Source organism: Benincasa hispida, chromosome 1, assembly GCF_009727055.1.
Source record: "Benincasa hispida cultivar B227 chromosome 1, ASM972705v1, whole genome shotgun sequence".
In the NCBI taxonomy this organism is placed as follows: domain Eukaryota; kingdom Viridiplantae; phylum Streptophyta; class Magnoliopsida; order Cucurbitales; family Cucurbitaceae; genus Benincasa; species Benincasa hispida.
Window position 1 is genome coordinate 905,834 of NC_052349.1, and position 72,089 is coordinate 977,922.

Below are 72,089 nucleotides of genomic sequence, written 5' to 3' on the forward strand. Positions count from 1 at the left end.
TTTGGCACGCATTACACGGGGGTGGCCCACGTGCTGTCTGCTATCGGATAAATGATGCCCGCATCTAACCACTTGATTATTTCCTTCTTAACGACCTCTTTCATTGCAGGGTTGAGTCTGTATTGATGTTCGATCGATCCTTTGTGGCTTTCTTCGAGACGAATTCGATGCATACAATATACGGGGCTAATTCTTCGAATGTCTGCGAGCATCCAGCCAATCGCTCGCCCATACTTTCTCAGAATGCTCAGCAATGCATTCTTCTGGTCTTCATTAAGTTCAGAGGAAATAATTACTGGCAGTTTCTCATTCTGCCCCAAAAAATGCATACTTTAAGTGATTCGGCAGGGTCTTCAACTCTATTATTGGTGGTTCTTTTATGGACGGTTGGGTTGTTTTTCTTTCTTCATTTTTTGTTGGCTCATCTTCTTGGGTTGCGATCATCTCATCTTTGTTGTTTGTTTTTTCTATGATAGCATTACATGCAACAATGGATGTGCTTGCATCCTCATCTTCATTTTCATCGTCAGGCTTCTCTTCTTCATTCAAACTCTAGTCGTCGTCAGATTCATTCAGGTCTTCTTCGTCATAAAACTTCATGGCACGGATGATGTTGAACTTGAGCTTCTGTCCATTCACGCTCAAGGTGATCTCTCCTTTGTGCACATCAATTTGGGCACGACCTGTTGATAAAAATGGTCGTCCGAGTATGATGGGCACATCTTTATCGACTTCGTAATCTAAGATGATGAAGTTGGCTGGTAATATAAATTTGTCGATTGTAACCAGCACGTGCTTCACCTTCCCTTCTGGATGCACCAGAGATCTATCTGCTAGTTGGAGAGTCACGATTGTGAGTGCAAGTTGCCCCACATTCAGCTGCTTAAAAATTGACAGAGGCATCAAGTTGATGCTGGCTCCAAGGTCACACAATGCTTGCCCGATGTACAATCCTCCAATGGAGCAAGGTATAGTAAAGCTCCCAGGATTGCTCATCTTTAGTGGGATTATAGATTTCGAGCTCTACGTCAAAGCCACCATGGAAAACTTAACAGTGCTTCTCTTCTTGGTTACCATATCCTTCAGAAACTTCGCATATGTGATAACGGGCAGAAATGCATGTTATCATAGTGCTAAGTTCTTAAACAATACTGGCTTGCATTGATAAAATATGTTAGATTGCGTCCAAAAAGCATCAAATTCATAATATTGCGGTCGCATGCATTCATCACAAACAGTTGATTTTTGTATTTTTATGCAGAATATGCATTGACGCAAGGCGAAAAGAGCGATTATAAGAAATCAACACACGAGCACAACATTACCGCAAGGCTTTACGGTGATTTGTGTTCGCAAACATATGCTCAAGAAGGATTGTCACAAAGAGCTGATGCAACTTGGTGGGCGCATCTGGGTGAAAGACATAATTAATCACGATGGGACAGAAAACTGATGACAGTCGAATCTGAATTAAGTTGACAGCCGCTAACGATAACAAGTACATTCAGCTTTTCGGTGACAAATATTCGGCGTATCAATCAGGAAATTAAAGTCATCTCATCTGTGCAATAATAAGAGAGAAGCCGCCTTTCACCCGAAGCTCTATAAATACCAAAGGCATCCTTCAGAAAAAGGGTTCGAAAGTTCGGAGAGTTAGATAATTTTTCCTTAGACAGTTTAGTCTTGTTCTTAGATTTTCTTGTATTTTAAAGCAGACGCAAGAGAAGGAGGTTGTGCCGATAGATCGTTCCAGTAAGCTTGAGAGAGCACCGAAAACTTCAAGATCAGAGAGAGGGCCAACTTCTGTGGAAGCAGGAATATCTTTTGAACCGAATAGAGTTGCAGTGTAAAAGCCTTGGACCGCAAGGGATTGCTACCAAGCTCTCTATCTTTATCTTCCATTGTTATTGTGTATTCAAACTCTTTTAAGAAATGGAATTTACTTATCTATATCTGTTCACTCTCTGTTTATTACGCATGAGTAGCTAAATCTGTTAAATGGGTTGAGAAGCATTTAGCTAGCATAATTGGGGATCTTCATTCTATGTTCATCTTGTATTATATATGCTTCATTCGTCTATTAGAGATAATCGGGAGGGTAGTCTAAGGACAGGATCTAGGCTTGGGAAAGTCAGGTTAGAATCTAGGCTCGGAAGAGTCAGATTAGAAAGCATAATCAAGAGATAGAAGCTTAGGAATAAGCACTGTTTGCTATTAACGCATCACATGCATCATAGAGATAGGATATGATTTTGTGCGGTCACCTTGCCCTTGTGGATCTTGCATCTTCGCATAGGGAAAAAGTAGAGACTTAGAAATAAACTCTATAGACACTTTTGCATTCAACACATGCGTCCTAGACTTAGGAGCACCACATTTGCATTGGAAAATGACTTGCTGTGCATGGGTGTAGCATGACCGCATAGTCTGATGCATTCCCAAGTAATGCTAGCTAAAGACCTTTTCAACCTGTTCATCTGCATACTCAGTGCATCTATGACACAATTAGACTTTTCTCAAATCCGCCGCATTTGTTTATTTTTCATTATCACATCAACCAAACAAAACAACTATTTGAGTTACCGGTTACCGCAAAGTTTTCTAAAATTACCACCGCAACCTATTTTTCCAAGTCCCTGAGTTCGACCCTGGACTTACCAGGAACTCAGTGGGGTTTACACTTGGATTCCACTGAGAAAACTTAAGTGCTCAATGCATTTTCATCATCGCATTTAATTCACAATTCCACATCACAAAATAACGCATCAAGTTTTTGGCGCCATTGCCAGGGACTTCGGCAAAATAGTGTGCTAACGGTAATTTTTTTGATTTCTTTGCAAACTCTCAAACTCTGGCGAATTATGACCTGGAGATTGAGAGGACGTTCAGAAGGAGATTAAGAGACCGACAACAATAGTCAGATAAAGAAGATATGGCGGAGTAGCCTGGAAACGGAGCACCAAACGAAAACAACGTCATGGCGAATCCAATCCTTCTGGCTAATGATCGCAATAGAACTATTAGAGACAATGCATCACCAAACCTCTATGATTTCTCTCCAGAAATCATGAGGCCTGCCTTTGATGGAAGCAGATTCGAAATGAAACCGGTGATGCTACAGATGATCCAGACTGCAGGACAATTCGAAGGCCAGCGTGGCGAGGACCCATACGCTCACCTTCGTAGCTTTATAGAAATCTGCAACACTTTTGTATTCCCGAACATCTCTGTCGAAGAAGTTTTACTAACCTTGTTTCCATTTTCTCTCTGTGATTAGGCAAGAAAATGGGTGTATTCCTTCGAGCCGGGAGAGATCACTTCATGGGAACAGGTTGTAGAGAAATTTATGAAGAAATATTTTTCACCTACTGAGAATGCTAGACGAAGGAAACTCATCACGAATTTTGAACAAGACATGGACGAATCGCTCAGCGATGCCTGGGCGAGGTTTAAGAGGTTGATCTGGGACTGTCCACACAATGGATTGCCAGACTGCCTTCAAATGGAAATCTTTTATCATGGTTTAAATCCCGCTTTGCAGACTGCTACCAATGTGGTAGTCGCTGGTGGTTTGCTTGACAAAACGTATGATGAGGCTAAGAACATTTTTGATCACATCTCCAAAAATCACGAGGATTGGAGAGATAGTGATCAGAGACTGAAAATCAAGGATAACGACGCAAGTAATGGTGCTATTGCTTCACTATATAATCAGATGACCGCAATGATGAACTTAATTCAGGGAATTGCGATCAACAGCCCAACACCGCAAAATGAGCAAGTAAACGCAATTAGTCAAAACATCGTAAGGTGTGAGACTTGCGATGATGGGCACGCAATGGAAGAATGCCCGCAGAATACACAATCTATTTACTTTGTGAACAATAATCCATTTTCGAATACCTACAACCCCAGGTGGAGAAACCACCTCAATTTAGCATGGAAGAATCAGCAGCAGAATTTCCAATCTGTGGCGCAGAAAGAAGGGCCACCTGGATTCTTCCCGCGCAATAACGGTCAAAGAAGCAATCAAGCAGTAGCTCGCAACCGCTGTAATCCTCTTCCTTAGAGAGCCTGTGGAAGCAGTATATAGAGAAAAACGAAACTGTGCTTCAAAGTCAGGCTATGTCCATCCGCAATCTAGAATTACAGATGGGCCAAATTGCAAGTGAGCTAAAGAATAGACCGCAAGGGGCTCTGCCGAGTTCAACAGAATTTCCACACAACCCGGGGGGATTAGGTAAAGAGCAATGTCAGGTTGTGACATTGCGAAGTGAAAAAAATATGGAGGGAGAAAGAAAAGAGCCTAGCCGGATTACTCCTATTGTGGCAGAACCCGAAATTGCGGTGACCCAAAAAGAAGAAGGAGAAAAAGAAGCAATAGAGCCAGAAGTTGCGTCGAACTCAAAGCCAACAGAGATGGGGACCGTGAGAGTTCAGTTACCACCTTTCCCACAGAGAATTAGAAAGAAAAATAATGAAGAGGTACAGTACCAATGTTTCCTGTCTATGTTAAAACAATTACATATCAATATTCCATTCAGTGAAGCGATTGAGGAGATGCTTGCATACGCCAAGTTTCTGAAGGATATGGTAACCAAGAAGAGAAGCACTGGTAAGTTTGCCATGGTGGCTTTAACACAAAGTTTGAAATCAATAATTCCACTGAAGATGAGCGATCCTGGGAGCTTTACTATACCTTGCTCCATAGAGGACTGTACATCGGACAGACATTGTGTGACCTTGGAGCCAGCATCAATTTGATGCCTCTGTCGATCTTTAAGTAGCTGAATGTAGGCAACTTGCGCCCACAACCGTCACTCTCTAACTGGACGATAAATCTCTGGTGCATCTAGAGGGGAAGGTGAAGGACGTGCTGATCACCATCGACAAATTTATTCTACCAACCGACTTCATCATCTTGGATTACGAGGCCGACAAAGTGCTCATCATCATGGGGCGACCATTTTTATCAATAGGTCGTGCCCAGATCGATGTGCATAAAGGGGAGATCACTTTGAGCATAAACAGACAGAAGCTCAAGTTCAACATCATCTGTGCCATGAAGTTTCCTGACGAAAAAGACCTGCATGACTCAGACGACGACTAGAATTTGATTGAAGAAGAAAAGTTTGATGAAGAAAATGAAGAAGATGATGCAAACGCATCCATTGCTGTATGTAATGCGATCATAACAAAAACAAACAAGGAAGAAGAGATGATCGCAAACCAAGAAGAAGAGCCAACAGAAAAAGAAGAAAGAAAAGCAACGCAACTATCCTTAATAGAACCACCAAAAATGGAATTAAAGACCCTGCCGAATCATTAAAGTATGCATTTTTGGGGCAGAATGAGAAGCTGCCAGTAATAATTTCCTCCGAACTTAACGAAGACTAGGAGAATGCGTTGATGAGCATTCTGAGGAAACATGTGCGAGCAATTGGCTGGACGCTCGCTGACATTCGAAGAATTAGCCCAGCAAACTGTATGCACCGAATTCGTCTCGAAGAAGACCACAAAGCATCGATCGAACATCAATGCAGACTCAACCCTGCGATGAAAGAGGACGTTAAAAAGGAGATCATTAAATGGTTAGATGCGGGCATTATTCATCCTATAGCAGATTGCACGTGGGTCAGCCCCGTGCAATGTGTGCTGAAAAAGGTGGCATGATGGTAGTCTTGAACGAAAATAATGAACTAATACCGCAAAGGACCGTCACCGGGTGGCACATTTGTATGGACTACCACAAGCTAAATGTGGCCACAAAGAAAGATCATTTCCCTCTGCCGTTCATTGACTAAATGTTAGACCGTCTAGCTGGAAATGACTTCTACTGCTTTCTAAATGGCTATGTCGGGTACAACAAGATTATGATTGCTCCAAAAGACCAGGACAAGACAACATTCACCTACCCGTATGGGACTTTTGCTTTTCGTCGCATGTCGTTTGGCCTATGCAATGCGCCAAGCACGTTCCAACGGTGCATGATGGCCATCTTTTCAGACTATCTTGAGGACTCTGTTGAAATCTTCATGGACGACTTTTTTGTCTATGGACACACCTATGAAGTCTGTCTAGCCAACCTGGAGAAGATACTGAAGAGATGCGAAGAGACGAATTTGGTTCTTAACTGGGAAAAATGTTATTTTATGATAAAGGAGGGCATCGTGTTGTGGCATAAGATTTCCTGGGACGAGTTGGAGGTGGATAAAACAAAAATAGAAGCAATTGAAAAACTCCCACCTCCAACAAGCGTGAAGGTTGTACGAAGTTTCTTGGGGAATACTGGATTTTACAGACGTTTTGTTATAGACTATTCGAAAATAGCACGACCACTAAGTGCGTTGTTGGAGGCTGATAGAAAATTTGATTTTGACGACAATTGCCTCAACGCATTTAGAGTTTTGAAGAATGCACTGATTACCGTGCCTGTGTTAATTGCACCTGATTGGACACTTCCTTTTGAATTAATGTGCGATGCAAGCGGGTATGCGATGGGAGCAGATTTGGCACAAAAGAGAAAAACAATCTTACATCCCATTGCATATGTGAGTAAGACATTAAATCCTGCTCAGACCAATTACACCACCACAGCGAAAGAGCTTCTGGCGGTAATTTTTGCATTGGAAAAATTTAGAGCATACCTGCTGGGAACAAAGGTACTCATCCATACTGATCATTCGACAATAAAATATTTAATGATAAAAAAGGATGTAAATCCGAGGTTGATCAGATGGGTTCTCCTCCTTCAAGAATTTGACATAGAAATAATTGATCGAAAGGGGGCGGAGAATAAGTTGCGGATCACTTGTCCAGACTTAAAAACCCCAAGGTTGTTCGCAACGAGTTTATTGCGAAATCGAAAATTAAAGAACACAAAAAAAGGAACATAGAGTATGAAAGATCGACACATAGATATACGTGGTTCATTAACAGCGTGTTAGCTACATCCACGGGTAGAGGGAGAACAATATTATTTGAGAGAATGTTTTCGGAATTACATAAAAAACGATGGCTCTAGGTTAGAGAGTTTATATATCACACTGCTCTAAACCCTCGTACTAGGTTGTTCGAAGCGCCAACAAATAGATTCAAGGCATTTCAACAGAGTCAGAAGTGAGCGCAGTATTCCTAGATGAGCCTTATTCCAGATTGAAGAATTACCGTGGTACGCTGACATAGTCAACTATCTGGTTTGCGAGCAATTTCCTGAAGATTATATCTACCACCAACAGAGGAAGCTCAAACATGAATGCAGATATTATTATTGAGAAGCCGAATCTGTATAAAAAAGGGGCAGACCAGATTCTGCGACTATGCGTACGAAATGCTACTCAACAACGCATATTATCGCAATGTCATGACTCGCCACATGTTGGGCACTTTGGAGGACAGCGCACCGCAGCCAAGGTTTTATAGAGTGGATTCTTTTGGCCAACATTGTTTAAGGACGCAACTGACTACGTGATGAAGTGTGATCGGTGCCAACGCACTGTTAACATTTCATGGAAACATGCAATGCCGATAAACATCATCTATGAGTTGTTCGACGTATGGGGTATTGACTTCATGGACCATTCCCTCCATCGAATGGTAAAAATTATATTTTGTTAGCCGTCGACTATGTATCCAAGTGAGTAGAAGCAGTGGCATGCGCCGCAAGTGATGCGGCGATAGTCTCTTAATTCCTGAAGAAAAATATTTTCACTCGTTTTGGCACTCCACGTGCCATAATAAGTGATGAAAAGTCTCACTTTGTCAATCATACTGTCAAGAAGTTGCTATGCAAATACAACATTCTCCACGAAGTGGCCACCACATACCATTCGCAGACGAATGGTCAAGCCGAGGTGTCCAATCGAGAAATCAAGTTGATACTTGAGAAGGTAATAAGGCCTTCGCGGAAGGATTAGGCAACAAAGCTCGATGATGCGTCGTGGGCATACCAGATTGCATTTAAAACACCCATAGGTATGTCCTCATATAAGTTGGTATTTGGTAAGGCATGTCATTTGCCTCTGGAGCTAGAATACAAACCAATGTGGGCGGTGAAGAAGCTAAACTTTGACTTGGAGAAAGCAGGAGAAGCACGAAAACTTCAACTGGTCGAGTTGGAGGAATGGAGAATGAGCGTATATGAAAATGCAAAGATCTACAAGGAGCGCGCAAAGCGTTGGCACAACAAACACATATGTGGTAAAAATCTCCATGTGGGACAAAATGTCTTGCTCTTCAATTCACGGTTACAACTCTTTCCTGGCAAGTTAAAATCGTGCTGGTCCGGACCCTTCATCATTAAAGAATTATTCCAACATGATGCAGTGGAGTTGATTACTGAAGACGGGAGTTGTACGTTTAAGGTTAATGGGCAGCGAGTTAAGGCATATTGCGGGGGTGATTTTTAGCAAGAAAAGACACTGGAAATTAGACAGAACAACCATCTAACATTGTTATCTTCTCTAAGTTCCAAATTCTTCTTCAATTTGATCCAACGCATGCAAAAATCTGAATGTTACCACAATTACCTACATTGCCTACCTTATCAACTACTAATTGTTGAAATTCAACAAAGGTCATTTGATGATGAAAATTTATTTCAACTTCTTTGTAATTAATGTAATTGTCTCTCTCGTTGAAATGACCGTCATATAAAATTGGAATAATAAGAGTACCTACAAAATGCAGCATATAATAAATCATTTATGCATAATAATTTTTAAAATAACTCATATATCATATATATCTTAATATACAAACAAATATAACAACAAAATCAATATATACCACAGTATATAAAATTGAAACAGTAAGAGTTCCTATAAAATGCAGTACATAAAAAATCATATATGTAGAGCGATTTTTAAAATAACTCATATATCATATATATCTCAACATATAAACAGATATAACAACAAAATCAATATATAACTTAGTATACAGTAAAAAATAATAGAATACACAAACGGTACAAGATGTATATAAACAACTAGTACTTTGTGTCAAAGATAAAAATGAAAAAAATGAAAAAAAAATGCTATATAAACAACTAGTTCTTTGTGTCACACATTGTACTTAAATAGAATATTGCATCTAAAAATAACAATATATACACAACATTTAAACTTTTGCAACTAACCTATTTCAATATTGGGGAAGAACGACCAAAAAATCTATTGAATGTACAAAAGAAACCGAAAAAATAAATGAAAACCAAAGAAAACTAAAAAAATGAAATGCAAACTTAAAAAAAAGAAAAAAAAGAAGAAAGAAATCGCATGAAGAAAATAAAGAAGGATAAGGGGATGAAGAAGATAATGCATGAAGGAAACCAAATGCATGAAGAAAATGGAATTGAAAGCATGAAAAATTAGGGGAAAAAATTGCAAACGCAAAATAACGTGATAACATGAAAAAAATGAAAAAAAAATGAAAAAAAAATGAAAAACATGAAAAATGAAGATGAAGAGCAAGGGGAGGAATAATGCATGAAGAAAACAAAAAAAAAAAAAAAATGCATGAAGAAATCAGGTAATGGAAGGAAAAAAACACAAATCTTTCTATTGCCAAGAAGAGAGGTGAAAAAGAGCAAGAAGTAGAACGGATAAAAAGAGTTTTGTACAAAAAAAAAACAATTAAAAATGTATTTGACGATGAAACATCAATCTATTATTAAGTCAATCTAAAACACGTTAAACAACATAAAAAGTACGAGAAAATGGGATTCACTAATAAAAAATCATAATTACATACCAAACAATGATAAAAAAGATGAAAATGCAAAAAAATAAAATAAAAAAGGTAGTCCAAAAATAACACTAAAAACTTTTATTGAAAACTTTAAAATTAAAGACATTTTTGAAAAATATAGTGGAAAGAAGATTTTTTATGTAAAAATCTTTTGAAATAAAAAAAATGTAATATATTAAAATTTAGATGTAGGGTAGTCCCAAAACATGGAGACTAAATTTGTATGTATATATTATATATATATTAATATATATATATATATATTGTCAATAAAAAGGAAAGAAAATAAGAAAGAGAGTGGAAATAGAGTAAAACGGACAGCTACCGTCCTCGACTATGGTGGATGGATATTTAAATATTTTTGCGTTTATTCCAACTATTCTTTGGTCAGTTGACTTTGTAAGATAAAAAGCAAAAGAAAAGGGGAGGAAAAAATTAAAAAAGAAAAACAAATCGGAGATGGACATCAACCAGCTACCGGTGGAGTGCATTTCTTCCATTCTGGCGTTCACCTCGCCGAAGGACGCCTGCAGATCCGCCGCCGTGTCGCCGGCTTTCAGATCCGCCGTCGATTCCGACGCTCTGTGGACCAATTTTCTGCCGTCCGATTACCAGCAGATTATTTCTCAGGCTTCGTCTTCATCTTCGTCTTTGTTTCTGAATTCCTTGTCCAAGAAGGCTCTTTACTTCCATCTCTGCGATCATTTGCTTTTCATCGGCTCTGGAAATTCGGTAATTCAATTGTTTCACTTATCCTAAACTAAATTTTGATTTGTTAAATCTCTATTTAATTACTCTACCAAATTCTAATTTCCTTTTTTATTCGAGAAGACTCTGAATATTATTCAATTTTGCATGTCACCAATTTAACATTTTTATAAATCTGTGGGATCTTGTGCTAGAAATAAAATTCAATTACATGAATAATAGACTTCTTAATCTTAACAACGACTTATTAGATGATCTATGTAAAATTTGATAATTTAAAGAATTATGGTACATTTTAAAGTTTAGAAAATAAATTATTGTCCTAATTAAATTTTGATGGACCAGTAATTTAAGCGTGTTTGATTATCATTTTTTGTATTTGGGTTTTAAAAAAATTAATCTACCCTTTTCTTTTCAAAATTCAAGTTTAGTATTAAAAAAATTGATTTTGTTTTTGAAAATTTCTAACAATAATTCAAATGTTACAGAGAAGTTACGAAAATACAAAAATAATTTTTTGGGAAAAATAATTTTTTGGTCCCTAAGTTTTGGGTTTTCTATTTAGTCATCAAGTTTTAAAATAGGAAAATTATTTTAGATAAAAAAATTGCTAAAAATATTTACAAATAATAGCAAAATATCATAGTTTATTTACAAAAGACCACGATAAACTACTATATGTGTCTATCATGACACATATAGACAGCGTGGTTTATCACAAATAGATGGTGATATTTTACTATGATTTTGTGAATATTTTTGTTCATTTTTCTATATTTGAAAATAGCCCTTCAAAATATTACATATTTAGTCCTTAATTTTTGAGTTTGGTTTCAATTTAATATATGGGTTTCAAAATGCTACAATTTTTCCCTTACATTTGAGTTTTGCTTCAATTCGATCCCTATGTTTTGAGATTTATATTTTTAACTTTGATTTTTATCACTAAATACTCATTTTTTGTCTTTAGAGTTAATTTATGTTACTAAATTAAAAATCATTACAAAAATTATAATTAATTAAGTTTCACAATTTTCATCACTTTTAAAATTTTACTTAATAATTATTTTTAATTAATTAATAGAAATTAACATCAGTAATTGAAAGTTAGTATTCAATGAAAATTTGAGGTTAAAAAGAAAAACTCTTAAAACCCAATGATCAAATTGAAACAAAACTTAAAATTTAAAAACTAAATGTATAACATTTTAAAATCTAGGGCTTCAATAAAAATTAAAGCGGAAATCTAGGAAAAAAGTAATATTTCCTAAATTTTTTTTTTCAGAACTAGAAAGCAAAAAATGGAAAAACATTGTTTTTCTTGATTTTGTGTCTTTCCATCAAAATAATAGATTTAGAAGTATAGTATGAAATTAACATAAAATATAATTAGAGCTTTTTGAGATTGATCAAAATATAAATAATTACAACTATTGTGCTATTTTGGATTTATGAAATATTTATTTGAAATTAAATCTGATTGAAAATGGGAATTAATTTGAATCAGAGTTTTGCATTGGAGAAAGAGAGCGGCAAGAAATGTTATATGATAGGAGCAAGAGATTTAGACATTATTTGGGGGAATTCACCCGAATATTGGACATGGAAATCCATCCCTTCATCAAGGTACCCATCTAATTAATTTTCTCTGTTCAATATTTTATACGGTCTCATTCGATATTTTATTTACGTCTCTAAAAATTATGCTTCTTTCTTCCACCATTTTCTTACAGTAATTTTTATTCTTAATAAACATTTGACTGCTTAATATAATTTTAAAAACAATCACACTTTTTTTTTAGCTTTCAAACCGTTTGATTTGAATTTTGAAAATAGTCCCAAAAATTAAACAAGAAAACAAAGACATCGAACGATAGTTAGAAGTGATATTTGTGAGCTTAATTTAAAAAAAAAAAAAACCAAATAACTGCCAAATGAGTTAAAAAAAATTTATTTATTTTGATTTATATATTTTTTAATTTTTGTCTATTTTAATTTATGTACTTTAAAAAATGTCGAATTTGGTCTCTTTGTTGTCTTTGTTATCCTTATCTTTTTCAATAACAATTTTAGCACACTTTGGAATATGTTTAATTTTAGTATTTGTATTCTCAAATAGTGTCCAATTTTAATATTTATATTTTCAATAAATCTTAAAAATAGTTCATATTGCTAGGTTATTGTTGGTTTTTTCCAAAAACTTTTTATTATTTAGGTCAAATTTCGCTTTTGGTTTCTTAACTTTTGTCAAAGCAACAATTTAGTCTACAAGTTTTATTTTGTAATGATTTAGTTTATGTCGTGAAAAATACTGTTAAGATTTAACAAAAAAAAATTTACACACTTAGATTGATAAATTAATTAGGGTTAAGTTTGTTTATAAATCGTAAAGATTAAATAATTACATGATAAAAATTGACAATTAAGTTTAACAAAGTTTTTGACGATGAGACTAAAATTGTCACAATTTTTTATAATATAGGGACTAAAGTGTCACAAGCAAAATTTTAAGAACTAAATTATTACAAATTTAAAAATGCATCGACTAAATCATTACAAATCAAAGTTCATGAATTAAATAGTTACTCTATGATAGAAGGAATTTCTCACCTATTATTTATTAACTTTTTAACAACTAATTTTGTAAACATATTCACGTAAAAGTATTTTCTAATATGAAAATTATTGATATTAATTATTTAATTAATTTAAACCTAGGGTCCCACACTTGAGAGATTATTCAAATCGCCTGCCACATTATAGCAAACAGTCTTACGCTATTAAATGTATATGATCGAGAAATAAAGGAAAAATGCCTCAAATCTATATCTATTATCTAACTATTACAAGACATCAGAGCTACTTTGAACTTGATTTCAACTTTTTAACCACTCTCGATTAAAAAAAATTTAACTTTTTCTTTTTTAATATTAACTTTCTAAACATATATTATATTTCCTAACATGAAAATTGTTATTATTATTTAATTAATTTCAATAAAAATTAACTTATATGGGCTACAATTAAAACAAACTTCAAATTATAATTAAGACCAAAATAATATTTTTATCTAGTATAAAATTTTGGTCCAAATACTATTCTGGTCTCTAGACTTTCAAGTTTGTTCATTTTTAGTTTTTACACTTTCAGTTGTCAAATTTTAGTTCTTATACTTTTAATAAATCTCAAATACTAGTTTATTGTTGATATTTTAAATTTTTTTTTTGTTATGTATTAGTTTTTTTTTACTATGAATCTTGAAAAAATATTCACATATTATATTTATTTATATGAAAATTATTATTATTAATTAACTAGTTTTGGTAGAAATTAATTATGAGAGATTAATTTAAAGATTTATTGACAATATATGGACTAAAATTGAATATTGAAAATACAGAGATTAAAATTAAACAAACTTCGAACTATAAAGACTAAAAGGTAGTTCCAACCTAAAATTTTTGCTTTTAAACCACAGGTTTCCTCAAGTGGCTGAGTTAGAAATCGTGTGGTGGCTTGAAATCAAAGGAAAGATAGAAGCTAGAAATTTAAGTTCCAAAACCAAGTACGCAGCTTACTTTGTATTCAATCTTGTGGAAAACCCTTATTGACGTCATGGATTTCAGATAAGACCTGTTTCTTTAGAAGTTCATTTCGAAGGGGCAGAGGTTGAAGAGGAAGGGAAGAAAAGGGTAATTTTGGACCCTCCCCAAGGATCTCTTTTAGTTTATGAAGAAAGATCAGATGGGTGGATGGAAATTGAAATGGGTGAAATCTTCAATGAATTAGGAGATGATGGCTCAATTGTTTTCCATTTGAAAGAGATTGATAACTTCATAAGTAAAGGTGGGTTAATTGTTGAAGGAATTGAGATTAGACCTAAAAATGATTAAGAATTCAATATTGCATGAAAAATTACTTGATGTGATTGCCCTTATTATTGTAATTGAGATACTAGAAAGAGAGAGATCCAAGGACATACTTTGTTTATTTTTTTTTCTTGTATATTTGATGTGCTGAATTACAAGTTTAGTTTATGAAATTTTAAGGTTACGTTTATTTATTGTTATTATACTTTTATATCCCCGATATTTAAAAATGTATAATAAATTTATGAACTATCAATTTTGTCTCAAATATGGATCCATTTTTTTTAATATATTTTTAGATTTACTGAATTTAACAAACATGTCTTTATTAAGTAGTCTGGATTATGTTTTTGAAAATTGTTTCTAAATTATGTGGTCCAACCAATACAAATTCTAAAAGGAACAATGTTATTTTTTCAATATATTCAGATTTTCAATTTGAAATTTTAAAATACATAATTATATTTTAAAAAAAGACATTAATAGTCATCTCATATTCTATAAAATATATATTATATCATATATATAAATTATATGATATTACAAAATAATAATTATACAAAAATTTTAACATATACCAAATTCAGAAATTTATAATTATTAATTAGTTTAATGGCTTATAAATATATTATCACACACAATTTGGTGGCTTAAATTAGAATTTACTATCAAATAGATGTTTGAAAACATAAAATACAATCATATTTTCATTGAAAATCCTTTATTTTCAAATTTATATTTTTTTAATTACCTACCAACTAGACTCTTAATTTTAAAGTTTATAAAAATTGACTAATCTATTAGATATATATCTTTTATATCTAATAGGATCATAAAAGCTTTTAGTTTTGTATCCAGTAGGTCCGGTTTGTCAAAAATCCTAAATAAGTCGAGGATCTATTAGACACAAGTTTGAAAAATTCAAAAATCTATTAGACAAAGAATTGAAAGTTTAAGGATCTATCAGACACTTTATAAAGCTTGATCTACTCGACAAACATTTTTAAGGGTCTATTAGACACTTTATAATGTTTAAAAGGACACAAGAACAAAAAAATTGAAAAAGTTAAAAAATCAATTAGGCATTTTGTTTAAATTCATAGACTAAATATACACAAATTTAAAAGTTAAGAGTCTTAGACTTACAATTTAACATATTTAATACTAGTAGGCTAATAGAATGTTTGAATAATTTTTCATCAAGATGTAAATTATATAGATAAATTTGAAGTTTTAGGGATTGTTTCATTTAAAGTTTTAGCTGCTGAGAATGAATGTTTGGAAATCAAGGATAACTGTATTTGATTGTGCATGTAAAATATTATCAAAATTTTATAAAAAAATTATTATATTTAATTTATGAAATTAAGCACGATAGTCTTATATAATTATGATAGATTAATTAATTGAAAAATAAATATCATTCGTGCTACTATGGGTTTTTGAAATTTTAATTAAAAGTAAGTTTTATGACATAAAATTTGACCTATTCGAAGTTGTTCCACCTAACAATTGCCATAGGATTAGAGAAAATTTGACCTATTCAAGGTTGACTCACATTCAATTAGTGGAAATTATTAAAATATTTTGTAGTTTCAAAACATAATTGTTAAAATATTGGAAATGATTAACCAGTTAAAGAAAGTTAGTTCACAATATTTTAACAATTATGTTTTGAAACTACAAAATATTTTAATAATTTCCACTAATTGAATGTGTGAGTCAACATTGAATAGGTCAAAACTTTTCCAAATTTTTTCCAAAACTTCAATATTTTGGGGTTTTGTTTTAAGAGAAAAATATTTTTTCAAAACTTGAAGCAATTTCAATATTTTTAACCTCTTACAACTCAATACATTTTGGAGTATTTATAATAGTGCAAGTGGAAGATGAAAGAACATTTCTTTTCATCTTCCAAATAATAATGAAAGAATCTATTAAAAAAAATGAAAGATTTATAAGTTATTGAAAGAAAATGAAAGGTTTATGTAATTAAAATATATAATTAAATAAAATTAATTTTTATTTAATTAATATGTACTTTAATTAACAGTCTGTTTTATGTAATTAAAAAATATACATGTAATTAAATAAAATAAAATTTTATTTAATTTATATACTTTAATTTAATATTATAAAAACATTTTTTAAAGGTAAAATATAAATGATTTATTAATAATAATAACATATGCATGTGGGGAAATAGTTTACTTCTACCACCAACACACTTTGGAAAAGAATTATAAATGAAATTCTCAATTATTTAATATGTTATTTAATATGAATCAAATTCATATTAAGTTTGATATTTTCTCTCAAATTATACCTCATATATTTATATATAAATAATTTCCTTTATTGATGTGAACAATTCAAATTAATGCGAATTAATTCAATTCTCATTTTTATCCCAATTGAGCTAACGAGAGGACCTTATGGACTTGTAGTTTGAAACTCCATTGGTACTCAATTAATTAATCAAACTCTTTGATTAAATTAATCAACTTTTATTAACTTTCAATCACCCCACTAAAGACTAACAACTACAGTCTATTGGATATAACCAATCAACGACGCATTGACCTTTTATAAATTGCTCGTAAGTACAGCTGCACCAAAATTACCATTTTACCACTATAGTTGCATCTAACTACTTAAGTACCACAGATCCCTCTAATGAACAATAAGTCATAGGCCAACTATGACCAAACCCCTCAGGCGAGAGTGTGGCGTCATATTGTTCAAGCCCCATAATCAGTTCTTAAAGAAGAAATCTATCTACATTCTCTAGCTTTAGAGAATGAGCAAATTCCTTCTACTGTAGTTGTGTTCTTAGCTCCCTAATCAGATGAATCCCCAAAATGGTAGGCATATTAAGTCGGCAAAACTAACCATTCTCACCCATACAAATCAAAGGACCACCTTAATAGGCAAGAGTTCACAATTCACTTAGGATTCAGGTCAATTCACCTATGGTCGCCCATCCTGATGAAATGCAAGTCTGATCTATCAACGGTGTTATATAGAGAGACTATACATTTCGTGGTCCGATCTTATACAAACTCTTTGTATAGAACACTCCTACTCACATGTCTAGACATGAATGATCAGGATCATATCATTTGTAGTACTTTACAACAATTGTAACAACTATAAAATCGACCGTATTTGTGGTGTTATCTACCTTATCCATCTACTAAAAACCGTTTAGGTTATCACTTAAACATGATCCGCCTGTATGTCCCTACATACATGCTTAAGTTGGATTAGTTTATTGGTTTTTTAGGATAAATATAACTAAATTATAAATAAAATATCTCTTTATTTTATTAGATAAATAAATTATTTATACAACACAATTACAACTACAAGATCCACGAGATTTATAATATTATTGTGACCAACACGACCATTTTGAGCGACTTTTCTCCTCCCCAATTGATAATATTCTTTGTTATTTTTTGTTCGAGTTTTTCCTGCTCGATGATTGAAAACTGGAGGTAGTATATTCATGAAAATCCCTATAGACTTCTAGTTAGCATGGTTCCCAATTGCTTATTATCATTCCAAATTACGGCAAAAAAAAAAAAAAATACAAATTACAGTTATCACTTTACTGTTACACTCATAACATTAATAGAAGACGACATCTATTAGTAATAGACTAGGATATGAGTCTATCAATGACGGATTAATATTACTAGAGTGATATTAGTCTATCAGTGATTATTGTACTGGATTTTCAAGTTGAGGTGTCAAAGATTCATCACTGTCTTCAAAATTCACAGGTACTGTTTGTTGCTCTAGAGTATCTTCTGTCCAATTCCAAGTGTTTAGTTCATCAAATATAACATCTCGGCTAATTACAATTTTACTTGTGATTTGATTGAACAGTTTGTAAGCCTTTGATTGCTCACTAATTCCAAGAAAGATACATTTTTTACCTTTGTCATCTAGCTTCATTTTCTTCTCGTCAAGAATGTGTGCATATGCAATGCACCCAAACACTTTAAAGTGATCAACTGATGGTTTACGCACATCCCAAGCTTCTTGAGGAGTCATATTTTTCATCGAAAAAGTTGGACTTTGATTCAAAACATGAACACCCCAATTTACTGCTTCTGGCTAGAATTTCTTTGGAACTCTCCCATTTGCAATCATACTTCGAACCATGTTGAGGATAGTACGATTTTTCTTTCAGCAACACCATTTTGTTGAGGTGTGTAAGCTACTGTCAACTGGTGCCGAATTCCATGTTGAGCACAAAAGCTTACAAATTCTTGTGACATGTATTCTCCTCCACGATCCGTTCGAAGGGTTTTGATTTTTCTCCCAATTTCATTTTCAACTACTGCTTTAAAGCTCTTGAAATTGAGAATGCTTCAGACTTTTCCTGCAAGAAGTAAACCCAATTTTTTCTGGAAAAATCGTCAATGAAAGAAATAAAATATTTTTTCTTCCCATTTGATACTAGGTTTAATGGGCCACATATGTTCAGAATGAATCAACTCCAGGGATTTACGTGCTCTCCATGAGATCTATCCTTGGCCCACATATGTTTAATGGGCCACAGATTGTCTAGGTTAATGAATCCCTAGGTAGAACATTCAGTGGGAGGTACTTGGGGCATGAGATGCTTCACTTAAACCTTTCACTATTCTCCTTAAGTCCACACTGTGAGATCTATCTTCGGCGTCGCGGCACCTTTGGCGTATCCACCCAACGGATGGTGTTTGGGTAGGTCAATATCAAGGTGGATGGAGAGAATGTTCATAGTAAATGGGAGCGAAAGTGCGACAGCATATCCCTCGATCTCCCTCATTAGGTTGAATAAAGTTACTGTGCATCGCCTCAAGGCACCTTGGGAGTGTCTCCCTAAAGGATGACAATTTTACGTGTTTCTTTATTTGATCTCCTGTAAGAGGATAAGGTAACTTAGTCTCTTGTCCTAATCTATCTTTTCCCTACAGTAAGCACATTAGGGCGGGACTCTAGCACCGAAAACGAGGGGTTACACTTACACAAAATAGTTAAATGTTAACGATTCTGGACCAAAAAATGATGGCAGTTAGGTTCAGTTCCAAGAGTTGGTTCTGCTTAATGGTTGAGAATGTCTCATCCTAGTGAAGGGGCAATTGATCACCCCACCGATGGCGTTTGTCCTTACTCACTAGGGCATCATTGCAAAATAGAAGTCTATTACTTAGGGTACTTGAAACTGTTTTGCAAAAACAAATTGGTTTAAAAGTGGTTTAGCAAAACTAATCAAGATTTGTTCTTATTTTCAGCAACTTTTTCAAATGGAAACAGCCACATTATCGTTGTTAAGCGCCAAAAAATTGAATGGCGATAATTTTTTAACATGGAAACATATGATCACGACGATCCTAATCATCGAGGATCTCATGTTTTCTCTCACGAAGGCTTGTCCTCCTATTCCAACTCTAAATGCCGCTCGAAATGTTCGGAAGGCATACGAGCGATGGACAAGGGTGAATGAGAAAGCCCGAGCCTATATCTTGACAAGTCTTTCTGACGTCTTAGCCAAGAAGCATGAGCCTATGGTCTCAGCTCGTGAGATCATGGAGTCCCTGTAGGGAATGTTTGGACAACCGTCTGAACAGCTTACGTATGAGGCTCTAAGATATATATTCAACTCTAAAATGCAAGAAGGCACCTCTGTTCATGAACATGTGCTAAACATGATGGTCCACTTCAATGTGGCGGAGTTGAATGGGTCTACCATCGATGAGGGCAGCCAGGTTAGCATAATCCTGCATTCTTTGCCGGAGAGCTTCCTGCACTTTGTTAGCAATGTGATTCTTAACAAAGTGAAATATAACCTTAAAACTCCCCTTAACGAGTTGCAGACATACCAATCTTTACTGAAAAGTAAGGAGAGGCAGAAGGGTGAGGCAAATGTTGCTTTATCCTCTAGGAAGTTCCATAGAGGTTCGACCTCAGGAACAAAGTCTGCACCTTTCTCTTCTAACTATGCAAAGGGGAAGAAGGAGAAAGATGGTAAGGGAAAACGGAAGGCACCTGCTAACCCACCACCTGTCGCCCCGAGAAGGCGTCCATCAATTGCTAACGGAAAGTGTTTCCATTGCAATGAAGATGGACATTGGAAGAGGAATTGTCCTCGGTATCTGAAGGAGAAGAAAACAGCCAAGGTTAAGGCCAAGGCAGATAAAGGTAAATATGATTTACTTGTACTCGAAACTTGCTTAGTGGAGAATGATGATTCTTCCTGGATAATTGATTCAGACGCCACTAACCATGTCTGTTCTTCTTTTCAGGGGATTAGATCCTAGCGACAGCTAGAGACTGATGAGATGATGATGCGAGTAGGCACCGGGCACGTCGTCTCAGCTGTGGCAGTGGGAAGGATCCAGTTGACTTTACAGAATAGGTTTCTAAATTTGACTGATGTATATATTGTTCCTGAATTAAAAAGGAACCTTATTTTTGTAAAGTGCCTACTGCAATATAAATACACTATTTCTTTCGAATTGAGTAAAGCGTTTATTCATAAAGATGGTGTCTTTATTTGCACAGCTAATCTGGAATCAAATTTATATGTGCTAAGAACGTTAGCCATTAATTCTCTTCATAATACTGAAATGTTCAGAATTTTCGTAACTCAATTAAAACGTCAACAAATTTCTCCAAAATAAAATGCCTAACTTTGGCATCAACGTTTAGGGCACATCAATCTTAATAGGATTGAGAGATTGGTGAAGAATGGACTTCTAAGTGAGTTAGAAGAAAATTCTTTACTTGTGTGTGAATCTGGCCTTGAAGGTAAGATGACTAAACGACCTTTTACTAGAAAAGGTTTTAAAGCCAAAGAGCCTCATGAGTTAGTACATTCTGACCTTTGTGATCCTATGAATGTGCGAGCCCGGGGTGGCTATGAGTATTTTATCAGTTTTACTGATGATTACTCCAGGTACGGGTATGTTTATCTTTTGCAACGGAAGTCTGAATCTTTTGAAAAGTTCAAAGAGTTCAAGGCTGAAGTTGAAAACGCATTGGATAGACTGATCAAAACACTTTGATCAGATCGAGGTGGAGAGTTTTTGGACTCTGCATTCCAGGACTATTTGATAGAACATGGAAACGTTTCCTAATTCTCAGCGTCGAATACACCTCAGCCGAATGGTATAGCGGAGAGGAGAAATAGGATCTTGTTAGACATGGTTCGTTCGATGATGAGTTATACTTCCTTACCGGACTCATTTTGAGGTTTTGTAGTGGAGACTACGGTATATATACTCAACTGTGTTCCCTTTAAGAGTGTTGCAAGGACACCTCTGGAGTTGTGGAATGGGCGTAAAGCTAGTTTACGTCATTTCCACATTTAGGGTTGCCCTGCATATGTGCTTGAGGCTAATCTCAAGAAGTTGGAACCACGGTCAAGGTTATGCCTCTTTGTAGGCTACCCCAAAGGTACACGAAGGGGTTATTTTTATGTTCCAACAGAAAATAGGGTGTTTGTTTCAACAAACGCTACTTTTCTAGAGGAGGATCATATAAAGAAGCACAGTCCACAAAGCAAAGTCGTGTTATGTGAGCTTTCCAATGAAACTATTGAAACTTCAACAAGAGTTGTTGAAGAGCCTGCTACATCAACAAGGGTTGTTGATGGTAGTTCATCCAGTAGGTCAGTTCCACCTCAAGAGTTGAGGGAACCTCGACATAGTGAGAGGGTTGCGAACTCACTTGTTTGCTATCTGGGTTTCACGAAAATCCTTGCTGTGGTAGCAAATGTCGATGTTGAGGATCCGTTGTCTTATAAGAAGGAAATGGAGGATGTTAACCGGGATGAATGGGTCAAGGCCATGGATCTCGAGATGGAATCGATGTACTTCAACTCAGTATGGGATCTTGTAGATCAGCCTGATGGGGTTCGCCTTATAGGTTGTAAATGGATCTACAAGCGTAAACGGGGTGCTGATGGAAAGGTACAGACCTTCAAGGCTCGACTTGTGGTAAAGGGTTATATCCAGGTAGAGAGAGTCGACTATGAGGAGACTTTCTCACCTGTTGCCATGTTAATTATGAGATCTGGTGTACTTTCTCACCTGATGTACATTGCAGCTTATTATAATTATTATAATTATGAGATCTGGTAAATGGATGTCAAGACGACCTTTCTGAATGGCAATCTGGAGGAGACCATTTATATGGTGCAGCTTGAGGGATTTATAGCCCAAAGTCAAGAGTAAAAGATTTGCAAACTGAATCGGTCCATTTATAGACTGAAACAAGTGTCTCGATCTTGGAACATACGATTTGATGCTGCAATCAAGTCGTATGGCTTTGACCAAAATGTTGATAAACCTTGTGTGTATAAAAAGATCATCAACGCTTCAGTAGTCTTCTTAGTGTTATATGTAGACGATATCCTACTTATTAGGAATGATGTAGATCTAATGACTGTAGTTAAGAACTGGTTAGCGACCCAATTCCAAATGAAAGATTTGGGAAAGGCTCAGTTTGTTCTAAGGATCTAGATTTTTCAGGATCGAAAGAACAAAGTCCTAGCACTGTCTCAGGCATCGTACATTGACAAGATGTTACTCAAGTACTCGATGCAGGACTCCAAAAGAGGCCTACTACCATTGAGGCATGAAGTCACTTTATTTAAGGAAATGTGTCCTAAGACGCCTTAAGAGGTTGAGAAAATGAGACGGGTCCCATATGCGTCTGCCGCTGGCTGTTTGATGTACGCGATGCTCTGTACTCGTCCAGACATCTGCTATGCTGTAGGCATAGTCAGTAGGTATCAGTCTAACCCAGGCCAGGGTCACTGTACCGTAGTGAAGAACATCCTCAAGTATCTTCAGAGAACGAAGAACTACATGCTCGTGTATGGTTCTAGGGATATGATCCTTGCAGGATACACTGATTCTGACTTTCAGACTGATAAGAACTCTCGCAAGTCCACATCAAGGTCAGTCTTCACTCTTAACGGAGAAGCTGTAGTATGGCAAAGCACTAAGTAGGGGTGCATCGCCGACTCCACTATGGAGGCGGATTACATAGCGGCTTGCGAAGCTGCTAAAGAGGCCGTCTGGCTCAGGAAGTTCTTGACGGACCTGGAAGTTGTTCCATATATGTCTAGATCCATTACCTTCTATTGTGATAATAGTGGAGCAGTGGCGAACTCCAAGGAATCAAGGAGTCATCGGTGCGGTAAACACATAGAGCGAAAGTATCATCTGATCTGCGAGATAGTGCATCGAGGGGACGTGATTGTCACGCAGATCGCTTCAGAGCACAATGTTGTTGACCTGTTTACGAAGGCTCTCACGGCTACAGTATTTGAGGGTCACCTACGGAGCATGGGTTTACAGGATTGCCTGCTGCTAGACTAGGGCAAGTGGGAGATTTTCTTGTACTAGGCTTTTAATGCCCTAGTTTATTATTTTGTACTATTTCTTTTGTACACACCACTTCGCTTTAGGACAAGTGGGAGATTGTTGGGGTTGATGCCCTAAAGTCTTGTGTCCTGTAGTTTGTAAACAGTACATACGAATACCTGTGATTGTTAATATATGATATTTACTTGACATCTTGTTGTTTTGCTCATTTACTTGTTTTAATTGTTTTACCACAAACCAATAAACATAAAATCCTTGGTTGTCTATATGTGACTCAAGCATGTATGTGATGACATACAAGTGGATCATGCCTTGAGTGATAACCAAAATGGTTTGTAGTATATGGATATAGGAGGGAAACCTTATCCTGGTAACGGTACGGACGCAACCCGCTTTGTGGAATGGTCACAAGTGTTGTGGCTTGCCACAGATGATTTAATCCTGATCATTCGTGTTGAGGACATGCGAGCGGGGGCGTCCTATACAAAGAGTTTGTATAAGACCTAACCACGAAGTGTTAATGTCTCGTTATATAACACCGTTCATGACAGAGACTTCACTTCACTAGGATGACCATAGGTAACATGACCTCAATCCTTAGTGAGTTGGGAACTCCTGTCATTGAGGGCGGTTCTTTGATTTGTATGGGTGCAAGTGGCCAAGTCGTTGATTCAAACCTACCATTTTAGGGATACTTCTGATTTGAGAGCTGAGAACTCAGCTACACAAAAAGGAATTCACTCCTTTCCCGATGCAGGGGTAAGTAGATAGATAGCTCCCTTAAGGGATAATTCCGGAGTTTGAACGATGTGGCGCCACACACTTTCTCTTGGCCCAAGAGTGTTCACACATAGTTGGACTACGTTGTATTTTTCATTAGATGAATCAGTGGTACTTAAGGAGTGAGATGTAACTATAGGGAAAAAATGGTAAATTGGCCCAGCTGTACTTACGAGCATCTGCAAAGGGTCATCGTACTCATGATTGGTTATATCTAATGGACACAGAAATATATCTGTGGTAAGAAGAGTTTAATTGTTGGTCTTTAGTGGAATCACTGATAGTTAACGGATGGTGAATCTCGTGGCTAAAGAGTTTAGTCAGCTATTCACGTACCGTTGGAGCTTCGAGCCACATGTCCATTAGGTCACTTCGGTAGCTTGGATAAAGTCGAGAATCAGTGTTTGGCTTAATTTGAAATGTTCAAGTTGACAAGAGGAAGTACAATTATATATGATATAATTAGAATGGCTAATTATATATGATATAATTGGCTAAATGTATGAGATACATTATTTTGGAGGAAATTAGATATAAATATGATTTATATCAAATATAGGAAAAATACTATAGTAGATATATGATATTAAACTATAGGATATAAATATAATATGATTANATATGATTTATATCAAATATAGGAAAAATACTATAGTAGATATATGATATTAAACTATAGGATATAAATATAATATGATTATATTTATTAAATAAATTAATTGATTAATTATTTTTAATTAACCAATTTTCATGTTTAGGAAATGGGATAGTGGGCACCGAAGGTTTTGTAACCGGCGGGATACAAGTTAAAAATGGTTTTCAATTTGTGTGAGAATTGAGTCATGCAAAAAGAATCCCGAGCCCAAAAAGAAAACTTGAAAGACTGATCGTTGAGAGCCTATACGATAGATTCTCAATCGTCTAACTCACGCGTCCCTTAAACGATCGTACATCAGTTTCCTAAACGATCATCCAGTTTTTCCTAAACGATCGTGTAGTTTTACTATATGATAAGCATCCCCGCTATATGATAGCGAAGTTCTTCTCTTGCACGCTTTTCGTCTACACGATTTCTTTTCCTCCGTCTTTTACCAAACTCACTAGAGCCTACTCTCTGGGTTTTTGATGCCGAAGATACTTGGGTCTGCCTATTGGTGGTGTTGTCCCCATCTTCTTGGTCGTGTACATTCGGATCGTGCAGTATCAGACAAGAGATTCGTCGGGGTGCTGGTAGATCGGTGGAATTCTTCCACTGCCATGGGTTCATACATTTGAAAATCGTCTTCCTCTAGTAATGAACCTCTTCTCTATGCTTTATTGTATACTGAGCATGCTGTTGTTGAATTTTATTATGCATAACTATTATTTAGAACGTATATCGTTTATATTCTGGTCACTATGAAAATCGGAGCGATCTAAACCCGCTTATGGAATTATCGGTTTTGAGTTCCTTCAGTTTCAACATTGCCTTTTTTGGTCTTAATTTGAATATTTCCTATACCCACCATATTTACTTTAGAATTATCAACAAATGTCATAGTAGAATGATAACTTTCATCCAAATGAGAAAAGGGAGACTTGTTACCACACATATGATTGCTGCAACCAGTGTCTATATACCATATATTAGTTCCAAGCTCCTCGTTATGGTGGCACGTCATCAATAGAGTTTCTTGCTCCTTTTCCTCTATAAAATTGGATTGCTCTCCTTTTTCATGGTTGAAGTTGGTTGTGCATTTAGACTTGTAATGACCAAACTTATGGCAACGATAACATTGAATGTTGGACTTATCAAGTCTCGAGTTGTTGTTGGATGTTTGCTTGTGTGGATCATGTCCACCACCTCATCCTCTTCCTTGCCACCTTCCACGACCTCGACCACGTCCTTTATTTGATCTTCCCCCTGCAGAGTTTTAACCATGAGTTTAAGGTTTCAGTGTTTGTTCTTCGGTTGGACATGTATTTGATGTCATTCTCTGCTCATGCACAAGTAAAGAACTTTGTAATTCATCAATTGATAATGTATCAATATCTTTTGATTCCTCAATTGAACAAACCACATATGCAAATTTAGAATCCATCGACCGAAGAATCTTCTCAACCATAGCTACATCTTCAATCTCCTATCCATGGATACGCATCTTGTTTGCTATAGCCAAGGTCCGTGAGAAATACCCATCCACGGACTCACCTTGCTTCATTTTAAGAATCTCGAACTCTTTTCACCCTCGTTGTGCTTTGATACTTTTTCTTCATGGAGTCCCAAATTTACTTGCATGTATCCTTTTGCAAAATGGTCTCCAAGATGGCATGATTAATGACTTGAAATAAATAATTCTTTGCTTTGAGATCCTTCAATTTTTGTTCCTCTAGCTTCTTTTGGTCAGCTTCTGACAAGACAACTTCAGCAGTTGGTTCATACACTCCTGCTTCAATAATGGTCAAATACTCTTTAGACCGTAAGAAGTTCTCCATCAACATGCTCCAATGATCATAATGACCATCAAAGCGGGGAATTGTTGGTTGCACATAGTTGTTTGAGGCCATTGTCTATGCTTGCTAGCTATTGTAGAAGATAAAGGAATGAGAGCTGGTTTAATGACTAAGAAAAAAAGATGCCACAACCGGGCTCTGATACCACTGATAGAAAAAAATGGAGAGAACTAGTAAAAGAGAGGAAGTGATATAAAACTCCAGTAGATGAATTTCATTCCAATTAGGCCTTATATAGGTTCAAAGTACACCATAAATAACAAATTAACCACTCAAAACAAATAGCACAAGACTAGCACAAAGAATAGCAATCCTAAAGACCAGTAACAAGGAACTAAATATAATCAATTCTATTTTTAACGACAACAATAATCAATACCCTCTAATTAAATGGCAATGAAGCCTACAAAAGCACAAATTAAATTCAGTTAAAAAATTAGATGAAGCTAAATGGAAAAATTAAGGAAGAATCGTCCAAGATGAAATATGAGAACAAATCCAAAAACTTAACAATATGCACGGGCAAGGAGCCTAAACAAAGATGAATCATGGCTATAAAAGCATAAATTGAAAGGATGAAAAAAAGCGGAAAACAAATCCAAAAACTTAACAATATGCACGGGCAAGGAGCCTAAACAAAGATGAATCATGGCTATAAAAGCATAAATTGAAAGGATGAAAAAAAGCGGAAAACAAATCCAAAAACTTAACAATATGCACGGGCAAGGAGCCTAAACAAAGATGAATCATGGCTATAAAAGCATAAATTGAAAGGATGAAAAAAGCGGAAAACAAATCCAAAAACTTAACAATATGCACGGGCAAGGAGCCTAAACAAAGATGAATCATGGCTATAAAAGCATAAATTGAAAGGATGAAAAAAAGCGGAAAACAAATCCAAAAACTTAACAATATGCACGGGCAAGGAGCCTAAACAAAGATGAATCATGGCTATAAAAGCATAAATTGAAAGGATGAAAAAAAGCGGAAAACAAATCCAAAAACTTAGATTAAATTTGATTATACAAGAAAATCCAAGAAGAAGTTTGATCGCATAAGGAGCTCGTCAGAAATTGATCGCATGAACTATTGAATGCAAGGAAACTATCAAACACAAGACAATGGGAAGAGAATTGCAAAATCGAAGAGAAAATAATCTCCCGTCGAATAGAAAAGAGATGAGAATCAATCCAACGCAAAATTGAATGCAAAATCGATTTTGTTTTTGGCAGATTCTCCAGAAATTATCGAGAAGAAAATTAAAATCGAGAGAATGGAGAAGAGAAAATCACCCAAGTTATGGAGAAGATTGCACGAATGAGTGTTCTGCTGCTGAGAGAATGGAGAAGATTAAAAATACTAAAAAAATGTGGGACTCGCAAAGGAGTCCAGAGAAAGTTGAATACTAAAAAAACAAGTTGGGGTGAGAGAGGCTCGAACTCTCGACCTCAGGATTACTCTAAAGCTATGAGACCTACGCCCTAGCCAACTGCGCCACCACCCCTTGATGGAAATAAATGCGAGTTTTAAATTATAATTCATTGTTTTTTAAAAATTCTTTTATTTTGATAGTGCATAGAGGGGAGAATTGAACTTTTGATTGAAGTCGAACTATATTCCTTTTGACTTTCCAAAAAGTATATGCAATCATATATCTATAACTATAAATTAGCTCTATTAAATGTAATTTTCTTTAAAAAAAATGGGTAGAATGACACATTTATAAACATCTTTCACTTTTATAACACTCAACTTTTGTGATTAGTCCTAAGTAGCATTCAAAATTAGTATCAAATAAATTTGCTTCACTCAGTTTAGCATTATTTCACAATGGTTCAATTCATATCATGACTTCTTTAGTAGATGATTTTGTAAATCACTTACATGGAGATTTGGTAACATTTCAATATTTATCTAGAAAACAAATAAAAGTATTTATAATCATTAAGCACCCGTCATTGGTCTCTCTAAATTGTTTTTTCCACGGTTTGATTTGTAAATCCCCAAATGATTCACACCAAATTTTGTTTTCTACATGATTTAAGTTTATTCATGTCATAACTTCTACTCTACATTTTGTAACGATTTAGTTTTTACTATGAAAAATATTGTTAAGATTTTTAATAAAATTTCTCTTTATAAACTATAAATACTAAATCATTATATAATGAAAGTTGACACTTTAATTTTGTAGAAACTTGTCATGAAAGAGATTAAAATGTTATAAATTTAAAAACATAAGGACTAAATTGTTACTTATTAAAGATTTTAAATTAAATTATTACAAATTTAAAAGTATAGAAACTAAATCTTGAATTGGACCAAAAAATGTTTTTTTAACCTAATTATTTTTTCAAAAGAAAGAGTTAAAAGCAACTAAATAAATATTTTCAAAGGGAATGATTTTTTTTCCCTTTTTATCGAAACTATCAAATTCATTTTATAATGGCATTTATCTTAAAATTTCAAACAAATAAATAAAACAGTACATATATAAATTAAAATCTTTATCAAAATGGGAAAAAAATAGTGTGCGAAAGGCTTAAACTTTCGACCTCAAAATAACTCTATAGGAATGAGACCTACATGCTAGTCATGAAACAATTTAGTGTTTGTATTTTTTTTTATTCATTAGGCCCTCAAGTCTCTAAAATTTAACATGATAAAAATTTCAAACCTATTTGATAGTTTGTCGTTACTAGTTTACATAAGAAAAAAATAGACTCAAGTTTGTGAATTAAAGTATCTATTGTGTAGATACTAGAATAATAATAAAGAGTAACATTGTTACTTCTTCGATATGTTTAGTGGTTAAAAAGAGATATTTTAGAAATTGAAGAACTAATAATCCAAGTACCTACCTAGAATTTAATATTTTTGAAATTTATTTAATAAAAAATATAGCGGGGTTAACTTTTTTTTCCTAAAAAGAGATGAAATCATGTTTCTTAGATTTTAGATTCCTTTTAAATTTTGGATTTAACTTAATATTTATATTAGTTGAACTTATGTTGTTTTAAAATTTAAATGAGCTAATCTTAATTATTTGAGATTTGAACTACCTATTTATAATTTAATATTTTAGTCCTATAATAAATATAATTTAATATTAAAATATCAAGCATAACAAATAAGGAAAATTGCACAAACTACTTTTGATGCGTAATATATCTAAACATTTAACCGTGAAATCTCTAAATTTCAGCCACTAATATAGAGAGAGAATAAAAAGAAGGAAAAAAAAAGAGGAGAGAATTAAGAGTAATAGCTTGAAAAGGACAAGGACGCACAATCTAAGGAGGTGAATGGAAACTCTTCATTTTATTTATTTGTTTTTGTTTTTGTTTTTGTTTTTTTAAAATTTGATATATAAAAGGATTATTAGTAATTGAGCTCTAACTTTTATGAAAAAATTAGCTAACAAAATTCAAATTGAATCTTGTAAGAAACAAAAAGTACAAAAAGTATATATAGGACGGATAAGAGAAATAAGAAATTTTAAAATTCATTTTGAAAAATGACAACCAAAAAAAAAGTTTCAAAATTATAAAAATAGTAAAACGAATTTATTTAATAGAAAATACTAATTAGTAAATAAAAAAACCTACCCTAAAACAACAAAATTAAGTATAAACGAGAAGGCAAAAATACACTGCTTCAAAAACAACACGAATACTACTAATATACTCAATCCAGTTTTAAGGTTGAAAGCTAACTTTAAACACTATAGACATGAGATTGAGAAAGAGAAAAAAAGATTTTGGGCTAAGTAAAGAAGATGAAGAAGATGAGATTTAGGGTTTTTTGTTATCTTATTTTAATGATGATTATGATGATAATAATAATATACTGAACATATATATATGCGCACATGTTTCGAACATTTAAAGTTTAATTCTTATTTAAAGTTTTGTTGGCAAGTGAATATTTGAAGGAATTGCAACTTCAGAAAGATGTGATTATTGGAAGTATGATTGCGTTTGACATCGATCCAGTTGTAGAGAGTTTCATCGTTTCATTCCATGTGAAAATTTTGCTAATGGGATCTTGAAAGCCAACTTTAGACACTATAAATCACAGAACGTCATTGTTGAAAAAAATGTTCAAAATAGAAACAAAAACAGGAAACATGTTTGCGAGCGAAAAAGGTCGGCGGCCTGGCGAGGGTGGTTTTCAAAAGCTGCCAAGATGATGGAATTCAAGGAAGGGTTGCGGAACCAGCTATTGCAAACATGAGATTGAGAAAGAGAAAAAGAGATTTTGGGGAATGACTAAGTAAGGAAGATGAAGAAGATGAGATTTAGGATTTTTTGTTTTCTTATTTTGATAATGATGATATACTGGACAATATATATATATACATGTTTCGAGATTTATATGTTTCTTTTTAAGTACAACAAACCATTTTTAAGTGTTTCTATATGAAAAATTGAAAACATAAAAAATATGAAGAAAAAAAGATCAAATTAATTTGATAACAATATGCATAAAATAATGAAAAAAATTGAATTTGTAACAAATATTTTTAAAAAATCAAGAGTTAGTTGGATAAAATCAAATTTGATAATAAAATATAAATTGGAGAGAAAAATGAGCAAGTTTGTGTTTATTGTGATAGTTAGATAAAATCTAATTTGATAATAAAATATAATTCGAGGGAGAAAAATCAGGAAGAGAGTTCGTTTATTTATAATTATGCTGTAATCATTAATTTCATTTTCATTTAAGCTTTAACAATTATTCTGTATTTATAACTCCATCAACTACAAAACCTAGGAAGGGAAGTCTAACTTAGAGGCATATAAAAAACATTGCAAAAGTGAATACTTATTTGTTTGTCAAAAAGACAAATTAATGGTATAATAATATAATAAGATGATAATGAATAAAAAGTGATTAAAAAATATTAAAAAATATTAAAAATGATAAAAATTTTAAATGAAATATATAGTTTGTTAAATGATAATATGTATAAAATATTAAGTAAAATCCTAATCAGGATAAAAAAATTTTAATCCAAATTTAACATAATAAAAAACAAATAAAATAATGTAAAATCTAAAGATATATTATAAATTAAAATCAAAATGGTGATAAACAAATTAAAGATTGATTAATTCTGAATATTTTCAAAAAGTGATTAAATCAAATTAGCTAATTTGAATTAGTTAGAGGGAGAAAAATAAGAAAGAGATTGATTTGTTTTAAATCAATTCATAAAGTAGTTATCAAAATCTAATTTGAATATTAAAAATAAATTCAAATTCCAAAAGATAACGAAAATTATGAAATGACGTTCATTTTCACTTTTGAAATTGGATACGTTAGATTATAATATGATTAATTTGGTTATTAATCAAACTCTCTCCAATTACATTGTATTTATATCCCAATTATTAATCAAGCAGTATTTATTTATTGGTTATTAATAAAACTCTACAATTACACTGTATTTAATATTTCGAGCATATGAACCAACTAAGGACAAGTAAGGTATTATCAAAATGTTAGCTAAAATAGTGACTAAATATGAAATATGTACAATTGAATCTAATAACATATGCAAAACAATTTAAACCTTAAAAAATATGGAAAAATATCCAGTTAATTTATTAGGACGACTTTGATTAAATATAACGTTTATATTAATCTAAGTAATGTCATGCTCAATTAAAGTTCATTTTTCATCTAATTATGACGCTTATAATTTAAGTTACACATCGAAGTTTGTAGTTAAAGTGCACACACGTGTTGAAAAATGGAAACATGTTTTGCTAACATGAGTGTAGCTCAACTGGCATGTACTCGTATTATCAACTTCGAGGTTAGAAGTTTGATTCTCTCACACCACACTTTAGTTACAATACCTTTAAAAAAAAAAAAAAAAAAAAAAAACATTCGCAACTTTTTGCCATGAATGAAAAAACGAGTATGTGTGCTAAATACCGAAAACATATATTAAGCTAAACCTAATACATTTTCAAAAATAACCCGCATCATGAACTGAATTTTGCTTCAAAAAATATAAAATCAAAATGCAAGAAAACATTGGCTCTTATACCAATTAAAGGGATCGAATCCCTGCAGAAGTGTATGAACGCCTTGCATTTAGATAATCGATTTTTAAAGAAACAAAAAACATAAAACAAATCATGCATTTGTAGGATAAACATTCAAAGAAAATATAGACATGCTTGAAAAAAGAAGAATAGGAGAAATCAAAATTTACCATTCTTCTAGTTTTCTTCTTCCACCGTTGCCAATAATCTCGAACTTCTCCAATGTGGAAGGAACGAGATTACTTTGTTATTCTCTAGGATTTTAAAGAATTTGGAAGTGTGGTCCCCAAGAACTTTGAAGAGAAAAATGGTAGAGAATTCTAGAGAGAAGGTGGAGACTAGGTTTTTGTGTGATATTAAAACCTTACCAAAAATGGTATAAGGATGTATTTATATGGAGAAGGCTTAACCTCAATTTCCTCTTATGCCCTTACTAATTAATTAGATAACCCTTATTTAATTAATTAACACATTAATTAAATAACCATATACTAAATCCTATTTAATTAATTATCATAAATATCATATATTTATACTAACCTCCAATCTCCATTATTTCTTAATCAATCAATCATTAATTAATTAATTAATTAATTAACTATATTAAATCATATTTAATATGAAGTTAATTAACATATAAATATCACATATTTATATGTATACATATTATTTATGGATCTAATTCATATGTATCTAATATTTGAATCTTATTCAAATATCTCTCTTACATGATTTGGATTATAGATCACATCTATAATTAATAATTATATATTAATATCATTAATATAAAATTTCCTTGTTTGATTTGAACAATTTAAATCATTCCTCATTACTATCCTTTAGTGAGTTGACAAGGGGACATTATGGACCTATCGATTAGAAGCTCCAATGATATGAGATTAATTAATTAAACTCTTTTAATCCAATTAATCAATATTCATTAACTACCGATCACTCTATTGAAGATCGATAGTTGCACTCTTTGCACTCTTTGCACTGTAGATATATTTTCGTATCCATGGATATAACCAATCAACAGTCAGTCGACCTTTCACAAATCACTCATAACTATAGCCGAGTCAAATTATCATTTTACCCTCGTTGTTATATCTAACTCCTTAAGTGTCACTGATTTCTCTAATGAACAAATATTTTATAGTTCAACTATAAACTAACATCTCTGAGGCCAGTGAGAGAATGAGTCCTTATTATTCAAGACTCGAAATCAGCTGTTAAGGGGGCAATTTATCTACTTTCCCAAGGAATGAGAAAGAGTGAATTCCATCTTGTGTAGTCGTGTTCCCAGTTCCCTAATCAGACAAATCCTCAAAATGGTAGGCTTATTGAGTCGGCTATCATGACCATCCTCATCATACAGATCAAAGGATTGTCGTCATAAACAAAAGTTCACAACTCACTCAAGATTAAGGTCAAGTCTCATATGGTAATCCTAGTGAAATATTAGTAAGTAACGGTGTTATAAAGAGAAACTAATTATTTCGTGGTCTGGTTTATGTGTAATCTTTTTTACACAAGATACCCCCACTCACATTCTTTACATAAACAATATGGTTCATATTGTTTGTAACACTTACATCGCAATGTAACAATTACAAAGTGGGTCATATCTGTAGTGTTACCAGGATAAGACACCCAACCTTCATCTATTTACGACAGACCTTTTAAGTTATTACTTGAACATGAACCACTTGTATTTCAACTACATACTGTTCAAGTGACATCATATAAACTTGGATTTAGTTTATTGGATTGAATTAGTGTTGTCTACATGTCAAATAAAAAACCTCTTATTCTATTAGAGAAATAATTTATGTTAACAAAACTACAAACCACGAGATATATTAGATCTAGGACATCAATCCCAACAAGAACGATACTCAATATGGCTCGAAGCATGTTGAAAAGTAAGACGATGCCAAAAGAATTTTGGGCACAAGCTGTTGAATGTGCTATATGCTTGTCCAATCGTTCTCCTACTAGAAGCTTGTGGAACAAAAGGCTTTAACAAGCATGGATAGGAAAAACATCATCCATTGCTCATTTGAGAGTATTTGGAAGTAATACTTATGCTCATATTGTTGAAGTTGATGCCTTAAATCTCGTAGGGTTCTGAGTTTGTAAACACTTGTATGAACAAACATTTCAGTGTTTATAATATTTGATATTTGATTCACTCTATCTATAAAATATATGATATTTTAGTTGCATTAACCACAAACCAATAAACTAACATCCATTGTTATTGTTGTAACTTAAACTGTCACACCCCGCCCCGAGCTTGCCTCCTAAGCCCGAGGAGAGGTGTGAAGGACCGCAGATACCACCATTTTGTGATACCTATTGCCTAACTGAAATCTCTTTACTCTCAGTAAACTTAAAGTCAAGGAAATAAACAACAACTGATTGGTTAATCCCATTTTGTTACAATAGTGTAATGTTTATATAACTCCAAGACTTAACTACAAAGTTCACAACAACAACTCTAAAACCCCGGAAGTGTGACTATGGCTATGGCAGACCTTGACCTTAGCAGCACCTTGGAACTTCTCACCTTTCGCTATCTGGGAAGAAAAACATGAAAGAAAAGAATGAACTTCATAAAGCTCAGTGAGTGGTAAGCAACTTCTAGAGTCTATTTCAACTCATAAACTACAAGCATATCATAAATATGAGGTTAGTACTCAAACCTCAGCCTTGAATGAGCCTGATATCAAACTTTACCGATATTTATTCCTCCAAATATACAAGAATGCATTATACCAATTATATCATATATAATTGAACTATATAATTAAATTCCCTCTTATTAATTTGAACATTTCAAATTAACCCAAAAATTGATTCTCAACTTAAATCGATTGAGCTACCAAGGGGACCTTATGGACCTGTAGCTTGAAGCTCCAACGATACGTGAATAACTGATTAAACTCTTTAATCACATTATCTACCATCCGTTAACTGTCGAGCACTCCACTAAAGACCGACAGCTGCACTTTCGCACTACAGATATATTTCTGTGTTCATTGGACATAATCAATCAACAATACGATCACAAATTGCTCGTAAGTATAGCTGGGCCAAATTTTCATCTTTCCCCTATAGTTACATCTAACTCCTTAAGTACCACTGATCCCTTCGATGAACAATAGATCATAGTCCCATTATGACTAAACTCCTCTTGGGCCAAGAGAGGGTGTGGAGCCACATTGTTCAAGACCCAGAATCAATCATTAAGGTAGCAATTTATCTACTTACCCCTGCTTCAAGGAAAGAGTGACTTCCATATTGTGTAGCTGAGTTCCCAACTCCCTAATCAGAAGAAACCCCAAAATGGTAGGCTTGTTGAGTTGACGATCTGATCACTCACATTCATGCAAATCAAAGGACCGCCCTCATAGACAGGAGTTCACAACTCACCCAAGATTAAGGTAATGTTACCTATGATCATCCTAGTGAAATGAAAGTCTCAATTATGAATGACGTTATATAACGAGACTAAACATTTCGTGGTCCATTTTTATACAAACTCCTTTGTATAGAATATCCCCGCTCGCATGTCTAATACATGAACGATCAGGATTAGATCATTTGGTGCACTTTACAAAATTTGTAACACCTATAAAGCGGGTCATACTCGTAGTGTCACTAGGATAAGGTACCTAGTCTTATCCATATACTACAAACCATTTAGGTTATCACTTAAACACGATCCACCTGTATGTCTCCACATACATGTTTATGTGAAACTCGGATTTCAATTTCCCTACTTAAGCAGGTAACTAAGGGAATTAACTAAGTATAAGTTAATCCTATGTTGAAGAAAAGGAAAATTCCTAAGTGTTTGAATAAATTTTCCTTGAGTAGCTTTGAGATAAGCCTTAACTGATGAAAATTTGTCTAAGTATAAAGTCAAAAGGAATTATGTGTTTGGTGTTAATGCATGAGCTGAGGCTGAGTAGAGGTTGGAAAGGATTAAGCATTGAAGTAGAGGGCAATCATGCGTTTGTGAGGTTGGACGCATGTTGGCCAAAGCGTTGGCAGAGACATTTCCAAGAGTTGCTCATGCATTGAGGCTGTGTGAGCGAGAGCGGAGAGAGCGAGATAATGAGAGTAAGGCGCTGGGTGGAAGATTGTATAGCTATGTGCAGGTGTTGAGCGATGCGCTAGACGATCATGTAACTGCATGCAGTGCTAAACGATGTGAAACGATGCGCTACACGATAGAGCTACATGATAGGCAAAGGCACTACACGATCAGTGTAAGTGCTAGATGATAAGTGTAGAAGCTAGACGATAGTGCTAAATGATAACATTAGATGATAGCGTTAAACGATGAGCTGACACTACACGATGAGCGTAAATGCTAGACAATGCATTAGGCGTGAGCGCTGGGCGATACAAGCAAGCGCTACACAATAGGCCAAACACTAGACGATAGGAGTTGCGCGATAGACGCAGACGCTGGACGATGGCGTTATACAATAGGCAGACATGTTAGACGATGGGCGTTATGCTTTAGATGATAGGCGTTAGTGCTACATGATGAAGCTGAACGATAAGTGCAGTAGCTATGCGATAGGCTATGCGCTATGCGTTGAGTGTCAACGAGATCGTTATCAGGCAGAGATACGCGATAGCGAGATATCACTAGACGATTGAGCTACACGATAGGGCATAAGTGCTATGCAATGGGACGCAGGCACTAGACGATTGGAAATAGCGAGAGGGCTGAATGTTAAGCGACAATGAGAGATTCATTAGACGATGATGTTGTACGTTGAAGTGCAAGAGCTGCATGATAGATTAAACAATGGAGCAGTGCTGAGGCTTGCATTACGCAAGGTTGATGAGCTCACTCGGACAAATGGTTATACCGAGAGATGGTTGAAGCTTGAGTTAGTAGGAGCTGGACGAATAGAGTTTTATACAAAAAAGATTTGTACATGAGGAAGACAACTCAAGCAGGTGTGTGGCATGAGAGTAGGTGAATAGCAAGGAAGTAGGTGGTGGCAAAGCATGGTGCAAACACTCCAAAGTAGGAGGTGTCTTGCGTTGAGGCTTAGTAAAGATAAGAAGGATCAATTCCTTTGGCCTATAAATATGACCACAGAAAGTCTCTTCAATTCATAACCCAAATTCTCTTCAAAGAATATGAGGAAGAGTGTTAAAGGAAGATTTGAAGGAAACTATATGTTGAGCATGAAGACCATGCGTTGGTCAAGAAGTTCCAAGAGGAAGAGATGTTGTCAGACAGTGAAGTTTGGAAGTAGTATCAACTTGGGATGAGGAGTTCTCCCAGAATACTTGTGCGTTTTAAGTGATTCTAAAGCCACCTAAAAGATTTGAGAGTCTAGTTTTCAAAGTTGGGCTACCGGAGAAGAAACTCCAAGGAATCAGGCTGAAAGGTGAAGAAAAAACAGAAGGGTCGAGCTGTCGGATAAGCTTGGGCCAGTTTTGATGTTTTGAAGATTCCGGCCAAACCACGAGAAGTTCTGAACTAAGATTTTAAGGTAAGCTTCTTGAGACATTTTAGAGCATGTTTTTAGAACGAATTATCTCGAAATAAGACTTGAAATGATGAGTAATCTGAGCTTAAAATTGAATATGGAATTTAGGGTTTAAAAAGGAGCCCGAGGAAATCAAGGAACTTCTAGAGAGGAAGATTCCTACCAAGGTGAGTGGTATTTCCTTTAAGTCTTAAAGCATATATTTTAGAGTATGTGTATATGTTTATGTTATGAATGGGTAATTAGCATGAGAATGAGATTATATGATCGGGATGTTCAGGGGGTCAATAGATCTAGTTCCTAAGCCTTGAATGGAACCTCACGAGATGGTCAGGGGACCGAGAGGTCTAGTTCCTGAGCCTGTGAGAGGAACCTCGTATAGGATGGTCAGAGGGCTGGCAAGCCTAGCTTTTAAGCCCATAAACGGGGATCTATGTGCACATAGAGGACATAGAAGACATAGGAAACAAAGGGAACGCAAGAAAGTAATAGAGAAAAAGAACTATGGTTTATATATTATATATGATGCAATATTAAAACTATAGGTTATAAATATAATATGATAAGTTAGTTATCATATTTATTTATAATTTATTAATTATTTGATAATTAACCATTTTTCTCTCTAACCACCCCTTAATGGGGAGTTATTTGGTTTTATGGCAAAAGTGGGGTAAATGAAAATCGTTTTTTTTAATTATTCCAAGAGATCAGAATTCATAATCGAGTAAAAGAGAGTTAACTACACGATTGATTCTTGAGAGCCTATGTGATAGACTCGCTTCTCTAAACGATTAAGAGTTATTGCTATATGATAGCTTTGCTTCCTTGATTGTCTTCTTCCTCCAAACTCCAAACTTCTCCTCTGATCAAAATTAGACAGAGCCCACCACACCTGGATTCTCATACCGAGAATACCAAGGTAACCAAGTGGTAGTGTCCCTTTTGGTTTGAGATTACTTGTTGCTGTTTGCTGCTGTTCGAGGAGAGTTCGTGACTTGTTCAACGCGTTCGTGAACGAGTACGATCGAGGGATTAACTTGAAGAACGGTTCTTCAAAGGTATAATCTCTAAACCTTTTGTTTTTGATTCAAAAGCATGTTGTAATTTAGTTTTATGCATAATCTGTTCTGTTTGACTGTAAATGTTTGCATTCAATCAAAATGGGATTTGGACGATCCACTTCCGCTCAAAGGTTCTCTATAAATAGAGTTCCTTCACATATACCTGATCAAAAGCTTAGGAAGCTCGAATATAAAAGTGAGAAGCATATTTTTGTTGGCTATGATGCAAGCTCAAGAGGCTACAAGCTTTATAATCCTACTACAGAGAAGACAGTGGTAAATAGAGATATTGTGTTTGATGAGTAAGCAACATGGAATTGAAATGATGAACCAAAAGACTATAAGGTTTTATTTTTTCCTAATGTTGATGAGGAGTATAGTGACATTGCTTCTCCATAAACACCACCAATGTTGCCAATCACTCCACAACAAAGCACGCATTCATCATCTGCAAGTTCAAGTGAAGGACCTCGTGGCATGAGAAGTTTAAGAGACATATACGATGATACTAAAGAGTTAAGTCAAAGTTTTAATAATCTTACTATTTTTTGTCTATTTGGTGACAATAAATCTTTGAATTTTGAAGAAGTTTTGCAAGATGAAAAGTAGAAAATTGCCATGGATGAAGAGATAAAGGCCACAAAAAAGAATGATGCATGGAAACTTTCTACTCTTCCAAATGGAAAGAAAGTAGTCAGTGTCAAATGGGTATTCAAGACAAAAAGAAATAAAAAGGGAGAAGTAGGGAGACATAAGGCAAGATTAGTTGCAAAAAAGCTACTCTCAAAGAAAAGGCATTGACTACGATGAAGAATTTACTCTTGTTGCTCGCTTGGAAACCATAAGGTTGTTAATTGCACTTGTTGCTCAAAGTAAATGGAAGACCTTTAAAATGGATGTTAAATCAGCATTCTTGAATGGATATTTGGAAGAATAAGTCTACTTAGAACAACCTCTTGGCTATGCTGTGAAAGGTCAAGAAGATAAAGTCTTGAAATTAAAGTAGGTGTTGTACAATTGAAACAAGTGCCTAAAATATGGAATAGCATAATCAACAAATATTTTCTTGACAATGGATATTTGAGATGCCCTTATAAATGTTCTCTTTATATTAAGACTAATGATCGTGGAGATATTTTGTTGGTTTGTCTGTATGTGGATGATTTAATTTTTTTATACAGGAAATTGTGTAAGTATGTTTGAAGATCTCAAGAAAGCAATGAGCCAAGAATTCGAAATGATAGATATTGGATTAATGTCATATTATCTTGGCATTGAGGTGAAGCAGTCATAGGAAGATATTTTTATCTTTCAAGAACGATATACTAGATAAATTCTAAAGAAGTTCAAGATGATTAATTCTAATCCTGACACAACTTCGATTGAAATTGGGATAAAATTATCCAAATATGAAGAATGAGATGTTGATCCTTCCTATTTCAAAAGCTTAATTGGGAGTTTGAGATATTTGACTTGCACACGACCAGATATTCTTTTCAATGTTGGATTGGTGGGTCGATTTATGGCATCTCCTACAACTACTCATTTGAAAGTGGCAAAGAGAATTCTTTGCTACCTCAAAGGTATGCTTGATTATGGATTATTTTATTCTTCATCTAAAGAATTCAAGTTTGAAGATTATTGTGATAGTGACTGGGCTGCCGATGTTAACGATCAAAAGAGTACAAGTGGATATGTGTTCTTTGTTGTTAATACTACATTTTCTTGGAGTTCTAAGAAACAACCTATTATGATATTATCTACTTGTGAGGCAGAATATGTTGTTATAGTCTCATGTATTTGTCATGCAGTTTGGTTAAGGAATTTATTGAAGATAGTTAAATTTCGCAAGAGGATGCAACTATGATCCATGTAGATAATAAGTCAATAATTGCTTTAGCAAAGAATCAATATTTCATGATCGTAGTAAGCACATTGATACAAGATTTCATTTTATCAGAGATTACATTTCAAGAAAAGAGGTTCAAGTTGAATATGTGAAGATTGAAGTTCAAACTATAGATATTTTCACGAAGCCACTCAAAGTTGACGTGTTTAATAAGTTGAGAACTTTTCTTGGAGTTTTTAGAAAACATGTTTAAGGGGGAATGTTGAAAATTAAAAAAAAAAATTAATTAGATAAATTATAGATGAATTAAAATATGTGAGTTAATTAAGTATTTTAATTTATGAAGGTTGGTAAGGTCATGTATTGAAGAGAGTTAGATACGTCAACAAATTAAATATAGGACTTTAAAGATTTTTTTATGTGTTTAATTAAGCTGAAAGTTATAAATTTAGACTTACCCATGATAATACTATAAATAGAATTGATATTTATTATTGAAGTGGCAACTAAGTGTGTAGAGAAGAATACATAAAAAGAATTCAATTAAAAATGTGAATCAAGTTTGAAGAGTCTTTCAAATAAAAGTTATTTTGTTTCCTCTCAAATAATTTTTGGTTGGTTATTTGTTTGTGAGTGTCCATCACACACTTCCAACTGGTCCATCTTGTCCTTAATTATAGCTGACATGAACTCGAATGGAGAAGCCTTCATAGAACTGGATTCCGATTGCATGGGGGACTCCAAATCAAAGAAACTAAACACCTCACTGGAATTCGATGGCGCAGAGAGGATATGGTTGAACAGCAAGGTATGAGACCACTGGAATCCGGTTAAGAATTGGAGAGAAAGCGTATGAACTGCAAATGTGAATAGCAGCGATAAAGAATAACCCAGAACTCTGCTGCACGACAGTGGAGAAGAAAGACAGTGGCAGAAGTGGTGGTTGTGCATTGGTGTTGAGAGAGAAGAAATTCATGGAGAAGATGAACAATCAGAATGCAAGAGAAAATCCTAAATTTGTTATTTAATATGAGAGATCGACATCCCTTAAATAACAAAAGCTGGGATAATAAACTATTGCAAAAAGAGTTTACTATACACTCACACACACTGGAATATTACACTATGGCAACCGAAATATAGAGTTTCTAGAAAAGAAATCTTCAACCAGAAAATACATGAGAGAAAGCACTTTTTGATTTGGGCTTTGGGCCTTTGCAAAGGAAAAAATAATTCTTCACTTAATGGGTTGCCTTAACATTCAAGTCGGCCCAAAATGGGGAAGAAAATAACTTTTCTTTTAGCCGACACACACCCAAAAAAATAAAGAAGGCCTTACATAGTTCATGACAATAATGTCTTTTTCTTTTGCTTTTTGAATGAAATCATAATAATTGAATGAATCATGTTACGAAATTAAGATATGTTTTAATAAGAAACTTGATCCTAGTTTAATTGTAATTCTGATCCAAAGTAAAAGGTTTCAATTTCTATATTGAACGAGAAATTTTTATCAACTAAATTCTGTCACATCATCGTATCAAAAGTCAATTTTATTAAATTTAGGAGGGATTTGAAAAAGAAATAACACGAGCTTCTAACTCAAACGTACTCCAAATCTTTTCACGAATACCACCGGTCACAACCAATGGACACCACCACAAGAACTTCCTTACTATTCTTCGATAAGGAATATAGGATTGTGGGTTCTCCTGTATTTTGGGAAAGGAAAGGGAATAATTTTACAAAGAAAAAATGTGAGAGATTGAGAATTCTGTTCTGTAACTCTTACTGGATTACATCTAGGAGTTCAACGTTTGAAAAGTCAGTTTCTATCATGCTTGTGTTGAAGGGCGAACTTTGCATCATTCATATGAATAAGAACAAATTAACACTGAAGTTACAGGAAATACTATGGCATCTACCTGTGATAATGCCTTTGTGAGCTCTAATGGTAACAGTTTTTACAATTCATGGATGTACTGCATTTATGGTGACTCTCGCATTTCTTCCCTGCCATGCCGCAAAAAAGAACTCTGGTGAGTCACTGAAATCTTTTCCATTTCTCATTTGAATTGCTTATATTTATTGGAATGGTTAGCTAGTAGCTGGATATTGGAAGAATTAGAAGGAAATTGATACTTTTAGGAATAGGGTTGAGGGTTCTTTCAAGGGATAAGGAAGAATGTGCAATGATATTTTAGAAAACTCTATCTGAAGTTGTCTTGATATTTCCTTAGCATGCAAAATGTTGGCCAGTTTTGACGGAGAATATGCACGAGTGCCATTGTGACTGCAAATAAAACACATTTCTTCAATATTTTTTTCACAATAATCGTGTAAAAATGAGATAGTCTATTTGAAATGACTTTTTAAGACCGTGACTAATGCAAGGAATAGAAGTTGGGGAAATTGGAATTCTTAAACCTAAATTTCATGACTTATTAATTCTTTACATTAACCAAAATGAGTGTAGCTTAATCGACATAGTGGTTATACTATTAATCTAAAAATTAGAGGTTTTGTAAAAAAAAAAAAAAAAAAAAAATCAAATGTTGATAAATCATTCCTGTCATGTCTATAAAGACCAAAACGAGTCATTCTAAAATACAGAGATCAAAATAGTATTTAAACTTTTTTCGGTTTATATTCTATTTATATCGAGGCATAAAATGTAATAAATTCATAATTTTTTAATAGTTCATGACATTTTTTTTAAAAATGAAATTAGTTTAACCATTAGATATAAAATTGAAACTGACGTCTAATAGACTTTTATGTAAGCTAGATATTAGAGAATTTTAAAAAAGTTGTAGAATATGTCGGTGATATATAAACATAGAAATAAAAATTTATAAATCTATTCGACATGAAAATCTTTTAGCGGCTATTATTCTAATCATTAAAGTATCATTGCAAATTATGTAAAATTAAGGTTTATCATTAAAAGAATTTTGCTAAAATTGATTGGATTTAAATTAAGAGTTATACAAGATACTAATATAAATAATTTATTTTTGGTTTCAACAAGTGTAAATATGTCAAATTCAGTAAATCACGATAGCCTCTCAAACACTAATGGGTGAAAATTACACTACCTGGAAAACGAATATTTACATAATCCTTGTGGTTAATGACCTAAAATTTGTTTTTGACTAAGGAATGTCCTCAGGTCCCTAGCTCAAATGCATCACTAAATGTTCACGATGCATGACAGATGAACAAAAACCTATGACAATCTCGAGTCTATATCTTGGATGTTTTGGCCAAGAAGCATGAGAGCATGTTCAGTACACGTGAGATCATGTAGTCATTGCAAAACATGTTTAGACAACCATCCTCATAGGTCAAGTATAACACTCTCAAATTCATCTTCAATGCACAAATGAAGGACACATTAGTTCAAGAACATGTTCTCGAAATGATGATCCACTTTAACGTAGCAAAGATGAATGGTGTTGTCATTGACGAGTCCAATCAAGTCAGCTTTATTCTAGAGACTCTTCTGAAGAGTTTCCTGCAATTTCGTAGCAATATTGTTATGAACAAAATTGACTACAATCTTACCACCCTACTTAATGAACTCCAGACCTATGAGTGTTTGACGAAAGTCAAAGGACAATAAGGGGAGGCAAATGTTGTCATCTCTAATAGGAGTTTTCACAAAGGTTCTACTCTGGGGTAAAAACTGGGACTTCTACTTTTAGCTTAGAAGGCAAGAAGAAGAAGATTGGTAAGAGGAATACAGTTGACTCGGCTATTGTCCATAAAAGGAAGAAGACCAAGATTGCCAACAAAGAAAAATTATTTCCACGACAATGTGGATGGACATTGGAAGAGGAAATGCCTGAAGTAATTGCTGAAAAGAAAAAGTAATAGAAGATAACTATGATTTACTTGTCTTAAAAACTTGTTTAGTGGAGAACGATGATTCATAATTTATTCAGAGGCCACTCACAACTATGCTTCCGTGCTTGCATTGTGAAAAGGGTATTTCCGAAGTATGGCTATAGAAACTTTTGTTCAAAGCGGAAAAAAATTCCATGTAGTAGTTAATATGCCACGTGTCAATTCAATTTTTCAAAAAGGAAGTTTTTTTTGTGTTTAAAAAGAAGATGGGGCAAGGGACTCGTGTGCAGCCTAATCTGTACTTAATATGTGGAAAAAAACCTTAGCTGTAGCATGGATTGTGGCCACTAATCCACCTAATTAAAAATTGTATCTATTTTTTTTTAAAAACCAGTGCACTAATCTATTGTGTAAACCTGCTGCACCAAATTACAAACTGTTACGTGGCAATTCATTTTTTTAAAAAAATATTAAATTTTTTAATTAAATTTTTTAACCTCATTATTTTTTAAAGTGAAAAAAAACTTGGGTACAACCTTAGCTGCACTCATGTATTGTGTAGCCCATACTATACCCAATTAAAAATTGCACGTGTCAATTCATTGTTTCTTAAAAAAATATTTTTTAGTGCATAGAAGATGTGGAGCATTGAACTTGAGTGCAGCCTAAGCTACAACTAAGTATTACTCCATTAAAAATTGCAACTTGGCAAATTCAATTTTTTAAAAAATAATTATTAAAAACTTAATAATTTTTAATTCTAATGGCATTTTTACCAATAAGTGATTATCTTGTTTTTAGGGCTTCAATGTGATGCACATATAGTGAGAAGGGGAAGGCAGGTTTCCATATAACAATACATTATAGAAAGAGAAAGGAAAACTTTAGCAAGGGTGAGAAAAGTTGCAGCAAAACATTGCAGAAAAAACTGGTTACACTTATCTATTGTACAATTCTTACTACAACCAACTCAAGATTATCATTTGACAATTCATATTTTTTTAAAAAAATATTGAAAAATTATTTTTTTGATGTGGAGAAGAAAAGGCATGAGTTGCACCTAAGTATTGAAAGCGAAAAAAAAAACTCTGTACAGCCTGACTGCACTTATTTCTTGTGGAGCTTTTGCTGTACCAATCTAAAAATTGTCACGTAGTAATTTATTTTTTAAAAAAATTATTTAAAAAAAATTATATTTTGGTGTAGTTAAGGCTGCACCTAACAATGGCCCAAAGCGGAAAAAATTTGGGTGTTGTTGCATCTTGCTGCACCTAATTAAACATTGACATGTGACCATTCATTTTTTTTTTTTTTGTGGTGTTTTGGATGGAGGAATCATGTGACTTAGATGTAGTTGCATCTGAATATTGCTCAAAGCGGAAAAACTTGGCTACACCAATTAAATTTTTTTGTGTTAACTCATTTTTTCTTTAAAAAATTATTATTGTTATTGTTATTATTATTATTTTGTGTAGAAGAAGAGGAGCATGAGAAATAGATGTAGAAGGTTGTACCTAGATATTGCTCTTATACTTAAGAAAAGGTATTATACGTATTAATGTCTTGTATGTTAATTTTTTTTAAATATATATATTGTAGGACTAAAATAGAGCACTATTAAGGGAAAGAAAAAAAAGAAAAGGTATCTTATTTACAAAAGTTTAATCATCATTCTCATCCAGGTGGTGTTTTATCGAAATCACCGTGATAGAAAATTTAAATTTAGTGGGTTTAAAAGTAACTTCCAACATAAAACTCTAATTCTCAACCATTCTAATTCATGTATGTTGGTTTGTAGTGTTTTCTTCACCATGACATCATGTTATTTGGCTCATTTTCTTCGTTCTTTAAACTTTTCTTGGTTTCTTTTTTGGTTTCAACATGCTTAATTAAATATATTTTAGTTTTTCAGCTTTTTCTGTTAATTCGAAATGTAAATTAAAAACATATATACTCATGCGCTTTCGCTATCAGAGTCGATGTCTTCACCATTAATTTTGAAAGAATGTGAGAATTTGAAATGTTCAAATTCATTAAGGGGATATTCATTAATTGTATATGATACAATTAATATAATATATAAATATATATTATAATGTAAAGTTAATTTTAGATAAGATTCAAAATCAAACTTTAAATAAAATGAAATTTATTGTATTAGAATAAGAATCAAACAATAATTAGTATCAATTATATTTATATTAAAACTATAGATTTAAAATTAATATGAATAAGATTCATATTAAAAGCTATATATTATGAGGGAAATATATAATTGAACCAGATTCAAATATTCAAATTAAATATTAGATATTTAATTTTGTAAATTAATTAATTAAAGTTAGGTATTATTTATTTTAATTAATAATTAATTAGATTAGATTAAATTATTTTAATTTAATTTGAATGGAAAAATTGAGAAGTGGTTGATTTTTTGGGAGGTCAAGTTTTTCTTGTAGAGTTGGTTATGATACGAAAAAACCCTCATCTATCTCCCCTTTTCTCTCTCAATGATTTTTAAAGATAAATGAGTTTTTTGTGAAAATTCTTCAAAATTCAATGTCCTTTTATTTCTTTTAGAAGGCATTTTCAACAAATCGATCCTTGCCAAGAGAATAATAAGGAAGACCTTATGGTGGTGCCACAATATTACTCGTGGAAGATCGATTCTTTGAAGAAGAAGAAGTTATTAGAATTCTTGAAGAACGACTTAAAAGTGAGTTCTTTCTTTTAAGTTACATCCACAAGTGTGGATCACTAAGTGTGAAAATTACATTACCAGATTTTTATGGTAATATATATACATATAGAACAAAAAAAAAATGGTTCAAAATAATGAAACAATATAATGATACTTTTGATATATTAGCAAATATGGAAAAAATGCAGCAATATTGAGAATATGCTTAAAATGCAATCAAATATAATTTTTGTTTATTATGATGAAAGCAAGTGGAGTTCTTTATACATTGTTGCTTTTTTTTTTAACGTAAAAGAGAATCTTAGTCTATGGTTGTGTGAATTTTGCTGTAGATGCAAAGTTATTTGAGTCAAGATTGCAAATACACAAATATGTTTTGTTACCCAATGCAATTTCCAATTAAATATTGATAGTTGTATAGAAAGCCAAAAATAAAAATAAAAATGAATTCTGTCATACTTTTTTAAAACCTAAGAATTTTGTCCTTTTACTGATATCACCAATTAGCATAACCAAAGTACCCTTATTTTTGTTCTCTCTTCTAAATTCTCCTTTATTAGAGAGGATGACAAGTTGGATAAGTCAAAAGGTCAATTAAACTTGTCACATAGCTGGGTAGTGTCAACCATGACAAATGACAAGGAAGGTTCTAGACTGTTACAATTCCTCCTCTGGGTTGTTACGTTGAATTCTCATTCCCCTCATTTGATTGGTCATTTGTACTGTTTGTTCAATATTGTGTATTTCATTTAATTAATTTTATTCTCATTCTTTGTAACCCCATATTGGGTATTCTTTGATATAAATTGGGCCTTTAGTGCCTCGGTGAATAATAGAGAAAATCATATAGAGCATTTCTCTCAATTTGTCTGATTAACAAATCTTAACTTGGTATAGAGCAAAATGGCAAACGTCTTCTTCGCCGAAAATTCAGCTATGGCTACAGAAACGATGAAATTTAGTTATCCCTTCTTAATCAGCTACTCAATCAGAAAATGGGTGTGAAGATGGAGTGTGGAAATTTCAGGGAAGACGTTTGCTCTTCCGATATTGTGTGGATACAAACTTGAAGGTCACCTTTTTGGAACTAAGCCCTACCCACCCATATTTCTCAGCCCATAGACCAGTATGTCAACTGAGGCAGAAAGGGAAGCATCTAGTTCAAAAACTACGACTGTGTCTTCAAGTTTAATAGGCAGACAAATGATTAATCCTCAATTTGAGGCCTGGGTCACAGCAGACTAGTTTGTGTTAGGTTGGTTGTACAATTCGATGACTCCAGAGGTTGCAATCCAATTGATGGGTTTTGAGAATGCTCAAGGGCTATGTTCATGCCCTATTTGGTGTTCAATCGCGAGAGAAGGAAGATTATCTTCATCACCAACAAACACATAAAGTTAATATTGAAGAAAATCGGAACATGAGGATTTCCATGAGCAGCGAAAGGATCATTTCAAATTTCAATCATATATGAACATTAACAATTACAGTTAACAAACGGAAACATACGGTCATGCACAAAACAAAAATTACAGCATGCTTTTCTATAAGATCAAGGGAAGGAATTAACATACCTTTGAAGACTCATCTTCAATACCCTTGATCACAAACGCTCGTTCACAGCAAGACAGCAACCACGAATGCTCGAACACTACGAACTCTACACTGCATGATCACAGCGAACTCGAACACCGTGATCTCTAAGTCATGAACACCCCGAACACCACAAACCACCTCTACAGAAACTCGATTGTGTCGAGTTGAGTATGACACCACCAAAAAGGTTACCTTAGTATTCTCGGTGTGAGAATCTAGAGTGTGGGCTCTGTGTAGACTTGGTTAGAGGTAGAGACTGGACGAGAACAATCGTGTAAACGATGAAGCAAGTGGGAGATGATAAAGTGTGTAGAAACACTCCACGTTCGTCTAGTCTCTCTAAGCTATCATTTAGTAAATCTTATTTACTGGACAACCTTTTCGTGAGAACTTTCCGAGATTGGAAATCTCAAATCAATATTACTAAAAATAGGAAAACATTTTTCCTTTTTATCTCACAGTTACCAAGAAACCACCATTAACCTTCCACTCAATTGGTTATTAGAGAAAAAGAGATAAGTATCGAATAATTAATATTATTATAAATATAAATGATAACCAACTTACCGTACTATATTTATAACCTACAGTTTTAATATTTCATCTCATGAAACATATAAACCATAGCTCTTTTTCTATTCCATTGCACTTAATGTAATTCTCATTTTACATTAATCCTCTACTTGATGTATCTCATATACCATACCAATCATATCATATATAATCGAATTACCTCTTGTCAATTTGAACATTTCAAATCAACACCAAGAATTGATTCTCAACTTGAATCCATTGAGCTACCAAGGGGACCTTATGGACCTATACCTGAAGCTCCAACGGTACGTGAATAACTGACTAAACTCTTTAGTCATGAGATCCACCATCTATTAATTGCCAGGCACTCCACTAAAGACCGACAACTGAACTGTCCTTACCATAGATATATTACATGTCCATCTTAACCAATCAACAGTGTGATAACCCTTCACATATCGCTCGTAAGTATAGTTCAGCCAATAACCGTTATGCCCCTGTAGTTACATCTAACTTCTTAAGTACCATTAATCCCTCTAATGAACATAAATCATAGTCCTACTATGATTGAGTACTCTTTTCCAAAGAGAAATTGTGACCACTATGTTCAAGCCCCAAAATCAGCCCTTAAGGGAGCAATCTATCAACTTACCCTTGCTTCGGGGAAAGAGTGAATTCCATCTTGTGTAATTGAGTTCCCAGCTCCAAAATCAAACAAGTCTCCAAAAAGGTAGACATGTTGAGTTGGCAATCTGGCCACTCTCACCCATACTAATCAAAGGACCGCCTTCACAGGCAAGAGTTCCCAAAATACTCAGGATTGAGGTCATGTCACCTATGGTCATTTAGGTGAGATGTAAGTCTTCAGTATCAATACTGTTATATACAGAGACTAATCATCTCGTGGTTCGGTCTTATACAAACTCTTTATATAGGACGCCCCCGCTCATATGTCTCCATATGAATGGTCACGATCTACCATCTGTAGTAGTTTACAACACTTGCAAACCTCTACAAAGCGGATCATATCCGTAGTGTCACTAGGATTAGGTATCCCACCTTAATCCTTATACTACAGACCTATTTAGGTTATCACTTAAGGCATGATCCACTTGTATATCTCATACATGCTTAACTTTACATACAATAACCATGGAGCTTTGTTTATTGGATATGAGTAAATGTCAGAATGAAATAACATTTATGTGTATAATTGCAAACAACAAGACTCTAGGAGAATTATGACACCAATCCCAACAATCTTCCACTTGTCCTAATGCCTCTAGAGACTAATGTACAATACAATATAAGAACATGTACACTATACAATAAACTAGGGCATACCCTAGTATCATCTCCCACTTGTTCTAGACAAGATGCCACATATTTCATAGACCCGGACTCTCCAGGTGACCTTCGAACACTTTAGCCGTGAGAGCCTTTGTAAAGGGATCAGCAACGTTGTGCTTCAATGCAATCTTCGTGACAATCACATCATCGCGATGCACAATCTCTCTAATCAAGTGGTATTTCCGCTCTATATGCTTGCCCCGACGATGACTCCAAGGCTCCTTCGAATTTGCCACATCCCCACTGTTATCACAATAGAGAATGATAGAAAAATCCATATTTGGAACAACTTCAAAATCTGTAAGGAATTCCTCAGCCAAACAGCCTCCTTAGCTGCTTCACAAGTGGCTACGTATTTGGCTTCCATAGTGGAGTCCGCGATGCATCCTTGCTTGATGCTTTGCCATACTACAACCCCTCTATTCATAGTGAATACTGACACCGATGTTGATTTGTGACAATCTCTATCAGTTTGAAAGTCAAAGTCTGTGTATCCTATAAGGATCGGATCCTTATCTCCATACACGAGCATGAGGTCCCTCATTCTCTAAAGATACTTGAGTATCGTCTTGACCGCTGTCCAGTGATCAAATCCTGGATTGGACTGATACCGACTGATAATCCCTACTGCATAGCAAATGTTGGGTCTGGTACACAATATTGCATACATTAAGTTTCACACAGCCGAAACATAGGGAATCCGTGTCATCTTTTTAACCTCTTGAGGTGTCTTAGGACATTGATCCTTAGACAAAACAATTCTATGTCTGAAGAATAACAAACCCCTCTTGGAATCCTACATCTTGTACCTGATCAACATTTGATCGATGTACGATGCTTGGGACAAGGCTAACCTCTTGTTCTTACGATCTCGAATGATCTGAATCCTTAGAACATACTGTGCCTCACCCAAATCTTTCATTTAGAACTGTGCAACTAGCCATTTCTTAATGTCTGTCAGATACCCTACATCATTTCCAATGAGTAGGATATCATCCATATACAGTACTAGAAAAGCTACTGAGCTGTTGATGATTTTCTTGTAGAGACAAGGCTCATCAACATACTGATCAAAGCCAAATGACTTGACCGCAGTGTCAAATCTAATGTTCCAAGATCTAGACACTTATTTCAGCCCATAAATGGACCTATTAAGCTTGCAAACTCTTTGCTCTTGATTTGGAACTATGAACCCTTCTGGTTGAGTCATATAGATAGTCTTCTCAAGATTACCATTAAGAAAGACAGTCTTGACGTCCATTTTTCATATCTCATAATCATAAAATGTGGCTATGGACAGGAGTATCCGGACAGACTTGAGCATGACAACAGGTGAGAAAGTTTCCTCATAGTTAACTCCCTCAACCTAGGTATAACCCTTTTCCACGAGTCTAGCCTTAAAGGTTTTCATATTTCCATCTATACCTCTCTTTCGTTTATAGATCCACTTACACCCAATAGGTCTTACCCTATCAAGTGGATCAACAAGCTCCCAGACATTATTGAACTACATAGACTCCATTTCCTGGTTCATGGCCTTAACCTATTAATCCTTGTCAACATCCTTCGTTGCTTTCTTAAAAGATAATGGATCTCGACCCCATCATTAGAAAGGACGTTCTAATCTTCAGTCAAACCCATGTAGCGATCCTGTGGGTTCATAACCCTTCTACTACGTCAAGGCAGTCTCAACTCTTGAGCTGGTTGACTAGATGCACCAACCTCAACAACTTTTGTTAATACAACGAAAGTTACAATGAGTATGAGGGGAACGGGTTGAGAAGGGATTCAGCTAGCACTTCCTGAGATTGCGTTCAAGCTATGTGATCATGCTACACACACACAACAACAATTCATCTTCCAATGCAAATGCCATAGCTCATATTTCTAGGACGCATGTGATGTATGCGATGATGTCGATAGGACTTATTCCTAAGTCTCTATTCTTGTCTATGCGATGATGAATGATGCATACATATATAAGGTGACCGCATACTATCATATTCTATCTCTAGGATGCATGCGATGCATTAATAGCAAACATAACTTATTCCTAAGCTTCTATCTCTTGCTTATGTGGTTCTAACTTGACTCTTTCAAGCCTAGATTCTAATATGACTTTCCCAAGCCTAGATTCTGTCCTTAGACCACCCTCCCGAGCATCTCTAAAGAACGAATGACACATACATAATATAAGATGATCGCATAAAGTGAAGATCTCAGGTTATGCTAGCTAGGTGCTTCTCAACCCATTCGACAATTTAGTTACTCATGCATAATGTAAAGAGAGTGAATAGATGTAGAGATGCAAATTCCATTTTATAAATAAGATCAGAATACAGAATGACAACGAAAAATAGAGATAGAAAGCTTGGTAGCAATGTCTTGCTTCCCAAGGATTTTACACTGGGTTTTTCTCTACTCTGCCCAAAAGAATGTTCTTTCTTCCATAAGAATCGGCCCTCTCTCCATTCTCAATGCTTCCCGGCACTCTTTCGAGCTAACCAGAACAATCTTTCAGCGTCTTCTCTCTTCACTCGCCTCCGCCTTCTAAGTATAAAATTTACAGACTACGGCTATCTATGTATATAGTGAAGAAGAACTCCAAAATTCTAACAGTTGAACTCCAGTCGAACTGAACTTCTTTAACGAAGGTGGCTAGAGCTTCAGGGTGAAGAGCTTTTTCTCTCAATTGATTGTACTGATGGGATGTTATTAATTCTCTGTCTGATGCGCAGATTAATTGTCAACGAAAAGTTGAGTGTACTTGCTACAGTGTGTCGTTAACGACTTGTCAACTAAATTCGGATTCGACTGTCATCAGCTTTCTATCCCATCGTGATTTATTAAGCTTTCACTTATGCAGCCGTTCTTTATGCAGCCACCTTCTGAGCAAATCTCCGCGAACGCATATGATCGCATAACCTTGCCGGGTCGCAATCTTTTAATGCGCTCGGACGCTGAATTCCTTAGATTGCAATTTTTTGGCCTTGTGTCAACACATTTTCCTGCATTAAAATATGTAAATTAGCTGTTAATGCGTGAATGCATGCCGATCGCAATGTTTTCAACTTAATGCTTTTGGACACCGATTTTACATATTTTTACCGTTTGCAATCCTACATTGTTTTACACTTTGGTGTGTGTAATAACGTGTATTTCTGCCCGTTATCACAACACCCCATTTAAAGCATACACTAAAGATTTCCTCTAGAGAGTCAGCTCCCTTTTTCTTTCCTAGAATTTCTCGAGGTGCCTTATTCAAATCTTATGAACCAAAATCTCCTTAATTTCTACTCCTGGTCTTTTCTTAAAATATTTCTAAAATTTAGAGGACCGCAAGTTTAACCTTAAAAAAGATTTTACTTGTTTGTATGGGCATGCGATGATTTGTTTCAATTTTTTTTCACAAGGTGTTTTCAAATGACTTTTTTATCTTGCGTGAGTTAGGTATTCTTTCTATGACCTTGCGCTGATCCGATGTGCCTAGCCTTCGTTTTGGCTTTGCCCCCACCGGTGTCATGCGGACATCCAACTACGAGAAAAGTCGACCCTTCTTATGTACCTAATACTCATGCCTAATTGGCGATCGGAATTGCGATCATTTTATTTATGCGTTGATCACGATTCCTACCTTCGTTTTGGCTTGCCCCCACGGGTGTCATGCAGACATCCAGCTACGAGTAGGATCCGATCGTATGATTTTTCTTAGAGTGCCTAGAAATAGCAAGGTTGAAAATAAATACCTCACCCCCAAATTTAATGCAGCAATGTCCTCATTCCTGAAAGATTGAAAGAATTCATGCGATACTCTTAGGAGGTTTCGTAAAAGTTAGTTTGAAAGAAAGCTGGTGGACCACTAAGTTCTAGAAATATTTCATGAATTGACTGTCCTAAAATTAAGTTGATTCTAGTACATGCAATGAGAAATATAGACATGCATTTCATCATTGAAATCATAATTGGCATAGAAAAACAATGCGGTGACTTACTAAAGTAATTAATGAGTACGGCGACTGAAGAGGATGATGATAAAATCAAAGTTAAAAATGAGATGCGAGAGTGCAAAATTTGGAATAAACAAAGTCAAGGATAGATACAACCCTGGAATTTGCTCTATTACCCACATCATTTGTGATTGCATCTTTCTTTGCAGTAGCTGATTTCTTTGATTGCGGTGGCTATCTGAACTAGTCACGGGTTATTGTGTAGCTTCCCTGCAATCGTTCACCACGATCGTTGCAAAAAAAAAACATCGAGAGGGTCAAATAAAAGACGGAGTTAACAATTTTTTTTTAATGCAAGGAGTAAAATGGATATAAAAAGGTAGAAAGAGTTCATGAATCAAAGATAGGAAAAGGATACTCCAAAAGAATTGCGTCCCTGATGAATTTATGTTGCATAACAATGCAGGGACTGCTCATTTTTTCTTCATTTAGGATTCCTCAGGTCTATGGAGGTATTTTCCCGATGAAAGTCACCTCTGTGATATATCTTGACTCTTTACCCGTTGACCTTTAATGCGCGGGTCCCTTCTTCATTAGTCATTGACCACACCATGCGATAATACTTCTTTGATTATAAAGGGTCCGGACCAGCAGGACTAGAGTCGTAGTCACGAATTAAATAACAAGACCTTCTGTCCAACTTGGAGATTCTTTTCGCATAATTGTTTGTCGTGCCAACGTTTTCCGTGCTCCTTGTAAATTTTGGCATTCTCATATACTTGAATCCTCCATTCATCAAGCTCGACCAACTGAAGTTTCCTTGCCTCCCCTGTAGCCTTTAGATCAAAATTGAGTTTTTCACTGCCCACATCGCTTTATGCTCCAACTTAAGCAGTAAGTGGCATGCTTTACCAAACACCAGCGCATACGGGGACATACCTATAGGTGTTTTATAGGCGGTTCTGTATACCCACAAGGCATCGTCAGCCTTCATTGCCCAAACTTTGCGTGAAGGCTTCACCATCTTCTCTAATATCATCTTGATTTCCTTATTGGACACTTCAGCTTGACCATTTGTTTGTGGATGATATACGGTAGCCACCTTATGAAGGATATTATACTTGAGCAGCAATTTGTTGATAATGTGATTAACAAAGTGAGAGTCTTCATCACTTATTATGGCACGTGAAGTGCCAAAACGAGTGAAAATATTCTTCCTTAAGAACTTGAAGACTACCGCCACATCGTTTTACCGCCTCTACCCATTTGGAAATGTAGTCGACGGCTAATAAAATGTATTGATGACCATTTGATGGTGGAAATGTCCCATCAAGTCTATGTCCCAGACGTCGAATAGTTCCAATTTTAAGATGATATTCATGGGCATCGCATTCTTCCATGAAATGTTTCTCGTGCGTTGGCACCAGTCGCATTTCATTGCCTAGTCTCTTGTGTCCTTGAATAAAGCTGGCAAAAAATATCCACTTTGTAACACCTTTACTGCTGTCCGTTGGCCTCTAAAGTGTCCTCCATATGGCGAGTCATGGCATTGTGATAGTATGCACTAGTGAGCAGCATCTGGTATGCATAGGCGCAAAATCTGGTCTGATCCCCTCTTATAAAGATTTGGCTCATTCCAATAATATGATTTATATTCATGTCTGAGCCGTCTCTTTTGGTGGGCTGTGTAGTCCTCAGGAAATTGTTTGTAAACCAGAAAATTGACCACGTCTGCATACCATGGTAACTCTTCAATTCTAACCAGCTGCTCGTCTGGTAAAGTTGCATTCACCTCTGATAGGTTGCAGTCAACTTCTAGATTTTCTAATCTTGATAAATTGTCCGCAACCTGGTTCTTTGTCCTCTTGTGATGAATGATTTCCATGTTAAATTCTTGAAGGGGGAGAATCTATTGAATCAATCTCGGCTTTGCATCTTTCTTTGTCATCAAATATTTGATCGCTGAGTGGTCAGTGTGAATGATCACTTAGGATCCTAGCAAGTAAGCTCTGAATTTCTCCAGCGTAAAGATCACTGCAAGCAGTTTTTTTTCTGTGGTAGTGTAATTTGTTTGGGCAGGGTTCAAGGTTCTACTACGCATATGCGATGGGTGTATGCATTGTTTTCTTCTTTTTGCACCTTATCACTGCCCTAGTCGCGTAACCGCTTGCGTCGCACATTAGTTCAAAGGCTGTGTTCCAGTCCGGTGTGATGCAACAGGTGTTAGTTATATGCGTTCTTCAGTATCGATGAAATGCGTTGAGCATTGGTCATCAAAGTCGAACATTCTTTCTTACCTCCGAGCAACGTACTCAATGGTCGGCGCAATCTTTGAAAAGTTCCTCACAAATACGTCGGATAAAAGCCTGCCATGTCCTAAGAAGCTCCTGATAGCCTTCCACATTTGCTGGGGGTGGGAGCTTTCAATCGTCTCAAATCTCGCCTTATCCATCTCCAACCCGTCCTTGGAACCGTTGTGCTCCAGAGCACGAAGACCTTCTGTTCACCATGAAAGTGCAGCATCTTCTCCCGTCACACAAAAGGTTCCGTCTCTCACACTCTCCTCAGTATCTTCCTCTAGATTATTGAGACAGACTTCGTATATGTTTACCTAGTACACCAGAAGTCGTCGATGAGAAATTTCTATAGAATCATCCAAGATATCAGAAAAAATGGCCATCATACACCTTTGAAATGTGCCAACACATGCATAGGCCAGAACGGCATGCGTCGAAACGCAAATGTTCCATAAGGCGCAGGTGAAGTGGTTTCTCTTGGATTTCAAGGTAGCAATTCATGATTTGTTGTAGCACACATAATCCAATCCAAAGCAGTAGTAATCAATTTCCTTCTAGGCGGCTCCTAGCATCTGGTCGATAAAAGGAAACGGAAATGTCCCTTCTTATGTCGCTGCATTCAGTTATGCCGGCAGTCCATTACAGGTCTGCAAGCCGAGTGACGGTTCTCACGTATCAGTTCATTATTTTGCATTTGGGGATACCCTCATTCCTCATTTTCTTTGGCACACATGCACGGGGCTCGACCCGTGCTGTCGGTAATTGGGTAGATAGATCCGTGCGTCTAACCATTTGATTATCTCCTTCTTCACGACCTCCTTCATCGCAGGGTTGAGTCTGCGTTGATGTTCGATCGATCCTTTTTTATTGTCCTCAGACGTATCCTGTGCATGCAATATGCGGGGTTGATTCCTCTAATGTCTTCTAGAGTCCAACCAATTGCTTTTATGTACTTTTTCAAGATGCTTAGCAGTGCATGCTCTTGATCTTCTTGAAGTGCAGAGGAAATTATTACTAGTAGCATTTCATTTTGCCCCAAAAAAGCATACTTCAGGTGGTTTGACAATGTTTTTAACTCTACTGTCGGTGGTTGTTCCAAGAATGGTTTTTTTGTTTTTCTTTTGTTATTCATCGTCAGCTTTTCTTCTTTGGTTGATGTTTCAACGATCGCATTGCAGGTTACTATGGATGCAGTCGCATCCTCTTTTTCATCTTCATCTTCAGACTTTTCGTCTTCATACAAACTGGGTTCATTATCGAAATCTGTGAGGTCTTCTTTTTTCGGGTACTTCATGGCTCTAATAATATCAAACCTGATCTTTTGCCCGTTCACGCTCAGTGTGATCTTTCCCTTGTATACATCAATTCGACCAGTAAATAAAAATGGTCGTCCCAGAATGATGGGTACATCTGTGTCCGCTTCATAATCAAGGATGATCAAGTCTGTCAGTAATATAAATTTGTCAATCGTGACCAGGACATCCTTCACTTTCCCTTCTAGATGAAAAAAGAACCTGATAGCTAGCTGAAGAGTCACCGTCGTGGACGCTAGCTACCCTACATTCAGTTGCTTAAAGATTGAAAGGGGCATTAAGTTGATACTGGCCCCGAGATCGCAAAGCACTTGACCAATATATAACCCTCCGATCGAGCAGGGTATTGTGAAACTTCTGGGGTCGTGCATTTTTAGTGGAATTATGGTTTTTGAACTTTGCGTCAATGCCATCGTTGCGAACTTACCTATGCTTCTTTTCTTCGTCACCATATCCTTCAGAAACTTCACATACTTTGGCATTTTCTCAACTGTTTTAGTGAAAGGGATGTTGATATGCAACTGTTTCAGCATGTTCATGAAGTGTTGATACTGCACTTCTTCATTTTTCTTCTTTTTAAGTCTCTAGGAATGCTGGTAGCTGTATTTTCACGGTTCTCTGTTCTATCAGCTTTGAAGTGGATGCAATTTTCGATTCCATCATCTTCTGTTCTTCTGGCTCCTCTTGAGTCAATAGGGTCTGTGGTTCCATCGCAACTGGAGTAGTCCGGCTTGGCTCCTTCTTTTCTTCCGCCACTGTCTTTCCACTTCGCAAAGTCACAACTTGACATTGCTCCTTTCCCATACTCCCTGGGTTGCGTGATGCTTTATTTTATGAATGGAAATATGGATGACATGCGTTGATGGATTGCGTTGTGCACTCAAGTTTCTCCAGCGGAATTAAAGTGTAAATTCCTCTGAGTTTCTGGTAAGTCCAGGGTCGAACACAGGGACTTGTGAAAATAGTTACGTTGGTAATGTTTATGAAAACTTTGTGGTAACCAAGTAAATAAATAAAGTGTGGGTGTGTTGTTGCGTTGATGAAAAAGAAGTAAATAAAGGTGGCGGATTTGAGAAAGATAGTTGCGTTGATAGATGCAATGAGTATGCGATGAATGGGTTGAGAAGATCTTTAGCTAGCATTACTCAGGAATGTGTCAAACGTTGCGATCATGTTACAACCATGCACAGCAAGTCATTTCCCAATGTAAATGCGATGCTCCTAAGTCTAGGACGCATGTGTTGAATGCAAAATGTCCATAGAGCTTATCCCTAAGTCTCTACTCTTGTCCTATGCGTTGATGTAAAATGCATGAAAGTAAGGTGACCGCATACAATCATACCTTATTGCTAAGATGCTTGCGATGCGTTAATAACAAATAGTGCTCATTCCTAAGCGCCTATCTCCCGTTTATGCATTCTAATCTGGTTCTTCCAAACCTAGATTCTGACCTGACCTTTCCAAGTCTAGATCATGTCCTTACACTACCCTCCCAAGTATTTCTAATAGACGAATGAAGAATACATAAACAAGATAATCGCAAGGATGAAGATTCCCTCGTTATGCTAGCTACTCATGCTTAAATAACAGAGAGTGAATAGATATAGAGAAAGACATTCCATTCTTATAACTGAGTTGAGTACAAAATGATAATAGAAAATAAAGGTAGAGAGCCTGGTAGCAATTCCTTGCTGACCGAGGCTTTTTATACTCAATCTCTATTCTGATCTACAAATGTTCTCGCTTCGATAGACGTCAACCCTCTCTCTGTCTTGGAGCTTCCAGTCATTTCCCAAGCTTGTCGGAACGATTTATCAGCACACCTTCTTCCTCGCATCCGCCTTAAAATGGAAGAAAACTATGGACAGAGGCGTGAACTTGTAAAGTGATGAAGTAACCGTCTGCTTAACTCCTTCTCTGAAGAATGCACTTGGTATTTATAGAGTTTCCATGGTGAAAGGTGGCTTCTCTCTCCCGGTTGTACAGATGGGATAACTTTAATTCCTAATTGATGTGCTGGATAATTGTCACCGATAAAGCTAAATGTACTTTGTGACCATTATCGACTGTCAACTTAATTTGGATCTGACTGCCGTCAGCTTTTTGTCCCATCGCTCTTAATTATCCTTTCACCTGGATGCACCCACCATGTTGCGCCGACCAAATTGTGGTGATTCTTCTTGGGCGAATGTTTGCAACCACGATCAACGCAAAGTCTTACGGTGAAGTTGCGCTCGACCAATGTATTCCTATGATCGCAATCTCGGCATTGCATTAACTCATATTCTACACAAAAATATAAAGATCAACTGCTCTAATGCGTTGGATGCGTGCGACTGCAATATTATAGAATTTATGCTTAATGGACGCAATTTAACATATTTCATCAACCAATTCAATATTGTTTAAGAACTTAGTACTATGATAACGTGCATTTCTGCCCGTTATCATTGCGCGGGAGCTCTATTGAACTTGAACTCAACAGTGGCCCTTGCGGTCTACTTTTGAGTTCGCCCGTAATCTGTCCTATCTGAATTTCAAGATTGCAGATAGACGTCACTTGATTCTAGAGTACTGTTTCATTCTTTTCAATATACTGCTTTAGTAAGCTCTCTAGAGATGAAGATTGCAGCGCCTGCGAACTACTAGCTTGTTTTTTTGTTTGAGCGTTTGTTTGCAGGAAAAATCCTTGTGGCCCTTCTTTGTGCGCCATTGGTTGAAAATTTTGTTGTTGATTTTTCCATGTGAAGTTAGGGTGGTTTCTCCACCCAGGGTTGTAAGTAATGGAAAAAGGATTATTCTTCACGAAATGAACAAATTGTGGGTTCCTCGGACACTCTTCCATTGGATGGCCTTCTCCGCAAGTGGCACAACTTGTGCTCGTTTAATCGATTGCGTTGACCTGCCTCTTATGTGTTCCTGGGCTACTGATTGCGATTCCTTGTATTAAATTCATCATCGCATTCATTTGATTTTGTAGGGATGTGATGGTTCCACTGCTTGCGTCATTTTCTTTAATTCTCAGTCGTTGATTGTTTTCTCTCCAGTCTTCATGATTCTTTGAAATGCGATCAAGTACATTCTTAGCCTCATCGTAAGTTTTGTCGAGCAGACTCCCAGCTGCTGCCGCATTGGCAGCCATCTGCGATGCAGGGTTCAATCCGTGGTAGAAAATTTCCATCTGGAGATAATCTGGTAAGTCGTTGTGCAGACAATCTTGCACCAGTCTTTTAAACCTCACCCAGGCGTCACTGAGCGATTCGTCAATATCTGGTTCAAAATTAGTAATCAACTTCCTCCTTCTGATATTCTCAGTCAGAGGGAAGTACTTCTTCATGAACTTTTCCACTACCTGTTCCCACGATATAATCTCCCCTGGTTTAAGAGAATAAGCCTACTTTCGTGCTTGGTCACACAACGAAAATGGGAACAGCGTTAGTCGAACCTCCTCAGCGGAGATGTTTGGGAACACAAACGTATTGTAGATTTCAATAAAACTTCGGAGGTGAGCGTGCGGATTCTTACCACGCCTACCGCCAAACTATCCGGCAGTTTGAATCATCTGCAGCATCACTGACTTCGAACCGGTCGATCCGTCGCACAGCTGGCTTCATGGATTTCCTTGAGTTGAATATATAAGGTTGGATGACGCATGAGTCTTGAGATGGGCCTATTGCACTCGTTTACCAAGAGAATGGGGTTCGCCATGATATTATTTGCATTGGGTGCTCTATCTTCCGGTTGCTCTGCCATGATGGGATTTCTCTCTTGTTGTTGTTGGTGGATGTTTCTTCTTCTTCTTCTTCAGAAAGTTCTTTCAATCTCTGGGTCATAGTTGGACTCCGAAACTTGTCCTTTGCTCATATGACGCCCGCTTCTTCCCTTACCAAAGGAGAGGCAGTGCACATAGATGGAAAGTCTGCAAAGAAAATAAAAAAAGTTATCATTAGCACAATATGTACTGCTGTAGTCCCTAACAATGGCGCCAAAAACTTGATGCGTTGTGAATATGATGAAATAATGGTGTATATTGCGGTGGTGGTGTATGCATTGTGCATGCAAGTTTTTCTAGCAAAATCCAAGTATAAATCCTACTAGGTTGCTTGGTAAGCCCAGGGTCGAACACAAGGACTATGGAGACAGTATGCGACAGTGATTTCAGATTCCTTTGCGGTGAAAAATAAAACAATGAGTTGATTGGTATGATTGTTTAAGGTATAAATTCTATGTGGTAGAATTAAGAAAAAGAGTTAATACAACGAAAGTTGCAATGAGTATGCGGGGAACAGGTTGAGAAGAGATTTAGCTAGCGCTTCCTAAAATTGCGTTCAAGTTATGCGATCATGCCACACACACACAGCAATTCATCTTCCAATGCAAATGCCATAGCTCCTATTTCTAGGACGCATGCGATGTATACGATGATGTCGATAGGACTTATTCCTAAGTCTCTATTCTTATCTATGCGATGATGAATGATGCATACATATACAAGGTGACCGCATACTATCATATCCTATCTCTAGGGTGCATGCGATGCGTTAATAGAAAACAAAACTTATTCCTAAGTTTCTATCTCTTGCTTATGCAGTTCTAACCTGACTCTTTCGAGCCTAGATTCTGATATGACTTTCCCAAGTCTAGATTCTATCTTTAGACCACCCTTTCGAGCATCTCTAAAGGACGAATGACGCATACATAATACACGATGATCGCATAAAGTGAAGATCTCAGGTTATGCTAGCTAGGTGCTTCTCAACCCATTCAACAATTTAGTTATGCATGCGTAATGTAAAGAGAGTGAACAGATGTAGAGATGCAAATTCCATTTTATAAATAAGATCAAAATACAGAATGACAATGGAAAATTAGGATAGAGAGCTTGTTAGCAATGTCTTGCTTCCCAAAGCTTTTACACTGGGTTTTTCTCTACTATGCCCAAAAAAATGTTCTTGCTTCTGCAAAAGTCAGCCCTCTCTCCATTCTTAACGCTTCCCGGCACTCTTCCGAGCTAACTAAGACGTTCTTTCAGCGTCTTCTCTCTTCACTCGCCTCCGCCTTCAAAGTATAAAATTTACAGACTACGATTATCTATGTATATGGCGAAGAAGAACTCTAAAATTCTAACTGCTGAACTCGAGCCGAACTAAACTCCTTTAATAAAGGTGGCCTTCGGTATTTATAGAGCTTCAGGGTGAAGATCTTTTTCTCTCAAATGATTGCACTGATGGGATGTCATTAATTCTCTATCGATGCGCCGATTAATTGTCACCGAAAAGTTGAGTGTACTTGCTATAGTGTGTCATTAACGACCTGTCAACTAAATTCGGATTCGACCGTCATCAGCTTTCTATCCCATCGTGATTTATTAAGCTTTCACCTTGATGCGCCGTCTCTATGCGGCCACCTTCTTGAGCAGATCTTCGCGAACGCATACAATCGCATAACCTTGCGGTCACAATCTTTTAATGCGCTTGGACGTTGAATTCCTTGAATCACAATTCTGCCTTGTGCCAATGCATTTTCCTGCATAAAATACGTAAATTAGTTGCTTTAATGCAATGGACGCATGCGATCGCAATGTTCTCAACTGAATGCTTTTAGACACGATTTTACATATTTTTACCGTTGCAATCCTACATTGTTTTACATCTTTGTGTTGTAATAACGTGCATTTTTGCCCGTTATCAGTTTGTAGTTTTTTGGATGTCTGAGTATGCTCTGTGGTTGCAGTTTTGTCTGGACTTCCACATCAGAAAAGAATTCTTCAAACGGGCTACGATGTTTTGTGAATAGTGTGAGTTCACTATTTGCTGAATTGCTAGGAGTGAAGCAGAAGTGTGTCAAGCTTTATATGTTCAATAAAGTTTAATGTAGAGATATTTGATGGAAGGATCAACTTCAACTTGTGGCAAGTACAAGTCATATGGAAAGTGCAAGTCGAGAATGTGTTGATACAATATGGATTACACAAGTGTATGTTAACCGATGATGGTGTTTCAGTGCAGTTCCGGAGTGATTCCAGCAAAGCTTTAAAAATGAGAGTCTACGAGCAGAAGATATGCTGCTAGGCATACGGACAATCTGAGCACATGAAAATTAGAGCAGGTTTGTCAAAGGGCTCTAGATCGGATGCTAACGTTGTCTTTCTCGTTAGAGGAGACAGTGACTTCATTTGAAAAAAAACAGAATTCATCCTCGTGGTATGTCCGCTTTACCATGATAAATGATGTGATGTTAGCGGTTCCACAAGTTTGCACACAAGCATTGACTTGGCAGTTATGCAAGATGTGTAGTGGGAGTTATGTCAATGGCTAAAGGACTTCTAGGTGAGCCAATTAGGTGGAAGTTGCATCATGAATATCAGCAAAGTTTGTCGACATGTGACGAAAAAGGAAAATCTTGGGAGATGATATTTCAAGTGGTCTACTTTTCATGATGAAGTAGATTATAGTTCTCTTATTTGAGAATTATGATTTTCGGTGAAGATAATGGATATTGTAGAAGTAGTGGATTCTTAAATATCTCGCCAAGGTGAAATTTGTTGGGTTTTGGAAAAATATTAGAAGTGCCGCTGGGTTAAATTGAAGAATGGGGATGAACTCCAAGCTTATAAAAGGAGCCTATGCCTCTAGTTTTTAGTCATCCCAGTTAGAAACACTTTAAGCTTGGGTGTGCTAACTCTAGTTAAATTCCCTTTATGTATTCTCTAATTTGAGAGTGGGAAAAGGGTTTGAGTAGTATAAAAGCTTTGAGATAGTACTCTTGTAATTAGGATTATGAGAGAGAATTGTTCTGTGTGCTCGTAATAATTTTTCACATAGTGGATTTCTTTTTGATGGGCCATGGTTTTTCTTTGAGTTGGGAGTTTTCCACGTAAATTCTTGTATTTCCATTTTTACAACTTTTATTTAATTTCTCTATTATTTTCTACTTATTCTTTTCCCAACAGTTTTGAGTATTGTTGTTATTAAAGGTTAGGGTCTTCGACAGTTAGACTTCAACAATGTTTTTCCCAATGGCTCCCTCGAAGAGGATGTGTATATGCATCAACCACGGTATGTTGATAGTACACATCTTGATTATGTTTGTAAATTGGATAAGGCTATTTACGACCTCAAACAGGCTCTGCAAATGTGGAACAATACGCTATATACATCGTTGATACATTAGGGTTTCAAAAATTCGAGGTGAGACACGTTTCTGTTTATTTTGCATTCTGGAACATCTATCATCTTGTTACTAGTTTATGTGGATGATGTTATAATGACCGAAAACAATTGTAAGCTTATCAATAGGCTCATTCAAACACTTGATGTTTAGTTTGCTTTAAAGGATTTAGGCATTGAATTATTTTCTAGTCATTCAAACTAAATATCAAAACTTTTGACGTCTACTCTAGGTTTTCTGGTGCTCTAGAGGTATAAAATACAAAACAAAGCAGCTTGAGTTTTCTTACCAATTTAGGGCCAATACTTTATGCATCAAATAGAAGACATGAAAAATTAGGAAGGTTCAAGTTGTTGTTTCAGGAGAAGGATGTCTAAGGCCCATTTGATAACATTCTTGTTTTCTGTTTCCTATTTTTATTTCTCATTTTTCAAGAAACGAACTTGTTTGATAACCAATTCTCATTTCTTATTTCTAAAATTTGAGGAACATTCCTAAAAAAAGGGGCAAATTTTGAGAACCTGTTTCGCTTCAGCGTTATATTAGACTTTTTCTTTATATTATAAAATGCATCTTTGGCTTATTGGTAGTTTTGCATGTCTACGATTTCTTTCCACCTCTGTGTTCAAGTCTTATGGACACTCTTATTTTTTTTTTCTTTTATATTTATTTCCATCTTTCATATTTTATTTATTAATTTTATATTTATAAAAAGAATCTGCTATATTGATATTTTATTTTAATTTTGAATTTTAAAATTCTCCAATATTTAGATTTCTATATTATTTTAATTTTCAACATTTATGTTAATTTTTTTATATTTCAAATTTCAACTCTCAAACCACTTTTATTTATTTTTTATTTTCTTATATTTATTTCCATCTTTTATATTATATTTATTTTCTTTATTAATTTTGCTATTTTACAAAAATATTTTTTCTATATTTATATTTTATTTTAATTTTGAATTTTAAAATTCTCCAATATTTAGATTTATATATTACTTTAATTTTCAATGTGTATACTATTTTTTTTTTTATATTTCAACTTTTGATTATTAAATTTTGCAATATGCATGTTTTTATATTATTTTAATTCTAATATTTTTAGTATATCTAAATCTGAGTAGACTTTTACAATATAATAAATTTTGCCAACTAAGACATTCATTTAGCTTAACTTTAATATTTTACAATCATGACATTTACATGATAATGTAATTAAGTTGGATTTGACTTGACATCATTTAAGACAAATATGGGCAAAATATGAAGAATAGGATACAATAATTTTTATATTTAGTTTTCATCATACTTACTCGTATTAGATGGTATAAACTTTTGATAATATATTTTTCTGTATTTAATTTATTTCATATCTTCTTTTTTATATTATATTGTTAAAAAAAAACAAGAGGAAAAAAACAAGAAACAAGAAATAATTATCGAACAAGTTTCTGTTTTTTTTTTTTTTTTTAAGAAATAGAAAATAGGAATAGTTATAAAACATATTCCAATTTTTTGTTTTCAAAAAAGAACAAATATGAAACAGGAAACATGGAACAGGTAATAGAAAATAGGAAACGAGAAACGAGAACGTTATCAAACAGACCTCTAGTTTTCCCTTCTTATTCTCATAGTGAATGAATAAAATTGTTTCAAGTTCCCTTGTTTCTTAGGTCGTGTTGTTCATCAAATCTCTTTTAACTATGATATTTAATAGGTGCCAAGAATGATTTTTCAATTCTGCAAATGAAAATATATATCTTCAGGAGGTTGACTTTTTAATGATTTAGATGAACTTCTCCAAACTTATGGTTACAAAGGTGTTTTTACAAGGCCTGTTTGGGATATTTTGTGTTAAGTTAATAGCCAATAATCTACTTATGAATTGTTTGTACTACATCAAGAAAACTTAGTGGCGATCTTTTAAATTTTAGAAAGGTGAAGCAAATGATGGTTGTGCTGTATTTTGGATTGACAAATAGTAAGGTCTCTCATCCCTTCTAATATTTTTGAAATGTAGTAGTTGATTTATGAGATCATAGAATAGATGAGATCTCCTGATTTTTTTTTAAAATGACTCAAATATTTAGTTTTATATATTATTATGATTTTTAAATTTCAAATTTTCAATAAGGTTGTTTTGAAATATAGGAAAATGAATCAAAATATTTACAAATATATCAAATTTAATTTTGAATTTTGAATTTTCAAATATAAATTTATATATTATTTTTACTTTCAAGTTTCAACTTTCTAATAGGATTGTTTTCAAATATAGGAAATGACAAAATATTTACAAATATAGCAAAATTTCATCGTCTATCTGTGATAAACCGTGATAGACTAGTATTTGTGTCTATCTGTGTCATGGTAGACACAAATAGTAGTGTATCGCGGTCTATCGTAGATAAACTATGATATTTTGCTATAATTTGTAAATATTTTCAACAGTTTTGTTATTTAAAATACTTTTTCTTTTTCTCAATATGTATATATAAATATTTTTTTAATTTTTAATTTTTAATTTTGCAACATGCATTTTTATATATTTTAAATATTTTTATTTTTCTTACATACGAAACCAGTTATAATTTTACAAATATATAAATTTTGTTTACTAAGATATTCACATTTACATAATAATATAATTTAGTTAGATTTGAGTCTACATCATTTAATATTTAAAATAAATGACTCAAGTGAGAAATATTATTAAAAATAAAATTTTAGCAACATATGAATGATAGAAAGAATTGTATTATTGTTATTAATTTTACATCGGGACTTATGTGTACTTGATAATTTAAATATTTGATAATTAATTTTTATATTTTAATGCATATTATATTTTTTTTATTTTATATAATTAGATTATATTTAAAAATAAAATATGGAAAGAAAAATGTAAAAGAAAAAAAACAAGAAACGAGAAACAAGAAATAGTTATCAAACAAGTTTTTGTTCTTGTTTCTTTTCATTAAGAAACGAGAAACATAAATAGTTATCAAACATATTCCTGTTTTTTGTTCTTAAAAAAGAGGAAACAAGAAACAAGAAACAGGAAATGAGAACATCATCAAACAGACACAAAGTTGTCAACATCAAGTTTGAAAATGAGTTGATGGCGAAGGTGCACCAACAATTGAGATGAGATGAAGTTGCACCAACATTTTGGAATGAGGCAAGGCAGCACTAACAATTTAAGAGGAGGCGAAGCTGTACCAACAATTTGTGTAAACTCCAAACCCTATTTTCCTTGAAGTAAGTTAATTAACATGTTAATCAAGATTAAGAATAAGTTATTAATATGTTTGTAGGGAAAAGCTTGAAGAAGAAAAGAAGAAAATGTTCTAAGTGTTGAACAAAATTGCTCTCGGGTAGCAAGACAAATGAGGATTTTGTATGGAAAAAGTGTGGAAGTCAAAAATAGTCATGGATTGAAGGTGTTGAAGTATGTGGCAATCGTGCTCCTAAGAGGTTAGTTGAGCGCTTGATGGGTACGTTGCATGGAGAAAAATAATTAACTATAGGTCGCATAGTGCCTTACGTTGAGCAAGGATATGCATTGGTCAGAAGCCCATGAGAGGTTAGATAGGCAAGGATGCACACGCGAGAGTATGAAGGCCTTAAGCATTGAGGGTTGCACGTGTGCATTGATAAGCGTGGGTGCAAGATGCGCCAAGTTGAGTTTACACCGAGGATGGGCGTGCGGGCGTTAGCATGATATGCGGCATAGGCAGGTGAGCCTATGAGATGGTGATGGCTGGTGGCTACATGATGGTGCTGGCAAGGGAGCTACACAATGAGATTGAGCCATGCGCTAGTTAAGTCTATGCATCATTCGAGTAAAGTCCACGACAACGGAAAGCAAGCGTTGGCACTAGACCAAGCATGGGCTAGATGCGTTGAGGCCATGCGTGAGCCAAGGGTTATGCGTTGATTGTGTCAAGGAAAGGTGAAGCCATGCATTGATTAGAAGGTGGTTAGCAGCTCAATCACCGGTTATAATGGACCAGTTGTCAAAATTTAAGGAATTAATCCCACTTAGTGAGTGATTTGGCAGCCTAAAAATGTTTAAAGACATGCAGTGCTTAGTATAAAAGGGAAGCTTTAGTTCAAAAGATCAGTTTTAGCATTTCACTCATGCAAATAGGTGATTCTAGAGCCATTTGAAAGCTTGATGAGTATAGTTTAAGCTCTAGGGCTGCTAGAAGGAAATTCTAAGGAATTCAGGTTAAAATCTAAAAAAGATTGCAAGAAGATCAAGTTTTCAGATGACTCGAAGCCAGTTATGAAGATTTGAAGTTTTTGGACAAACCACGAGGAATTAGGAGCTCAAGTTTTAAGGTAAGTTAAGATGTTTTTAAACAAGTTTGTAGAAGGAAATTATCTACGATAAAGTCTGAAAAATAAGTTATTCGAGCTCAAAATGAAAACTAAGTTTTGGTTAAACAAGCAAGCAGCTGCAATCGTTGAGCAAGCAGGATGCTCAACTCAAGTAGGTTGCAGGCGTGCACGAAGGAGCTGGTTGGGTGCAAGGCTTATGCTGAAGCTATGTGGGAGGGAATGCATTGTGTTGTGCGGTGTGTGCTTAAGCGCAAAAGGGCGCAATTGGTGCTAGGTTGTGTGGGTAGAAGCACTGGGTGCAGAGGGCTGGCCATGCATTGGCACATTGGACGAGTGCATGGGTTGCGATGTTGGCCGCATGACTAAGGCTTAACTACTCAATTTTTTCTTAAATGTTAGACGCATAGGAAGGTATGCGTTGGAAGGGAAATTGATGTTTTAAGCTAATTGTTGAGTTCATTTAGGTGAGTTAGTCTCACAAGGAAGCCATAAGTATTGGCTAAACATGTATTTTACTTTCACAAGGTTAACACCAATAGGAAGAGCTTATCAATCCTAGGAGTAACGCCCAAGTCTGTGAGTGAAAAAGTTGATGTTTTCAAATGTTTTGAAACTTGCCAAAAAGATGGTGAAAAACAAAATAGAAAAATAAAGTTTAAAGTTTAGTATTGAAATTGGGTTTGAAAAGCTGTATTAGAAAAACGTATAAAAATTGAAAAATTGAATGAGGGACAAAATGGTACTTTCACCGCATGAGATCCTCCACTTAAAATCATAAAAAGTAAGAATTAGGTTAGAAAAACTAACTTTTGAAAAATAGGTAAGGTGAAAACTTTTCTAGGTTAAAAATAACAATTTCCAAAGAATTTCTCTATTTCTTTCCATATTATTTTCTTAATTTCACATATCATATATAAAAAATTTACTTATCTTAGTAAACAATAAAGGCAACATCATAGAAGTTGATCCCAAATTTTAGAGAAGGGAAAACGCGTTTGACTTCCACATGACATCAACGATAAATTTGTAATTTTTGAGAAAAAAGGTGATAGTGAAAAAAATTGGCGTCATAGACCTCTCTCCACCAATCAAATAATATTTATTTTTCACAATCCAGCACTATAACTAACAAGTAATCTTAATGGCAAGATCAAGTTGAACCACAGAGAGCCTAAGATAAAACTTCTCTAAGTTAAATTAATCTTTGGAAAGCAGTAAAAATAAGGACGTTTTGAGATTGAGTTGATAGACAAACTAGATTATATGAAATTAAAGTGCATAAATTAAAATAGACTGAGAGAGAAATACACGAGATTACCTTTGCCAATTTAAAAGCTGTTGGACTTTCTATGGATTAATTCATCGATTATTATGCAAGGTTCATGGGTTATCTAATTATCAAGCATAATCGAATATCTGGAAAATCTAGACAAACTCCCTAAGAAAATCAACGTGAATGTCGATTTCTAAATCAACTAAGTGTTGTCATGT

The 72,089-nt window shown here is 34.9% G+C and overlaps 1 protein-coding gene and 1 non-coding gene across 2 annotated transcripts; one reads left to right on the top strand and one right to left on the bottom strand.

Annotated features, from left to right (window-relative positions):
• Positions 1 to 10,043: 10,043 nt before the first annotated feature.
• On the top strand, positions 10,044 to 14,516 carry LOC120091197 (putative F-box protein PP2-B12). The gene is given in 3 exon segments (XM_039049108.1): positions 10,044 to 10,482; positions 11,966 to 12,084; positions 13,937 to 14,516. Coding segments are annotated over 3 exon segments (807 nt in total). The 5' UTR covers positions 10,044 to 10,209; the 3' UTR covers positions 14,352 to 14,516.
• A 13,892-nt stretch (positions 14,517 to 28,408) lies between these two features.
• TRNAM-CAU lies at positions 28,409 to 28,493 on the bottom strand. Its single transcript is given in 2 exon segments — positions 28,409 to 28,444; positions 28,456 to 28,493. It is a non-coding gene; the product is annotated as a tRNA-Met (tRNA).
• Positions 28,494 to 72,089: the final 43,596 nt, after the last annotated feature.